The sequence below is a fragment of the Saccostrea echinata genome, unplaced genomic scaffold (assembly GCF_033153115.1).
Source record: "Saccostrea echinata isolate AGI-Se365-2 ecotype Australia unplaced genomic scaffold, CSIRO_AGI_Sech_v1 ptg000004l, whole genome shotgun sequence".
Classification (NCBI taxonomy): Eukaryota; Metazoa; Mollusca; class Bivalvia; order Ostreida; family Ostreidae; genus Saccostrea; species Saccostrea echinata.
In genome coordinates, this window is record NW_026889753.1 from 5,059,270 (window position 1) to 5,120,217 (window position 60,948).

At 32.3% G+C, this 60,948-nt stretch overlaps 1 protein-coding gene and 1 non-coding gene across 4 annotated transcripts; one reads left to right on the plus strand and one right to left on the minus strand.

The window, feature by feature from the left end:
• The first annotated feature begins 28,517 nt into the window (after positions 1–28,517).
• LOC133179060 (anion exchange protein 3-like) lies at positions 28,518–60,574 on the plus strand. 3 transcript variants are annotated; one of them, XM_061313755.1, is made up of 25 exons: positions 28,518–28,648; positions 31,247–31,306; positions 34,790–35,138; positions 35,965–36,158; positions 37,343–37,582; positions 37,896–38,157; positions 38,406–38,523; positions 38,967–39,139; positions 39,534–39,685; positions 44,078–44,255; positions 44,697–44,832; positions 46,468–46,551; positions 49,162–49,354; positions 50,169–50,462; positions 50,844–51,036; positions 51,389–51,601; positions 51,789–51,937; positions 53,316–53,510; positions 53,780–54,073; positions 54,209–54,298; positions 54,896–55,062; positions 56,212–56,465; positions 56,731–56,900; positions 57,293–57,466; positions 57,956–60,574. In XM_061313755.1, exons 2-25 carry the CDS (start codon positions 31,271–31,273, stop codon positions 58,034–58,036), a joined length of 4,389 nt encoding a protein of 1,462 aa, XP_061169739.1. In that variant the 5' UTR covers positions 28,518–28,648; positions 31,247–31,270; the 3' UTR covers positions 58,037–60,574. The 3 variants fall into 3 exon arrangements, with proteins under 3 accessions (XP_061169739.1, XP_061169740.1, XP_061169742.1); XM_061313756.1 differs by lacking the exon at positions 46,468–46,551; XM_061313758.1 differs by lacking the exon at positions 31,247–31,306 and having other exon boundaries at positions 28,539–28,648.
• Positions 42,274–42,346, minus strand: Trnas-aga (transfer RNA serine (anticodon AGA)). Its single transcript has one exon. It is a non-coding gene; the product is annotated as a tRNA-Ser (tRNA).
• Positions 60,575–60,948: the final 374 nt, after the last annotated feature.

Genomic DNA, 60,948 nt, shown 5'->3' on the forward strand with positions numbered 1-60,948 from the left:
TGATGAAAATACCTTGAAGAGTTTAGTACACAATAAATTGTAAAGTCAAAGGTCATTGGGAAGGTCAGTATAAAAAAATGGGCCCATTTGATAAATTTTCACCAAATAATGTATTAGTGCATAAGCTTACGTAAAAAATATCTGGGATAGTTTCTTTGAGCTAAAAACAAATTTGAGAAAAGTTAGGTCAAGGTCAAAGGAAAGGTCAAGTTCAAAAATGTTGATGAAGTTAAATAGCTCTCCTCAGTTTGATGAAAATATCTTGATTTGTTTCTTTGAAACTAAGCTAAACACATTTTTGAGAAAAGTGACGTCAAGGTCATAGGAAACGTCAAATTCAAAAATGTTTATGCCATTGAATATCTCTCATCAATATGTAAAAGCATATAATGTTTGATAAATATATCTTTTATACTTTCTTTGAAATTTAGCCAAACATAATTTGAAGTCAAGATGAAAGGAATGGTAAAGGTAAAAAATGTTAATACAATTGCATAGCTCTCACCAATATGTATCAGCGTATAAGGTTTGATTAAAATATCTTGAATATAGTTTCTTTGAATATTTTCTTTGAAACTGGGCTTAATACCATTTTAAGATAAGTGAGGTCATGGTCAAAGGAAAGGCCAAGGTAAAAAAAATGTTGATGCAGTTGAATATATCAGATCAATACGTATAAACATATAAGGTTTGATAATAATATCTTGTTTCTTTAACCACATAATTTGTCGAAATGCGCATCTGGTGCATCAAAATTGGTACAGTATAAGATTTACACATAAGATAATCGCTAATCAAAGAAAGTGGAGATAAGGTCAAAGGAAAGGTCAAGGTCAAAAAATGTTGATGCAGTTAAATAGCTCTCATCAATATGTATTAACATATGAAGTTTGATAATAATGTCATGAATAGTTTCTTTGAAATTTAGCTTAAAACGTTTTAAAGAAAGGTGAAGTCAAAGGTCCAAGGAAAGGTAAAAAAAAAATGTTGATGAATTTCAATAGTTCTTATCAGTATGTATCAGCATATAAGGTTTGATAAAAATATCTTGAAAAGTTTCTTTGAAATTGAGCTTGACACAAATTTAAGAAAAGTGAGGTCAAGGTCAAAGGAAAGGTAAAGGTCAAAAAATGTTGATGCACTTGAATAGCTTTCATCAATATCTATCAGCATATGAAGTTTAATAAAGATATCTTGAATAGTTTCTTTGAAACTGAGCTAAACGCAAAGTGTGACAGAAGGACGGAGGGACGGAAGATGGACATGACAAACATTATATGCCCCGGCCATATTCATGGCGGGGCATAAAAATATCTTAACTGCAACCAAAATAATTCTTTATTTTCTCTGGAAAAATTACCCCGCCAAAAATAATAATAATAAAATTAAAGTGACACCGTGACGCACATACAGGAAAATTGACAAATATAGAATTTTTGCATGACCCGTGCAAATTTTGTTCAATTCCTAAAAGTATTAGATTTTAGAACATTACAGGTTTCGGAACCTAAAAATACTACTTTTATATATGGAGAAAAAAAAACAATTTTATGGCACAACATGAAAATATTGCTTTACTTCTTCCTCCTTATTGTACGCGTGCGCAGAAAAGTTGAAGAAGTTACCAAGGTCTCAAGTACCAAAAAATGAATGTCGGTAGACCAAGAATTTTTATACAATCTTCGAAAAAGATAATTAGAACATATTGCTCACCTTTGCATGCTCCAACTGAATGTTGTTTACAAATTTACGCTAAAGGTAAAAGTGGCGTGACCTTGACATTTACGATAACAACGAAAGGGTAGACACGACCTTTGTTTTCCCGGCACTTATATTGTGCAGTCTTTTTTTTTTTTTTTTTTTTTTTTTTTTTTTGCTTTACAGTGCAGTTTAGTTTTCATATCTTCGCTATACTCATATTTTTTCATAAGTCTAGAAAAGAAACACACGATCTTGACTCATTATGTAACTTTAAGAGCTTATATGTCAGTCTTGCAATGGTGAAACCATATTTCAAAAGAGATACTTTAAAGGTTCATTAAATAAAATCTTGGTGTGTTCACTGAGTTGAGCCACCTGAATGCTCTGAAAAACATTATGAGCAGTTCTTCCGTTGTCTAACTTTACCATATAAACAAAGACTTGCTTTCTTTATAAATTTTCACTGGCAACTGGTATGATTGTTCGTTTAATTTGTCCGTTAAACCCATGCAAATATGTATACATTTTACAAATAGTAGTCACAAAATACCATATATTTCTCCTTTTTATGATCAAATGCAACGTTTTTAATTCTTTGGGGTGAACACATAAAATAAAATCTTTTGAACTGATAAGTCAATTGTAATTTTAAAAATATTCTTTATCTATTACATGTATATGATTTTTTTTTAATAATTCCATTATGAGAGAGAGAGAGAGAGAGAGAGAGAGAGATTTGATATTAAAAATATAATTTTTGTATCAGTTAAATATATTCAATAAAATATCGACTTTTGCTTTACGGTGTAATGTCCCTCTGCTAAGAGAGATAACTTTCCAAGGAAATTATTCCAAGAAATCCAATGAATTGTCTTACCAGGGTTTAACAATGAGGACTACTATATACTCAATTCATTCAGATATTAACTGATACAAATATTGATTTCTACTTTCTAGGGATGTCAAATCGGTCAACTTTTGATAATCGGTTACTCGGACGTTTTTCCGATCGAGTACCCGGATACTCGGTAAAAATATGTAAATACAAGTGTATTAATTTTCTTGAGCCCCATTAAGCTCTGTTAAACCCCAAACTGTTTTTATCTTTTTTTATCTATACATTTTTAAATGTACGTATATAAACATCGATTCCAAATGATTTTTTTGGCACTAAGATTATTTATCAAACACAAAAGACACAATTAATACATCAAAAATTACAAATGGTTTACAGTTCTTGTTTAGGATCTATTTCATCAAAAGGAGGACAATCTGTTACGCATGTTTGTGACACAGGCGCTTGACGTTTTTAACCTTTCTTTCCATAAATAAAATAATCCCCCATACTATAATAATAACAAGGTTCGTCACGGTCGCCATCTTGAATTTTTCAGTTCAGCTACTTCGCCTCAATTTTTAGCTAGTCTACAGTCAGTGTGTTTAATATTAACGGATACAACCGTTTCCCTCAAGCACTTACTTTAACTATGCCTCCACTTTCGGGAAATTCAACTCAAATCACATCAAATCCTCTCTAATTCTTAAAATGTCGCTTCAAACTCAGTCTACTGCTACCGATTCCGTAAAACTTAGAAAAGGGAGGCCGGAAGTTGATGTTGTTATGTAAATGGAAATTCCCTCTACTTAAATTTAATTGGTTAAAAGAAATATGACGTTTCGCGGGAAAAATCATGCAAAGACAGTGACAAACTTTTTCGACGTGTTGAAGTTGAGCAGGCCGATGCTTTCCATAATCATCAGAAATAATATGTGAAGATTTTTTTTTCTTTTATTTTGTTGAAGAAGAAATCATGAGGAAATAAAAATTATGCTTGGTCCTGGAATTCTGCTTACTAATTTCTCGTGTAAACCAGACCCCTTGCATTTTGGCATAAATATTTCTTCCTTATAATAGTACTATTTTCAGTGTTTGAAAGAGATGAAAATTTTAAACTACTCTTTGAGTTGTGTAATTCAAGGTCAGTCATCCTAGATAAATCCTTTTATAACATTAAAAAATAAGGATTAAATATGTGTATGTTTTATTTTCATCACAGTGGTGAGCTGGTCCAGATCATTGAACTTCCATGTCCTCTCTTTCTACAGGCGCGAAGCTGTCTTTGCAAGTACGCAAGTGCGTTACTACACATCGTTTTAAAAAAAAATCTAGGTCTAAGAGAGAGCGAGAGAGAGATTGTTGAGAGAGAAAAAGTATTAGCATCATCCGGCAAATATTTTTGTTTCAAATTATTAATTGTCATTATTTCTAATCAAATTTTATATTATTATGTCTATTTGAAATCTTTTATTGAATCAAATCCAATAAATCATTAATCTATAGTAAGTGTTCTATAACACATTAATAATTCTATAAGACCATTGAGAAATTAAGTTTAATTATCGTAAAATGGCTCGATCAAATAGTACACTGGCGGATTTAGAGGGGGCAGGGGGCCCGCCCTCCCCCTTTTGTGTTCAAAATATGCATAAGATTTAATAAAGCAATTTTTTGTGTGTGGTTGTGGGCCCCTACCCTGACCCCAAACTGGTCGCCCCCCCCCTTTCAAGATCCCTGGATCCGCCACTGTAGTATATGATTTTAAAATTATTTTTGCTACTAAAATTTAAAATACTTGTTGCTGAACATTATACATATTATAACAGAGAGCAGACGATACAAATGTAGCGGTAAAAGATTCTGCATGCTTAAAGTACATTTACAAAAAGTTTTCGAGAAAGTTAAACTTCGTGTTAAAAACAATATTACTGTCTTGTCTTTCATAAGAAAAGCCAAATACCATGTTATTTCCTGCAAGAATGTGATTGAAATATTTGTACAACCAGGAGCCCCCCCCCCCAACAATCAAGGCTTTGCCTGGGACCTATATGGGTGGCCTCACAGATTATATTGCCATTCAGGGGGGGGGGGGCTGGCAATTTTTTCCCAGGTTTATTTCCATGTCAGTGAAGGACACAATCAAATTTATTTTCAAAATCTACCAGAACACCCACCCACCCCAACAAATACATGTACAAACAGTCGCGATACCTGGGCTTTGCAGAAGTGGGGATCTCTCTCTCTCCTAAAAAATCCCCGTTTCAGAACAACTCGCGTGCTGGTTGCAGAGAGTGGGGTGCTTTAAAACAATTGGGTGAATACTACTTCTAGAGAATGGGCTTAGTTGTCATGATGCAGCAACCGACATCCATTCCAACGGAAATTTTTACCACAAAGGCAGAGATTTTTTACCGGGTGGTAAAATCAAGGTGAGAGAGGGGCTTATTTTGTACAGGTGTGAATGGTTTGTTCCCGTTTTGCACACATTTGAATTTCAGGTATTGAAAAAATGTGTGCAAAACGGGAATTTGTCCAGGTAAGATAATTACTTAATTGCTATAGTCTATATCATAGTTGTGAATCGGAGAATCTGTGGAAAGAATAGGAATAAAAAATGATTAAAATGATTAATTTTGCATTTGATATTTTAATTGATTTATTTCTGTGGTTTCATGGTAAAAAAAAAAACTATTTTAAAACATAAAAAATATCATAAATACTAATCAAAACTATAATTATAACTTATTTATAAATGAAAATAAAGTTTTTTCACTGCATTTTTTAAAATATAAGTATATCCTAACTTTTCTCGACATGTCTAAACATGCTCAAAGAAAAGTGTTGCTTATAAAGTCATCCGATTTATGAAGCAAAATAACTACAGTTGTATGTAATCATGATTAGAAACATATTTAGAAACAATTTTAAATTTAATTACATGAAATTTCCATTTTATGTTTAGCATATCCAAATTAATATTCAATTCAATTTAATTTGTTTATTTACCAATTAAGGGCCCTCATGGGACAAAAAGAAAGTACATTGTAAATACTTAATATGTTCTCTCACTTCAAGTTTGAATACTGAATCCATTATACTATAAATCAAAATTTATTTTGAAAAAAAAGTTATTAAACCAAAGTTTGATATATTATCATGAAGAAAATTATAATTATTTCAAATACTAAAGGTTATTAACTAGCTAAATATTTCTAATAGTAATACAGCTTTTTTATATCATGTGCGGTGAATATCAAAAGGACCTTCTTCACATAATTAGAGAAACCGTTTCAGTCATTTTAATATTCTAAGCCCAGAAAACATTTCTATGTGTACCAAACATTTATGATTTATGCATTTCTGTAGGAGTGAATTCAGGACCGAAACATTTTATCACAGTCCGCCTGTGTCAAAGCAGCCGCCATTTTTCACAAGTCAGATTTCAAACCGGTGGATATAAAATATTCATACACCAAAACTTAAGGAAAGGTAGTAAATAATATAGTATTAAGAATTTTCATTTCTATTCCCAAACGCCTAAGTAGTAAATACTTTTTCGTAGTGTTTTAAATATTATATACCAATTTAAAATTGTAATTTTTGGGTACTGTGCAGCCCTCTTACACCAGACAATAAAATATTTGAGTTAAGGAGGGATTCTTGTCTGGTTTCTGACTAGATGAAATATTCAAAGTATATTTGCTTATATGTTTTATATATTTAGATGTAAGAGATTTAAAAGATCATATTTTTCTTTCCTCATCACAATTGTTTTTTTTTTTTTGTAATTTCTTAAGTATATATTCATTTGTATAATATTATATAATATACACAGACAGTTCGAAGATAATATGACAATACACTTAACTGATAAATAATATCAACCTAAAATGAGACGTTAATTAAGATTGTTTAGTACACAGGGCGTATTACTCGTCCATCACACCAATTCAACTGTTTATACTACTATATTCAATAAGGAATAAATTATTAATAATGCCACCAACATCTGTATAAACCATATATGTATATATGCACAATACACAGTAATAGGTACATAAAACTCAGAAAGTGAAGAAAAATTTGGGAAAAAAGGAAATTTTATGCATATATAATTGATTGTTTAATTTTTTTTTTAATAACAATAGTAATATCACATACACATATGCAAACATGACCCTTGTTACAGTGGGAATTTCTAATAAAAAAAAAAAGAAAAAAGAAAATGAGTCCGTCACTCCCGCTGTAATAACAAGTATCGAGGGCCAGGTCACCCTCCAATATGGGTCTTTTTATGTTATAATGCTCAACAAAAACAATACTTAGAGTATTTTTAGAAAAAAAGAGGAAGAAAAACAAAAACAAAACAGAAAGCAAAACAAATTTTCTGAATATATGTATAATTTTTTCACATTACATTTTACGGGAAAAAATGAACTTAACATTCATTTTAAAATTATTTTAATCATAAAGTTTCCAGTTACTATTTTGTGTGAAAAAAATGACACAAGCAAATTAAAGTAACCTAAACAGTAACTATGTAGTAAGTGTGTCAGCAGATATTGACCATTACTAGTATTAGAAATACATAGGATTTTGAAAAATATGATTCATTCATTCAGGGACTATATTTTTGGCGGAATTGCAGCGTATGAAAATATCTTCTTTTCTGCCTCTCAAAATAATTATAGAACAATTAATTTTGTTATGATTTTTACACAAAGACTTGGAGAAATTTTTAAATGTAAGTTAAATTAATAATAAGGGACTAAAGTTTTAAAATAGGCTATATCAAATAAAAATGATTTTCCAAACAAACTACAATTATGTTTGCTTTTAAAAGCTTCCCATCCGAAGATCAGATTTGAGCCAAAAATCCGTAAACGATCAAAACTTTTTGTTTTTATATCATTTTGTATCTTTATGTGGCAACTTTACCATATGTGATAATAAGAAAGATGTAAATATAGGAAGCATATAAAAATAATTGAAATATCTTAAAATTTTAAGAAAAATAGAGAAAATTCGGATTAACCAATATCCATTTTAGTTAAATTATTTTTGTCAATTTGGTAATATCATCTTACAGACCCTATATGGTAATATCTCTTTATGCAAAAAGAAAAGCATTATTGTAGAATTTTCAGCACCACCGCTTCCCAGAATTAATAATACATTGCAGAAAATATTTAATTTGTTTTTAAAACTAATGGTACGGGGAAAAAAAGCAGACAACAGACAGTTTCTGTTCACAATATACTTCCCAGAATTGATGGATCCAACCGACGCCGAATTCAATTAAAGTTTTAAATTAAAAAAAAATGAATTGAATATGAAATTATCTTCAAATGTGTTAGAACTTTGAATAAACATTTTTATTTACACTATTAAATACTTTTGAAATATGTAGTACCATATACCTGTTGAAGTCTTCAATAATGAAACCGGTAAAATTACGAAATTGCTGTTCAGGACAAGTATGTTTTTTACATTCTAAAACACCAAAATTTGTTTTCCGTGTGTGCAGGGGGGGGGGGGTGTTCGCCCCCTCACCCCCCCCCCCCCATCAGGGCTCTGTCCTAGACCTGCTTAGGGCATAAGGCAGCCCCCCTACCCCCCGGCCGCAATCGTTTTGCCTCACTAGAATTTTAAGTCAAGCTACGCCCCTTACTTAATATTTGTCCATAAATTTATAAGTATTTGCTGTTTAATCTATTTACAAAGTTTCATTTAGTTTCATAAAAAAACTGCTTGTCTACGGAATTTTGGGACAACCCTCGTAAATGTCATGGCCGTAGGAACCGGGAGGGGCAGATGGTGCCCCCAATAATTTTGCTGATATATAGAATACTATAGAAAACATAGCTACTATATGTTTGTGCCCCCTCAACAAAAACGTCTGATGACCTTTTTTTGCCTGTCAATTAAGGGATTTTTTGGTAGTTGATATTGCCCCCCAACTGAAAATATATATGGCTGCATCCCCCCTCCCCCCAACTGAAATTGTTTCCTACAGGCCTGAATGTGACAACTTTTGGTAAGCACGTTTTTCTATTATAAGCCTTGAGTTTGTGAGATTGATTCCAAAGAAGTTTTGGATCAATCTCTACAACTCTAAACGTTTTGCATATAGAAATTTTTTTTCCATTGTTTGCACTGTAACTTTAAATCTCATTTGGGATACCTATTGGCTAACAAGTCTTGGGAATTACCAGAATTAATTATTTATAGTTTAATTCTTACTTTATTTATACTACAAAACATTTATACTAAGACATGGCTTTCTACTGGAGTCACAGGTGTGATTGTTCGATTAACTTTACCGTTAGGTCACTAGCAAATCTATCTTCCTGTAAAAATACATTTCACATGCATAAACAACAATTAATGTATATACTCACAAAAAAGGACTTTTTCTCCTCTTCATATGTAATCCATGTCTTGAAATCTTCAGAATCAGTTATGCCCGCCATTATTATTATTATACTGATCACAGATCTGAGAACAGTGTTCAAACAGCCGGAAGTGTTTACCGATGCGCTTTTTTGATACATGTACTCCGATAAATCAAATATATTAGTATTTAAAGTGAACGATCAATTGTAATTCATTGTAGTAAAAATATGTTTATTATGTGCATTTTTGGGATGTGATTTTTTTTATCATTCTGTGAGAGAAAAAGAGAGAAATAAATTGCCGAACACAGGCTGGCTTTTTTTTTTTTAATTTAGACTCCAGTCCTAATTAAATCATTTAAGCCTTACCACATTCCCCAGTGAACATATTAGAAAAAGATTATATTCCTTTGAAATTCCAACCTTTCTTCCTAGTCAAATCAGTAGCAGTCCGCTTATGGAAAGAAAAGGGGGTGACTTGTTCTGATAATTATGAATGGAAATTTCACTAATGGAGGGGTGGCTGCCTCTCCACTTTTTAACCCATACTCTTGTACCGGAAATAGCGTATGCCGAAGTCAATTTTATGTACATCCCTTACTATCATACCCCTACGATGAAAGAATCTGAATTTTGTCAAACAGCCTGTTTGTTTTTTTCCTTTTATTGAAAATAACTATTGTGGTTTCCTCCTTATTTAAAACGATTTTACGGGCCTACTCACAGCCCCTTGAATGATCGCCTCAATGGTACGATATAAAATTTTGAAATTTGTCAAACAGCCTTTTGGGGGAGGGTGCTTGTCAATTATACCATAACAGTTTTTTTTTTCGTATTTGTTTGTTTTTGTTTTGTTTTGGGGAGGGGGTGTTTTTGTTTTGGTCAATAATTATTGTGGTTTCTTCCTCATTTTGAAAAACGATGCTAAGGGTCTGCTCTTAGTATGTTGAATGGTCGTCCCAATGGTACATTGTATATGCATTTACAATGGATCGATCAAATTCTTCCGTCTCATACGGAAGCTTACATGCGTAAACTACTGGGGCCCGTTTTACAAAAGAACTTACGACTAAGACCAAACTTTAATTCTGCTTATATCTTTCTAATTTACATTAAATGGAAAAAGGTTTTAATATTTTCAAAAAGGTATGTAGAAAGATACTTTTACTCTAGCAATTTTAAACAGAATAATTAATTTTGCAAAATTTTACAATCAACTGAAGTTTTTGGTCTTAGTCCTAAGTTCTTTCGTAAAAAGGGCCCCTGAATACTTTGCATGTTGAGTGGAACTGTTTCATTTGAATGAAGAAAATGCCAAATTGTTAATGTAGGCTAACATAAACTCTAGTAAAGGACTGTGTACTTGAAAGATTTCTATTTGTTAAGATAACGATTAATGATTTATTTTTTTATTTCCTAAAAGTAATTTCAAATATAAAATTCTCTCATAATAACAAATGTTTGCGCAAATGCATGTACGCTATTATAGCATCCATCCACTAAAAGATGAAGAACGATAACGACTGCTGACCAGGACGCCTTGAGATGCGAGAGATGTACGAGCTGGTGTTCGAATGAACACTGCATCTCCAACACTGAGATTCACTACAAAAACACCAGTTGCACTGCGTTCTTCACTAGAATCTCCGCTGTCTGCTGCCGTCCCACAGTACACGTCGGAATTGACAACGGCTTCCGAAAAGATATATCCGTGACTTTGGGAGAACACTGACCAAGACAATACGTAAGTACCTTCCAAAGGTGCAGTAAAAATGCCCGTATGGGGATTGTAGGCGGATCCAACATTTGTCTTTATTTAGTCGAAGACGAAGATGTGATGCGGGCTTGGATTGGGTTCATTCTGACTCATATAAGCATAAAACGCTGTAACGGGTAATGATGATTGACCTGAAGAAATTAAAAAAAAAAACAGTTGCTAAACATGTATATTCTCACTTTATAATATGATTCCAGTAAGGGTCAGTGTAATTTCGAACAGGACTGGTACCAGTTTAAAATTAGCGAGACCCCCTTCCCCCCCGCCTACTCCCAACGAAAACACCTCGGATTATGATTTTTTTTCTCTCTCAATTAATTATTTTTCTAAGGTACATTTTCCAGGTAACAAAAAACTAAAGAATCATACAAGTGACATTTTGCCAATGTTTGACTTTAGAGCAAATGTTTTCATGTTTGCAAAATTACGGACCTGATCACTTTTATGGGGTTTCAGGGGGTGTTTGTCATGAGCAGGGGATGGGGTGTACTTATGATTGATTAGGAGAACTGGCTAATTTTCAAACTGGAACCAAACCTGTTCGAACTTTGAAACTGACCCCTACTGGAATCACATAAAGTGAGAATATAGATGTATAACAATGACAAGTTGGAATTCTAGGTTGCTTGGTTGCAATATGGTTTACAAAATAGTTCAACTTATAAAACGAATTAATTTCTCAATGGCTATTACATGTTATAGGTTAGTAATCATGTTTTTTTCTTTTTTGATTGGGATCGATTTAATTTGTCTCGCGGATTGGTCCAAATTTTTCGCAATTTCACTTCAATTTCTTTTTAAAATACGATTGACTTTTCTGTGACATATTTATGAAAGATTTATCCATAGATTAAAATAAAATAACAATTTTTTATTATTATTTAAGTATTCTTTCATAAAGGATAATATAATTTCTACTAGAAAAAAAATTAAAAAATGTCTGTCTGACTCTTCGCAATATGTTTAAATTATATTTATATTATGCATTAATTAAAAGCAAAATTTAAGCCATAAAATATCTTGTTTGCAACCAAAAACATGAAACAGTCATATACATTGCGAAATAATTAATTTAGAGCTTATATCAGCACTGCAGTGCTGATATCATATTTTAAAAGAGATCTTTTAGAGATCCATTAATTATCTGTTTGCTGTGGTACCCCATAACTACTAAAGGCGAAAAAATATTCACCCTTGAAAAAGGCTGTTTGACATGCAGAAAAAAGTCCTGGGACAATTTTTTTTTCGATAAAGAGGATGGACTCAACTCTTATCATTTCTTCTTTCCAATTCTGAGACACGGAGCGAAAATGATTGATTAGACATGTATTATTTTACCTGGCGAGGTTATTTGCTGATTTCCAGGATAGATCACAGTTTGTGTTTCAAGTCCTAAATTTTCAGAGTTGTCTTTCCTAACTGTGTTCTTCGTCATATCCGTACTATTGACAATATCTACTATGTTTCCAGTCTTGGATGGAATGCATTGTATTTCCAAATACTTGATTCTCTTTTCCTGTCCTTCAACTTTATCTCGAAGCTCGCGAATTTCGTTTTTATATTCTCTCAAGAGATCATTGACTTCTTCCTTAATGAATTCAGAAATCTGAGTTTTGAGGACATCCTTGTCAATTCTGTAGCTTGAAGAAAGCAGAATAGATGACACAAAACAAAGAAAGGATAATTCCTTCATGCCAACAGTTTTGATAAAACAGTGCAGTAGTTCAATGTGGTCTCTTATCGTGTTGGTCTTCGCAGTTAGGTCGTCTAGATTTAAGATTTAGCAATTCATATCCAGCAATAAACACAATATATACATGTAATTCTTCTTTTAGGGCATTATTGTCTCAGTTTATATATTCTCAGTATTTAGGAATAGGTTTTTTTTTTATCAAAAAGACGGATAAAAGTATTTTTCATTAAAAAAGTGCTCTAAAACGAGTACTTGTACATGCATGTATAAAAGAACGCACGAACAAAAAACGTTGCATGTCTATTCACTCGGGTTTGTAATTGACTGAGAAACTTTTATTATATCACAAGAACGTATACTTTATGTTATGAACATTCTGCAAGTAAAGAAAATCGTATCGTAAATTGCAGGATTCTACTGATGTCCTGATTTTTTTAAAAAAATTGTAGGGAAATAATTTTGTTGAGTAGTGCAAGAATATATGCATTTTTATTTTTAAATTACACCTTTCTGTGTCGCCTGCAGAGCAGAGCGACAATTAGATATCACTTTACCCGGGGTCTGTCCGACTGTCATCTCGAGAACTGTAAGAGATATAAATTTGATATTTTGCACACATAGTGCTTTACACTATGGCTTTTGAAAATTACCATGGTTACCAAACTCGTGACCCTTAGCCTTGACCTTTGACTCACTTTAAATTTCAAAATAGTGTCAATATACAGCATTTTACCTAATTTTGACATTTAAGCTATTTAGCATATGAACTGTTTATCATAACAGATTATGAAAAATCCACAAGACCTTGACCTTTGACCTACTTTGCAAAAATACCTCTGAAAGTTTAATTTTAACTTGTGTTTTTTGAATTTCGAGAGGCAGAGTATTTGATAAATACATGTAGCATTTATACATGTTCATGAGCTCGTGATACTATACTTTGAAACAGTATAATATTCAGGATCGGTATTCCACAATGGATCGCGTAGTAAAGACAGATTAAAATCTTGGAGGATATTCTAAGAATCTTGTATAAATAGAAATGATAATTAATTGTATGTGGAAAACATGTATTAATAAAATGTATTCGTGCCGGGTAGATACTGCTGTATGCTAACGTGTGTTTACATAAGTGTCATTAGACGAACTGAAACGCGGCGGTGACACAACCCACTTTAAGAAATAAAAAGTGAAGTTACAAGTATATTTTAAAAAATGCTTACATGTTTACACGATTTACAAATCAAATTATAAGTCCGGGTCGAAACTCAAACGTCTTATTTCAAAATGGCGCCATAACATAGAAGGGAAGAAGTAAATGTTTACAAAAAAATTAAAATGTCAATTCAATAATTATCAAATCGTAAATAATTGTGGTTCAGTTGAATGCGCTTTCCGACTTGCAACACCCGCACTTGATATACACGTGTCTGTAGATTTTCACTCCGTTAACATTTCACGTTGAAAGTCTCAAACTTTGTGAACGAAAAAGAAAAATTGACAGTAAGTTATGCAATACTTTTGAATAATTTTAAACTCCATAAATATCAAATGATTTTGTCATTTATTTATATTTTTCCAACATATGCATTGAACGTGTTAATAAAACAAAAAAAAAAAAATCAAATATATTCCTGCATTTTTCCTTCACTCTGGATTCTGTCTAATCCGGCCAAATTTTATGGAACCTTTGGTGTCCGGTTTGGACAAATTATACTGTATAAATAAAATGATAATTATTTGTATGTGGAAAACATGTAAAATAATTGTTTCTAATAATTTCAATTTAATTATTCATTTGTGGGTTGGGGAACTACATTTTCTTTGATTGAGAGATTCTATCTCAGTACTATCCGTGGGTGGTTTATTTTTGCCGGCAAATGCATGAGCTGTAATGTAAGAAGTAAATGAATAGCTGACCACTATTATATCTATTTACATCTTTAATGAACCTACAAAGCAGTCGACATATATGCGTTCCTTGGAACACTCTAGTTTCTTTCTTCAAAGCTGTAGCTCTCTGTTCTTCCATTCTGGGTCGGAGACCAACAGTAAGTTGCAGACACACTATAGACACATTTCCTGACAGAATAAATATGTTATGACATCCAAAACATGTTTATAAGTATGTCTCATTAGTACTTGCATGTTGCGTCAACATCCGATTGATTGTTGAACAAGTGCCTTGGGACACTTGTTCTTGCACCTTTAAGTTTCAATGTCCATGTCTGTCTGGCTAGCCTTGGGTCAATAGAAAAAAGAGCATTATTAGTGTGTTTATTACCTTGCACTCAGCTGTTTGTCTAAGAGGTAAGGACGTTTCATTTAGTTAAAGTAGTAAAGTTTTCATTCCTTGAGAAAAAAGAACACGTTTTGTCATAATCTAACTGGAGGACACAGGTTTGGATGATTTCTTGAAATAACACACAGCAACAATGTAAATTTCCGTAAGACTTTGAAAAATGCATCATGCTTGTTTGTTTCAAGTCGTATGTGTCCAGTTTAATTAAAGTTGGTTTGGAAAATGATAAATCCTTAGTGTTTGATAATGTTTAATAATATGTTATTTCAAGATACTAGTAAGCCAAAATTTATTTGCTATCGTTACAAATGAGGGAGAAGCACTCAAGTCGGACAGGTTATAGGCATAAATTGAATTCAACCTGATCACTCATTGGAGCTTTTATATTTCACATGTGCATTATTTGTGTCAAGACCAAATCCCAAACATACTGGGTTTTTTTTTACCTTAAGACCTTGACCTAGAAGTAAGACCTATGCAAAAAATATCTTGGCCATAGCTTTTGAATGAGGGAAAACAGGGCTTTCATATATATTCATATATTACCTGTGACAAGACCTTTCTGAGTACAATGTGATTTATGACATTGAAGTTTGAACTACTTTTCAAAAATTTAAACCCTGGTCATAGGTTTTGTTAGTTGTAAGAAGATAGTGCTTTATTATGTATATTACCTTTGACATGACCTTTCTGAATGCACTATAATTTTTAATATATTCGATCAGTGCATATTATCTATTCAAGATATATTACTAAAGTCAGGTACTCTTCACACAATTGCTCCAAAGAAAATAGTTCCATTCATGATCAGCAGATACAACATTACAACAAATTTTAAGAATAATGATGAATATCTAATACGTTAAAGAAAACAAAATTATCGTGAAAAGATTTTAAGAAAATCACTTTTTCCCCAGAAAAGCAAAGAAAAAGTTTTCGTATTCCTACGCTCGCTGCCTCCTCAGTCTTTTTCACGAAATATATAGGTCATACTTCGATTGATAATGATAAATCTTTTCACCAATTATATTACTGTCATGATTATTGTTCGTTAATTGCCGTGTATTTTCTCTTGAGTTAGAATATTAATCATTAACTGTTTGTTTGTTTTTCCCCCTCTTTTTTAAGCAACGGAATGGTTATTATTGTTAAACACCTGCAATCGTAACTTCTCGGCAAAGCAACGTGATTTTCCAAGCTCGTCGGAAAGGATCTTCGAACGTGTGTAGACCTAGGCTATTTGATCTTGCAAGCACAGGTGTGTGCACCGTTCGCTAGTGACGCTTAAATCATGTAGACTGGGTATCAGTATTTGCTACGGACATGAAGAAATTTAGAACTATACACCAGTTTCATAACAAATGCAGGTTTTTTACTCAAGCCTTAGACTGGGCTAGAGGGACTGAGTTATCTAAAACGATGGTAGGTCATCGATTTACTCAGTTTTTAATCAAGAAAATATACTATTTTTGTAAATAAAAACATTTCTTGAAACAAAATGAAGTTTTCAAAACGTCTGTATCTTCAAAATCTATATTAAGTGTTAAATGTCGGATTCTATTCTATGACGAAGGACTATTCAGTATTGCTCCACAGCCGCAACCAATCTCGCGATTTCCTTTGCGTTTAAACAACGGCCGTGACACCGTCAATGCATCTCTGGACGAGTTCATTGATTACTCTAAAAGGTGACAGGTTGACCCATCTTTTACATCTGCCTATACTTTGAGTGATAGTACTTTAATAGCACAAAATTAAAATATAAATTAAAATCTATCCTTGATAGATCTATAGTTTTGCTATTTAAAAAAAAAATTGGGCTATCTTTGATAATCCATAACGGCTTGAATTTTTTTCACAGAAGATTCTATCATTGGAAAGTTAGATGCATGTAGCACAGGCCCATAGTACGCGGGATTTTTTCGGAGCCCCCCCCCCCCTTTCACTTTGAAAACGTTGCTATGCCTGTAACATGCTATTTGGATTATGAGTGAGGTGTTAAATACATTTTTAAAATTATACGATTAATTATATTTAGTCTATGTTCTATGTGAAATTAAACCTATTTTTTATGCATGTGCAACTTTGTGATAAAGTCACTACAAGCATGTAACGATATATATATATATATATATATATATATATATATATATATATATATATATATATATATATATATATATATATATACATATACATACAGGTTGTTTCCTAGTACATGCATATTTTATTCAACAAAAGATGTTGAAACTCAGTAGCCTAAATAATATGTCATTTTAGGATATTTATGGCACTTTTATAGTTGACTTTCTACAGCTTGAGTATCTCTGACGTTTTGTCAGTACATGTAAATACTTGTTTTTTATTAGAAATCATCTGAGCACAATGAAAATGCGAATAAATTAAAAGTCGAATATCTTGGATATGGGGTAACCCATATCTTTTCTTGTTTACCTCATGACCTTGACGTTTGACCAACCTTTCAAAAACTTTTTTTTATCTGGCCGTAGCTTTTGCACTATACAAGAAACAAAAGCTTTCATATTTTACTTTCCGAATGTACTGTAATTTATGGCCTTGACCTTGAAGTTTGAGATCTTTTTCAAAGATTTTAACCTTAGCCATAACTTTTGAACCTGAAGAGACAGAACTTATTTAATATTTTGTGCATTACCTGTGATAAGACCTTCCAAATGTACTTCATGCATAATTTTTTACCCTTTTGTGAATCTTGACCTGTCTGAGGCCGGTTAAAACGCAGCTTATGTAAGGTACATTTTTTAATTAATGGTGTCATCGGCAGATTTCATATATCTGAAGTCCCATCAGTATCACGGCAAGACAGGCCATTTGAGATTAACATAAACAACATTTCATTTCATCGTTAATAAAACATCTTGACGTAAATATGATTGAAAATTGATCTTTTTTTCTCATTTTCAACAATTATCATAGTTTTAAGACCTTCACTATCAAAGATTGGAATGCCTCTACGTTATATACGACGAGAGATTCCAGACATTTAGCACAGAATCATATTCTGTTCATTGCTTCCATACACCTCTTTGACAACCGTTGTATTTTAGAATTTAGAAATTAATACCTTGAAAATAAGCTTTTTGGTAACAATTTTACACAAATACTAGTAATAGCTTTAGTTCAAGCATAGTTTTGAATGATGCATTTTTTCCTTAGTCGTCTTTTTACAGGTGCTGTAACATTTTGCAAGTTCTATTTATAATGGAAATAACTCAAAAGAAACTTGTAAAATTTGCAAATACATGTACATGTATTACTGCTCAAACACATATTTATTATGACGTTTTCCTTTGAAGCCATTCTTTTCCCAAATTTTCCTTAAAATCAATTTTTTCATATCTATATTAAAATTCAATGCAAAGAAAAAAAGAGTCTATTAAATTTGTCCGTAAATTTTTCTTGATATTGATGCATTTCAAGTATTTATGACTGATTTACATTGTTGTCTTGGCCGTAGGAACCGGGGGACACGGGGCTTGTGCCCCCTCAGTAATAACGTCTGATGACCTTTTTTTTTCTTTTGTTGCTTGTCAAGGGATTTTGGTAGTTGATAGCCCCCCCCCCCCCCAACTCAAAATGTATGGTTGTGCTCCCTCAAAGTGAAATTGCTTCCTATAGAGGCCTGGTTGTGTAATAAATAACTGCAATGACATAATAGGAAATCCTGTGTAACAGAAAAAAGTGCCACTTCATCTGCTGGTTTAAATATCTTTAAAGGAAGTTTTCCTGATGAATATATGTTTCAGAAACAAGAAAACGTTGATGTAACCATCAATTAAATAAAGTAAACAATGGAAATGAGTCTTGATCATCAACCGCTTTGATATGTGTGAAAAAGGCATGCGTCTAAATGATGGAGACGATAGTCGAGAATATTTTGAAAACCTATAGTCGGATGAAAATCGAACAAAAACGATATCCTTTTAAACTTTATCAATTCCTCAAGTAAATGTTGACTGCATAAAATATAAATTGAAACCAGACACATGCATCACCTATTTTCAAAAATGTCTATCACTTTAAGAATATAAAACACAAACTGTGTAAAGTAAGTTTTTACGTTTTTATGCGATAAGTAAAATTCGATGTTCTAAAAAAAAAGGGACCTGTCGTTTTTTCGATAGTAAATGATAAGCAATTTTATATATTAAATATGAAAAACATATATATTTTTACAGATTCGCTTTCTGGAAGTAAATATATTGTGTATCTCGTAATTTATAAAGAGAAAGAACATTCTGATTAACAATCTTTTTAATGTCTAGAAAACCTTTAATTCTGAATAACTTCTCCCACCTCAATCCCCATATACCAACACTTAAACTTATATGTATAGAGCAGCCCGGTCCTCCGGGCTGCAATAATTCTGTTGCTTATCAAGCTAGGGAACGACAACTTGCTTTGTCGTATTTTAGGGGGTGGATGGGGTGGGGGAAGGGGGGGGGTAATTTGCTGTTAACACGGATTTAGCAATACTATAGCGCGTATTCAAAGTACTCTTTTGACTTCTGATTGATAGAGGAGGGTGACGAAATCTCATTTTCTCGATTGTTGAGTTACTTTTTCTATATGGATCATTTGTGTGGTTGGCTTTAAATAGTTTAGGTGCTTATCCTTGAAAATAAATGATGTCGTTTTGATTTAGGGGGAATCGATTTCGTAGACACAAACTTCTTTAAATGTCTTTGTTATATAAAAATGTACAACGCATCGAACAGAGGAAAAATAATGTGCACCAATAAACATCTGGCAGGATTGCCCCCCCCCCCCCCCCCCCGCATCACGTCTCTTTTTTTTCACACTTAAGTTTCTTTATAGTGACTTGTACACATGGAACGGCTCAACTGCCTCATGTGGATATAACATTCATGGGATGATATTTTGTCCTTATATGCTGAAACTGATATTATATGCTGATATTTTGACATTATATGCTGATACTTTGACATTCATGCCGATACTTTGATAGACTTTATTTTATTAAATAAAGAATACGACATGGCTTTTAAAAAAGTCACTTAGTATATTTTATTTGATAAAATAAAGTATAGCTCGAAGGACCGAAGCATTTCATATTCAACTGAAAATAAAAAGATGTATTTTTTATCCTTTTAAATTGCTTTCGACAGCCTCGAAAACTTCAGTGTATTTTAAGCAACCATCACCTTTATTACCTTCAAAGTTTCCTTTTTCATTTTCCAGTGATAGTAAAGGCGGATATTATTTTTAAAAATCTGAGACACGTAAGGAGACCACTTGAAGTCTTTAGTAGTCAAATTTCGTCATCATCAAATTGCTGTTTGCATGTGACACCCCTACTTATATTTTGTCTAAGGAACGAACGAAAACTCTGCATAGAAGGTATGAAAAAAAAATCTAACCGTCTTAGTAGGCATTTTCTGATTTTTTTTCTCGCCAATTTCAAGAACGAGTTACTTTTTATAATTAAAGAACGTTTTGGCAACTCTTTCCAGTGAAAAAAGTACATAATTTTCTCAAATAAAGAAAAAACTATTTTGTACTGATCTTTGTTAATATTAGGTGATGTCAACGGTTTTTATTGGATATAAATTGGTTGTGTAACGAATTCCTTGGGAACCTTCATTTACGTACGATCTGCTCAAAATCGCTTCATTTCCGTTTTGAACACGATTCGTCATGCGACAACAAGGAACGTCAATTTGTCGACGAAGTTTCCAGTAAATATAGGTTATATCAGACTGCAAGTACTCTTGTAAGTATAATAGATCATTTTTAATTTTGCAATGTATATGGCACTGTATGTGCATCCTGAAATCTTTTGGACATTTGCCAGATTTGTTTTAAGAACTCGGAGCTGGAAAAGAGAAATACCTTTGTTTACATCAGTTACTTGCCTTATGTCAATAGTGTATATGTTGTATTTAGTGTTGAATTGCTTTGAAAGATGAAGTCTTCGCTTAGTATATTTTTGAAAGAGAAAAATCACTCCAATTTCACATTACTCGATAAAGAGTGTAAGGAACGAAGATTTGTATGTAAACATCATATCAAGGACTGCTCATTTTTTAAGTTTAAAAAACATTAATCTTAAAAATTCTTGAAAATCATAAATGGAGTGATCAAAGATTTGTCCATCCTTTTATTTTATCTGACATTCAAAATAAAACACCAATTAAGGTAAGGTAAGATATATGAGGATGAACTAAATGGATATAGAAAGTACACATTTAAAGAAAATGGATTTTCTGTCTGTGTTTTGTAAGCGGGAATAATTTCTGCTATAACCTTAAGTTTATAAGAACTCTTTGCCAAATGTGTAAACTGATCTGATTTTATTTTGTTTATTTATTCAACTTTCATTGTAGTTAAATATTTGAATAATGAAATCTGAAGTAAAGAATGAGGGTTGTTTTCCTTTAAAAAAAATGTAAAATGCATGATTACATCTTTATACATGAAAATGGATACTGTCCAATCATCTGATTAATTTCTCTTTGTTGACAATTTGGTAACCCATATTATTAGGACAGAATCTACTGGCAAGGAATCACAAATTGAGAGCATTCGTTATTGAAATATGTCACACAGAGACAGAACTTTCTTTCTTCCCCTTGATTGCCTTTTGCTGTAAATATATTGACCATGTTGAACTTGAACCATTGCCCAATATTTTAAGAGTGTTTTATTTTAAAATTAATACCTTTATATATATTATACTGTATGTTATTAAAAATCAAGCTCTGCAGCAAATTTTTGTTAAATTTTGATCTGAATGTAAAGGGGAGTTTTACAAGAATTAATTCAACGTTTGTATTAGTAACTTAGTATCTGTATTAAAAGATGTTCAGTAAGCTGAGGTTTTTGCTGTGGACAATGACAATGATTTTTTAAAAAAAAACCAAACACATATAGGAAGTTTTTTAAATTTTAATTTTATTGTTAGAAAGACACATTTTTTCTTACCTGTAAATGCATATGCACAACCTGAGGCATCAGCTAGAAATGGAATAGATGTTTGTCATACACAGTAACATGATTCAATTAAATTGCAAGATCAAAATGTATTGAGCATGCAGTCATAATTCTTTAAAAATACAAATTATATAATATTCACTGCACAATTTAGTCAATTACCAGATATTTGACTTCACTGCTTTTGAAAATTCTCAACTATTATGCGGTGGAGAAAGAGGACAAATAAGATTGTTTGCAAAAAGCAAATACTATTTTCTACTTGGTGAACATGTTCTATGTACAAATGTATCAGCAAGTTTATTATCATGTTATGTAATACATGTTATGTATGCAATTTTTTTTTTAAGGTAAATAGGTTATACATCCAGGTATTTTAAATCACAACAATGCACAAATGCATATTTATGTAGACTGAAGTTTATTTTGATTTTCCATGCTGTTTGTTTGATTAGTTTTATTGGTTGGATGATTTTGTTATGTATAATGAACAGAAGAATTTGTTTAGAATTTGGTCCCAGAATAACAAGCCTAAATTCCACATGCTTTACAGTAACATATTTTTTGTACTGTATGACTTAATTTGCCAATTTAAGAGTGTGAAGTAGTTTTTTTTAAAGACAAGTTAATTGCAGAAGGATAATTTGACATTGAATTAGGACCTTGGGTAACCCAAAATTAATTCTTGGAAGTGTGAATATTGACTACTTGTATAACACTTTTATCATTAAAGACCAGAGGCAATGAAAAATCAAATCTTGTAACAGATGACCAGAGGTTAAGAAAATAAACATATAATTACAATTGACCAGAGGTTATAAAAACAGACACAATTATAAGTGACCAGAGGTAATGAAAACACAAATTAGGCACAGATGGTCAGGGGTTAAAGGGAACTACATTGTATAACAGTAATAATGTTTTAATGTAGTATATGGTATATGGATTATCCCAGGTTCGTGTGAAATTATACATTTGCCTTTTTGTTGGAGGGACATAATTATCTGGAAAATGGTCTTGATGGACCAATGGTCCATCAATTCTATATTATGGATTAGGGGAGGAGGAGGTGTGCTTAGGCCTCATTGGGTCAAGGCAATGCCCAGGTGGGGGTGGGGGGGGGGGGGTTGTCAGGTGCTCAGGAGACTCTGGTGTTATTATCCAGTCAGTGTAGGATTATTTTACCAACATATCTTGTGATCGCTGATTAAGTTATGTCACTGAAGATAGATTGAGAAAGTCCCCTTTCAAAATATCAACATTTTTTTTAGCCCATTTAGTACCCTGCAACTGATACATTTTGTCATCATTTTAATATAAGCAGGAAAACTGCAATGGCATGGCTGGACTGTATATAAGCGTCTTTATTCAACACATATATATGTGAACTCATCATATGACCTTGAATTTTCTGAGATTAAAGAAATCACAGATGAAAGAATGTGTCAAAGAATCATTTGATTGACACATCATCAGTCATTAGGCAATAAAGTTCGATGCCAAGTTATCCATGTATAGTTGATTGCCAGATCCAGAATCGGGGAAATCCAAAGCTTTAAATTATTTAAGCACAATGCAAATGTAGACCTTTAAATTTTAACAATTGAAGTTGTCTGTAATGCATTATCGGTAATTTGTAAAGCAGCATACAGTATATTTAACATGCATGTAGATAATACCCGTTATTTTGTGAGTAAACAAAATTTTATTTGAAGTGTACTAATTAATGCACGTTTATGAAAACTGAAATATCCCAAATCACTAATGTATGGAAAACTCTCCGATATCTGCAATTAATACATGAAGCATTAATTAAATTTACATGCATACATGTATGTAAAAACCCATCTATCTGAAATAAGTACATGCTATGTGTGCTTGCAGTCTAAATGATAAAGATAAATTTAAAAAAAAGAAAAAAAAAGAATTCTAATTAAGTTTTAATTTTGATTTAAGCTAGAGACAGTTTAAGAAAAGAAATGAAAATGGCTTTATTAATTACAGGATTCAAATGACAATGATATATTTACAAACAGAGACTAAACACTGACTTTATAAATATACACTTGTAAACAGAAGATATATAGGCTTGGTAGTGTTTGTAGTTGGGGAAGGGAGTGTTTGATTTGTATAACCAAGTGTATACATCTACAGATAACTCACACAGTTATTGCGTAATACACTGCCTATGTCATGTCGTTCTGGGTGCTGTGTCACTTATGATGAAGATAAACATTGATCTGGGTGATAGACTCGTGTAAGTCAGCGGCAAAGAATTCTAATATTTCCTCACATCATGATTTTCATCAAAATGACAACAATAATAAGAATTGTTTTGATACTTACAAGTTGTATAGTTTCATCATTCATTAAGCGTAAGATTGTGTCCTGCAATTCAAATTTTTGTTAAAATGCATAAAGGCAAGTAACCTAGCTGGTATGGGTTTTTTTTATAACATGGAGATTAAATATGTATGTTTTTACTTGAATAGATTGTTTATTGTTTAAAGTTTCATCATTTCATAATGAAAAACATTAATTGTCATTTTTGTCATAATGTCCACCCATTTTCTCAAAATGATTATGTTATTGTTACAGTATGGGTATATGTATTTTATGGAATGTATTTTTCAGAAATCTTCACTTATACATGCACCAAAACACACAATTATAAATACAGACATTTACATCATACATGCATCATTTAATTTTTGCTGTTTTAAGAAAGAAATTAAATTCGCAACTGAAGATAACAGGAAGAAAAACTTGTTTTTTATTTCCTTACAAAACATGATGAATTAAAAATTAAAATGGGCTTCTGGGTAGCCTTGAGTAAAGATGCAATATGAAATACATGTAGTATGTATTTCATGTGTTGGTGTGGATAAGCTTTATAGCAGTAATATATACCATTAATTTGTTACCACCTTAGAAAAATAACATAATAAAAAAATAATAAAATAAATTCATGGTAGTAATTTTGAATATATGATATTTCTCATTAAATTATATGGTGTATATTTCAAGGAGTTGGAATTAATCCAACTATCAAGTGTACAAATGTACAAAAAATTTGATAATTTTTTTTTAATTGTCATCAATCGTGTAAGTTAATCCATGTATACTTTATATGTATATTAGTTGCAAGTAGATAAAACTAGTGCTATACTTGAGTGAAAATACATATATTAGTTATATACATGTATACTTTGAACCAAAACAAGGGAATCTAAGAAATGGAATTTAATTTTCGAGAATTCATGAGGACATGAACTATGACGCTTCATGCTGGCATATTTCATGAAGTGCGTTAGCGCTTCATGATAAATATGCAGGCATGAATCGGTGTAGTTCATGGACCTTGTGAATTCTCAAAAATTAAATTCATTCCTTTTATTTACATTATTTTTCTGATGATTTGCGAAATATTTTTGTCATTCAACGATCATCTTTGAAAAAAAAAAAGTTTGCACTATTTTTACTCATCCCATCATTATCATGTAGTTCATGAGAACAGGAACTTTAATTTTCTAATTTGCAAAGAATCTGAAGGAAAAATATTTTGAAATGTAAATATAAAAATATTAAGCCATGAACCTGTAAACTATAGCATTATTAAATTCATTCCAATACACAGAAATGTTTATTAAATATATATAATTATGTAATTCTGTCTATTTACCTGTACCATAGGTATATATATTTATTTCAGAAAAATATACAGATATAATAAATCTATAAATTCACAGACCAAAGTCCAAAATCTAAATTTAACCACCAGGCAAATATATATATATACATAGGGACAAATATATGATGTCTGTTTCTGCATGTTATCAAATGATGTCTTTTTGTCATAGAAATGTAATGTACTTTGTCTTATTTGATATCGATTAGTGCATTTAGCAAGGAATTGCAAAATGACAGGTTAGTGTCTAATTTCACATTTGCTTACTTATGTTTTAATTATAAAAAAGAACAAGTAACCTTGGACTCAAATACATGTACGTGTAAAGTACACTGAGATTATTATTGGGATGTACTTTTCATACACATGCCGTTTTTAACATATTGAAGAGTAATTTCTCATCTTGTGGTGGTCTTGTGTTAAGAGGTTGATAGCATAATACTAATATATTATATAGGAATAATGTCACCAAGGTTTTAGTTTAGATTTATGCTGATTATCCTTGAAAAGATAACAAACCATCACAGATAATGGGATTAAGTAAACTGGAGATTTTTTTCTTTGCTGACATTAACAATTAAAGGGTAAGACAGTGAGAATTTCAGAAGCACTTTAAACAAAAGGTTTAATCCAGGTTTTGCATTGATCGATTTACATCAAACATTTTAAAATTTTATTATTGTACAATTGTTGGATTAATAGACTATATTAGATACATTTTTTTTAATTGGTACATGTATCTAGATGATCTGACTATTTTTATGTCCAAGGAAAAATTAATCTGTTATATTTCGCTTATGAAGAAGGCACCAGCCATGGGCATTGACAAAGATAATGAAGGTGTATAGTATAAATGATATATACATGTACTGGGTATGTAATGAAAATTCACATAGAGAGTCCAGTTTTCTAAACTTCAGTGATAAACTTCAGTGTAATGTTGTCTAAGTTTATGACTAAATTAAGATTCATACATGTTTAGATTAGATTAAAGTAATTAGGTACTGATATAGCTATTTAAAACTACTTCATATATTTGATTAAGTGTACTTATAATGTTAAAAAAATTGCAAATTTTACTGTAACATGCATTTTCTGTGTTATTTTGCCTTTAAAGATATTACCTGTAGAATGACTTTTAATAACAAAAATCCATATAGTCATTGATAAAATTTAATTTTAAACAAAGTCTCAATTTATCTTGTTAGATCATAATAGGTTATTGTGAACTAGTCTCTACAGGTTGTAGCCAGTATTTAGAGTTTAAGGGTTTGGTTCAAGCCAAAAATGTTTATATTTTCTCACGACAGATAGATTTGCTTGCACACACAGATGTGCCCTGATTTATGTTGTTATTTATCTCAAGCTTTTACTTGAGACAGATGTTTCGGAATGGTTCTTTGCCGTGACATTTTTTTCTAATCCTAAGAAATATTCATCCATTTTTTTTTTTTTTTTTTTTTTGATACTAGTGATTGAATGTGCTGGAAATTTTTATTTGTAGGCTTAAAATAATATTGTTAACAAAAAGTCACACAGACTTTAAAAGTTGAATTTTGAAAAATCTGAAGGTGTTAAATGATACCTTTTTGTTTCAACAATCTTTTGAAATATAATCTTTTAATTTTATTTAATTTATATAAGTTTATGAAATTTAAGTTAATCTGTATGATATTAAAGGCAGGCCAGTTAAAAAAAATCTGGGTTTTTTTCCTATTATTTTTTTCTCACCATTTTAAGTGTTCTAAGTTCTGCCCAATGTGCTTTTAAATGATTTTGTACATCTTAGAGATATTGAATGGGTGCGTTCTCTGTTAAACACCAAAAACCACATTGTATAACCAAGTTATTTGCACTTCTGTTTTGCAATATTTATTTCATCAACTAATTTACATATCTGGTACAGTACAGTATGTTTGTAAAAAAAATTCCATTCTCTGTACAAACACTTGTGTGATGTTAAAGCATAACGTTCTACAGCCTTGATGTAATAGGATCGAGTCTCATCCATATAATGTCATTCTGTGCTTAGTAAAGTGCATTTTGTGCATGTTAGTTGCTAATTAACTATGATTTATGGGATTTTTATGTGATTTCTGCCGTGAGTATTTAGCCAATCGAAGCAGTATTTGTTTGCTGCCTTATCTAATTAATGTATTTTATGTATTGTGTTTGGTTGATCAAGAGTACTTTTTTATATATATTTTCTTTGTGCATGTGTGTATTGTTAGTTTTGTTTTTTTTTTAAGAATAGGTAGCAAGGGTTTGTTGTAAAATGCAATATTATGCATAAAGTCCACATATAAAGCTTGATTTGAAAAAGCAGAACCTTGAATTTGACATTAATTGATGTGTATGTTGATCTTGTACTCTCTCGTAATGTGATAGACGTGAAATTCTTTATCTCATGTTCCAGACTTTCTCTTCAAAAGTTTGTTGATTCTTGCTATTTTATATATATATATTCCGGTCCCTATAACATATCCCTATCAATATCATAGTTTTCTGTTGCATTGTATTAGGAATGGGGGGATTTTTTTTTTCTTTTAGGTATTGTCATAATTTAATTTGAGCAGCGGCAACAGTACAGTATAGTATATTGATTGACGTACAATGTTTGGCTTTAGTGTATATGTTCAAATGTAGATCCTCAAACATATTCTGACTCCAGTTAGGAAAGTTGTGGCATTTTCTTTCATGATAATAATGATTTTTATTTCCAGAAAAAAAAATATTGAAGGATCTCGGAAAACAAACTCCTGCTGGACTCTTGGGCATATCGCATATCATAGTTTATTTTTTTATGCCTTAATTTGACCTATAGCTTAGATCCATATTCAACATGTTCAATTTATTGAGGTCTGAATCTGAATACAGATAGAGAATGGATAAAAAAAGCATTAATTATTGCATGTTTTTTTTTAAATATCTTCATGATCTTTGGGACTAACAAAGAGACAGACCTAATGAAAATCTCTTCTTAATTCTTTCAAGACTGCTGACAAAGCTATTGACATTTCAACTCCCTTTTAGGCCTACATTTAATTAACTAGTACATGTATTTCTTATATAAGAGTCATTAGGTGATAATGTACTTCTCTATTTTTAGGTCACCTCCACACTGCTGGGGAAAGGATATAAGAAATCTGAAAGGTCATCTTCGCCTACCCTCATACATTAGAGGTGTCCCTGTGTCTCGCAGGGGAAGTCATTAAGAATTCAAGACGCCGTTCGCACTCAAAGTCCAGATTGTGTACAAAGGTAAATTCATTGATCTTTCTTTGTTTTGTATCAATAGACTGCATGTGTATATATTTATACATGTCAAAACTTTGCATACATGTATAGTAATTAGGAGTTTTACTCGGGTGTATATTTTCATTTCGTAGGTGGTGCAGTAGACACGGTGCAAATAAATGCACAAAGCCTTATGGTCATTGATTAGTTTTCTCTAGTTAGTATGTGCTTATGTTGGTGGTTAACCTTCCAGTATGTTAAACTTCTTCTGGTAGGGTTATGTCCCTTGGTGAGGTTCTGCACCTATTACACTATAAGCATATTTTATAGTTGTGAAGCCATTCATTCATACTAACTCAAAGCAACACCATCCTACCATTCCTTAAATTGTTACCGTTATAACGGAACTATATAGTTAGTACATGTACTAAACAGCTAGTATATGCACTGTTGACTGATGATTCACAGAGCACACTGAGCTCATGCCAGAAGAGGCATTTTATACTGAAAGGTTACATTTATCTTTTAATTATTATTTTAGTCCTCATGCAGACTTTATTTTATGAATTTATATGCAAATTTTTAAATGAAATATGATTGTAAACTGAAGGATTATTAAGGGAGAAGGAGTGTATTTACATTAGCATTCATTTCAAGTCAGAAAATTAGCTTCTAATTATGACATCATGATGTCTATCAAATGTAGGAACACCACCGTGGTAGATGGGAACTGATTTGATAACTCGATATTCCTGCCAAGTTTTAATTGAATAGAACGACATTGTTTACAACTTCAAGGAATAGAGAGAAGGAAGAAAATTGAATACCAGTGAGGGAAGCCAGTGTTTGTTACTTTGATGTCTCATTTTTTGTTGATCATCACTTGAGTTATTGTAAAATTCTTGCTTTACACTGATAACAGGATATAGACATGATGTAACCATAAGTGGATCAAGGTCATGATAGATTAAAAAAGATAAAAAAAAATCAAAAGATAATATTTGCTGTGCTGTAGTCAAGGTTATAGCTTGGTCTTTTGAATGTACCCGTACTATGAACAGCATCGAGAGGCTTCAGGTTAACTAGTTCCTGTCTTCCTGGATGTTTCCTATCTTGGAAACAAACTCCTAGGTAAAAGCTGTAGATGATTCTTGAATGGAGACCTTGTGGTATTCAATAGGGTCTGTACCTAAAGCTTTATACTGAAAGAAATAAACATGTGCGTTCTCACGAGTTGTTCATGGTGATCTGACTATTAAATTTTTTTAGTTTATATAATCTTTAATATGTAAGATAATTTTATAGAAGTTCCTATCATTCCAATATATTAAGTAATAGATTCATTTATTAGACTCTGGAAACAATGATAACCTAATTTTGTGAAATTCTGTGACAGAAGTCGTTGTTTGTTAAAGTTATAGAGAGAGAGCTATGTTTGTTTCTGTTGGCTCTGAAAAGTAAACAAGGCTACATGAGAACGTGAAGATAAGTACTGAACAGATTTAAAAGTATGTCAATTGTTGTGCAAGTCAATTCAAGATATACTAATTCATTTACTACGTGTAAATGCCTCTGTTTTCTCAAAATGGAAAAATTTTATACAGGGTCCAAAAAATCTTGTGGAAGATTTTAGGGAATAAGGAACTCAATGGACTCCGTGTTTGGATTTGTACTGTCTGGAAGGTTATTGTAACATTGACTGAGATTTTCATGTATGGGTTCCTCGTGGAGAAGCAGGAATTTAGGTGTCATGATTTGACAGCGTGTCCCTTCTGAAAAGATTTTGGTCTTGTTCTTGATAGGGTGTTATTCCCCGGATTTTTTCTTGTGTGTTTGAGGTAGGAAATTCCGTATTGTCTAAATGTTTAAAAGGTTTAATAAATAGCATATTTTATATGCCATTTTCCAACCAATATGCATTTATGAAAATTGTTTAAATCTACATGTATATATTTAACAGTTGGCCCAACCATTGCGTAATGTTATAAATATCTGCATTGCCTAGATGTCATTCTCCTGTGTATCATAAATTTCATTGCATGCTATTTGTAATTAGATTAAGTTTCATATTAAAAAAAATCAATAGGATTTCCTGATCAGCAAATTAATGAATACACGGTCAGCAGCTGTAATAATTGTAATCAATAGAAACTAGAAGATTTGTTAAGTCAATGTATAACATTCTAAATCGTAATAAATCCAGGCCTGGGACTTCAAAGCAGAAGGAGGTCAAATGATGAAGTTTCATAGGTGACTGTTTCGGCCACTATGGTATGTGAGAGCATACTTCAGTGTTAATGGTAGGGACTGTGCAAAGTTAAGTACTAAATGAAGGCAAAAAGTAGAAAATGAGGCATGTGTATCTCCGGTGTATTTATATATATTTTGTATATATATATAGATATCCTAAGTGGTATATTCATATTCACACACTGAGTTAAATGTATTGTTTACTGTTTATGGTTCGCTTGATTATGTAATATGTTACTCGTGTAATGTGAATATAAGTCGGTCACATAGATTATAGTATTTCAAGGACTTTGATGTTTTTTTAATTTTTTTTTTTTTTAATATTTCTAGAAGTAAATGTAATTGGATGCTTTCTGATATTTTTTGCTACAGAGGGACAATTTATGACGTAGCATCATGGCTTTCTTGGGAAGAGATAACCATGAAGATCTTGTAAGTATATATCTATATAGCTTTCCTATTTATTGGCTGATTTTGATACATTGCATATACTTTGGATAATAATTGAGCTTGCAGTGCATACACTGTACGCCTAGTTCCAGTGGGGATACTCTTGATTTATGGCATATTGTAGAAATTTTTTGCAAGTCACTAGAAAACTTTGCAAATTATGAAGGAACAAATGATATATCAGTTCCCTGTTTCTGAAGTTACTTAGATGATGAAATTGACACCTTCATGGTAAATAATCTTCTTGAATTGTCTATTATTCTACCACAAATCCATGATGTCATGATGTACCCATTTTAATATAGTTACAATCACAAATGAGATGTAAAATTTCCAGTATATACACTTATGTATACCTTTGTTTACTTTGGATTCTGTGGATACACACTTCTGTCTCAATATAAGTATTGTTGGCAAATAAAACTTTACCATTGGGTTCAATTTATTAAGTTTTCAACAGAGATTCTTCACATTAATATTTATTTCTTAATCATCCAACTGAAACTCAAACCCAGAACCTCTGCTTTCTGTATATGTTCATGTTTTCTACCTGAGCCAGTATATAGGCTAATTAATGTTTTGATCAAATCCCCTTTGCATATGGATATATTAATGTTACCTGATCAGGACCACCTAAAATCTTGAGGATTAACAGACTAAGCAAGACACAATGCCATTTTTATCTCTTCATTGTGACACAGAATCACAGGTAAAACTGTAGATCTGATGTATTGCTATAAAGGTATAATGATCGTAAAAATGACAGTTTATAAAATAAATTTTTGTTCAAGTTATCATTTGTAGTCCAAGTATTTGTAATCTTAGCTCTGAAACTGTAAACAATCATGTCATTTAAGATCATTTTTCTTCAAAAGAAGATCGAGACAACTTCTTAACAACCATTGAGCAATGATTCTTCCCATCTCTCAGTCAACAAGAATGTTGTTGATAGAGAGCGCCACATCTATAAGTCTTGATTATTTCTCACCCTCCCTTCTTCTGTGTGTTATAGGTAATTGCCCCCTAATTTGTATACCTAGCATTTTGTGTTTTCTGATGGATGTCTTTGTGTGGGAAGAAACTTAAGTCGGATCAGAGAAGGTATTTGGAAGAGTTCCGGGAGCAGTATACAAAAATCTAATTATATGGAGGCTTCAAGCAGAATTTAGGGCGTTGACACACTGTTTTTAATTTGACTATTATGTCATTTTTAAATATTTATGTTTTTTTCTGCAAGCACACTGTGTCGTACAGTCTTGTTTATTAATGTCAGTAATCGTACATAGAAATGTTTAAATCACTGATTATCTGATAAATAGAGAAAAATAGCAGGTATTGGAATTATTATCAACAGGTCAGTGTATTGTGGATTTATCTTCTAAATATAGGCTACCTGAGATAAAAATAGTCATAAACAATAATTCACAGAGCATTATGACTCGACCTATGACTGTGTGTTATGTACTGTTTGCAGATCTTTGGTGGTTTTGAGTTGGAGTCATTGCACCTTTAACTGTTTCTTGGTCAATAGCTATATATTTCAATCACCTTCATAAAACTAATTAACTTTGCAGAAGAAAAACTTGCACTGATAAATATATATAAGGTATTGCACTATTACAAGACCCTCTGAAGTACACAGTGAACAAACAAGATAGTAAATATACCATTGGTGTATCACTGATAACAGAATATAATGCTTACCTTGTTATTAGATCAAGGTAAAGTTAATTAATTAGATGATTAATTACGGAAGCAGCTATTTGGTGTGCCCTTCGGAATTTGTTTTTTGGTTTTCCACATTCATTTCGACCAGGTGACGTCTCTCAGGTAGAACAAACAATGTGAAATTGACATAAATTCGTTTGTAAGACGATTCATGCTGTATATCAACAAATTTGTTGGACAGTAAATTTTCAGTGATCTTTGGAAGTCATAGGAGTTAAAAAGAGTCACTTGTGACAGCTATAATATATGAGCCAAGTGAAATTAAATTGAAAAAAAGGAAGAAATTTTCTAAGGCAAACTATAGAGACAGGGGAATAATAATCTTGTAGGTAAGACTATTTCACAGTTAGATTTTTGTTTTGTATTTTAAAATAGAAATTAACATGGAAATAAAACAAATATGTGTGCAATTGTAGTGCAGATGAGTAACGGATTGGTGCAACACTGATGTGAATACAGAGATGATAATTACTTTTAAAAAATTTAGACAATTGGATTACCTTCAGGTTACTTTATGCTGATTTAACTTGACTTAACGTTCATGATATTTTATTTTCCTATTCCTGTACAAAAATAAACAAGGAAAAACATCTATGTTGCAAGACAGACATGGGAGATTTAAAGCCAATTAAGTAGAGTATGAATTGGGTTTTATAATTATGCAAGTCATCAGTCATGTGTTGTTTTTTTTTTTTAGGAAAAGTAAAAAAAAAAGTTGTGATACATATTTGTTTGTAATACTGTAATACACATATTTTTAAGCTTACAATATGACATTTTAAATAGGAAATATAGTAATTTTTTGAGTTATGATCAATCCCTCTATAATCATGAAAGATGAACAGTTGAAATGACAGATGAAAATTACATGCATCAGCATAAAACTTCTAAAACAGTAATGGACAAAAAGTGGCCCAGCAGATCTGACATTTAACTCCCTTGTATGGACTAGTTGTAAAAGAAGACAACCCCCCCCCCTCCCCCCACACTCTCTTTCATCGCGATCGTCTTTTGATCGTAGAGTAATTTATTGAAAGGTCAAAATGAGATCATTGTGTGAGGAATAGAGGTGACACTATGGTATCTAGTATTCTATTATTTTTAGTAATATACATGACAAGGAAGGGCCTTATTTCAAATTCAGTCGACAGTTACCTATAAATATTTAATGAGTGGGGCTAATTTTATCCATATAAAGTTTATTAGGAAAAATTAAGTCTCAAGTGGTATCATGGTATTTTATCTTAAGGTCAGGAACTTTTTTTTAGGAATACATGCTGAAGTTTAGCTTACTCAAGGGCTTGTTTCTAAGTTGTATCAAGGCTACAGTGGAATTTAAGTTTATATGTTGAGATGGGAAATGTGGATTTGGTTTTTGTCAACTTAGCAATCTTCAATTATAGATGTACTTACATGATGTCTAGATGAAAAAAAGCAACGTTATATGAGATGTATCAGGCTGATGGTACCTGTATTGTCAGAACATATTGGATCAACTTTTGAATTACTGATCTTGAAAATATGATATGTGATCAAATGTTGAGATGATTTAGCTATATGTTAGAACTTTTTTTTTATCTGGTGCTCTTGTTTGTGGCATGGGACGTAATTTGTCTCTGTTATGTATAATCTAATTGTGTCAAAAAACCAGACAACCAATAAAGCAGAGAATTAATTCTCTTATAAATATTCATGTCTTCCAGTGCCCTATTGACCACAGTCTGTTTCTCATTATAGAATTATAATCCGGACCAATCCACGGGTCCCAGACAAGTGAATTCCACCTCCTTTCTGCTGAATGCTACCCAGGAATTAGACGGAGAACATTCCCATTCCTCACCAGGGGTTTTGACACGTTCCCCCACCACCCCAGATATGCCCCGCCAAGACCATTCCCTGGACCACATTGTGGATTTGTTTGATGATGTGCAGAAGATATTTGAACGTTATCCCAGTCCCAGGTTTGATGTCACCGATTTGTCTGCGGGATCGGAGTTGTTGCCATCAGAACATGTCACATCAAGGGACGGAGATCGGGTGATTCCTGCAAAGGATGCTATGATGTACACAGAAGATGATTTTAGCAGTAAGTGGTGAAAAAAAAATAAGGTCCATTTCATAACTGATGAAATACATGTACCATAAAACATAACTGAACACAACCGAACAACAAATTCATTACTAAAATTGAATGTTTATTCACAAATTATTTCCAGTGTCATGATTTGCTATTGTCTTAGTGTATAATGACCAATAAGATCTCCTTTTGATCCAGTATTTTGAAATAAATCAGTTGAGTGGCTGGTTGACATGACAAACATTTTGAGGAAAAGCCAGATATCTTTAAATGAATTAAAATTAACAATATGTAATAATTCTGAACTTTGAGGTTATACCAGTACATATAGTCTTTTTGTAGGAAGGACTATATAATATATTACATATACTGATGTTCAATAAACAACTTGATGTGCAAATATTAATAACATGTTTTTCATTGAAATGTAACCAGAAGAAACCAAGACACCAGAAATATCTTACTAGCTTTTCTCTATCATTTTAAAGGGATGTTTAATCATTTTCAGAATGGTAATATACATTTAATTATAGAGGCACTGTCATATCAAACATGTACATTGGTGCTTCAGTGAATTGACTATTTTATAGTAGGTAGTTGTGATTTAATGTATGTATAATGATATGTCGCAAAACTTTGGCATTTGAAAGTTTTTGTTTAATTAGGACATGTCCATTAAGACATGTTAAATTAAACTAGTAAATGTATTTGTAATGACCTTAGCTGTGCAATAGTTGATCTATGCACTCACTTGATTTAAAATCTTTAAAAATAAGTTTACTGTAACATTGTTTAAATTTAAACATTTTACTGTAACATTGTTTAAATTTATTAGGCCATAGAAGTAATTCCTTCCCGCACATACATCACCCTTTGCGGCCACTGAGAAGCAAGTCTCACAAAAATGTCCGGCATTCCGACCACCATAAAAAGAAAAAGAAGAAGAAACGAAGGATGCATGTGAATAAAAGCTTCCCGTCCAAATCTGCCGTACAGTCGCCACCAATTCCCGAGGATGATGAAGAAGAGGTGAGGATATAAATTAATTATTAATGAATGTTTAAAATTTATATCAGTTGGAGATTTTATAAAAGTTTGTAGAATGACTCATTTAGTAACTATCTGTGTTCACAGATGTTAATTTGATGATTGAGAGAGTATATGAAGAAATTTGAAACTTTGAAGTAAAAGTTATCAAAATGATTTTTGTTTAATTTTTATGACGTCGAGCTCTTGGAGCTCGAATGTCATCTAGCAAGCGCCCAGTTGAAATCGCGACCGGATATGTACGCGACCGAATGTGTCAGTCGATGCATCCGCAATAGAAAATAACAATAGCTATAAACCAATTTCTTTGAAAACGCTCAAAATGAATAATACCTTGAAAATAAAATTGCATCAATTATGTCTGCAATTAATTCTATTGCAAAACAACAATATTATGTTTTATTCTCACATAAGAAAAACGTGATGGTTGTTGCGGATGAATTTCTACAGAAAGGGTGCGTTGAATGACATGAATAACATTTCGGAACGATAACCGTGTAACATAAACAACACAACAGGAGGTAAAATAATTACAAAATTACATAAACACGAATTCTACAAGACTAAAAAGATTGAATTTCTAAATCTTAGCTTTACTTATACAATCTTCTAACTAACTCTATCCTAAAAACCGATGATATTGACCAGTATTACTGTATTTCTCCATTTCCTCCATTTCCCAGTATACGGTATACCACGCCCGATCGTAACTCGATCGTAATTGTAACAGAACAGAGTCTTGGTTGTAGTTTAGATGCAATCACTAATACAACGCTTTGACATTGGCAATTAGAAAAAAATATTATATAAATTCATGAAATCCTTCATAGTTCATAATTGACTGAAAAGAATATTTGGCATGAACATGTTTGACGGTGTCTGGTCAATTCGAACCTTGCTCCATTCGGACCATGACATAAGGCCACAGACTGTAATTGTGATATTTTGTTTAAAACTATTTTTTTATTATGTCTCCTGAGTCACTCACTTGACTTATCGCTATCTTCAAATTCAAAATTATCTTTTGAAATTGTTTTTCTTGTTCGACGTCATTGAAGCCTTTCAGGCTTTTGATTAATCTTTGCTAAAATTGTACATTAGTTACATTTGCAAGTGGGGGGAAATTTATCATATGTAATTTATTTATTTTTATTTTATTTTAACAGTATTGTTCTTCATATGATTCCTCGAGTGATTCCTCAATCAGTCGTCGTAATAGCTCCGTTAGTCAGGATTTAGTGGACGCTCCTCTAGTCATTACTGAACAAAGTGACCTTGAACCCTCCTCAAGTGTTGACCTTGACAAGGTTTTGAGAGATGTGTCCCCAGAACCTCCTACCCCCTCGCCTACCAATACACATTTAGAGGCACCTAAAACACCCGAAAGAAAACCTTCTGAAAGAAAGGTACAATAGGTTTCTATAATTTAGTGATCATTTAGAGATTAACATTTAAATAAGTGATAATGTAAGCATATGTTTACATTTAATTTTTGAATCAGTTTGGTAGGTTTACACTAAATTTTAAGATCAATCAAGTGCAATGAATATTGGTCATCTTATTTTAAAGAATTTGTAATATGCAATTTCTGTGAGGAAAAAATGATACTGCGCCTTATAGTGACAAAACAGTTGTTAATTATAAGTATTTCTGTAGTCTTGTCTTTTATTGGAGAAAGAAAAATACAGGTATTTAATATATTTATATACCCTTTTTTAGGTTGCTGATTTTTTCATTGGTGAGAATGAATCCTCCCCACCCCGGGAGACTTTAACACCCTCCGTGGAGAAGAAGCCATTTGTCCCCTCATTTAATGAGATGCTGAGTCAAAGTTCATTTACTACGGAGGAACACTTCCAGTTGTTAGACTTTGGGAACTCTGAACAAGAACCACTTCTGTCTGAACAAGCCCAGCGCAAACCAGCAGGAAGTTCAAGGTCACTTCTGGATGATGGCAGAAGTCGAGTGCATTTCTCTGTGGGTAATGTGCCTATTCTGAAAATAGAAATCGAATTTGGATATATTTTATATGGCAATACATAATGACATTTTATATCAAAGATTAACCAAGTTATATATGAAGTAAAGGAGTCCATATGCATATGCTTGTTTGTTTTGGGAGGGAAGGTTCAAGTTTTCCAGTTTTAATAAACAATTTTAATTTCTGCAGTATTCCAGATCATTTTGAATGCAAAGAACTCAGAATTTAAAGCAGAATTATTTCTTCAGGTGGTGAAGACAGTACAGCAAACTTGCTGAGTATTAAGGGAGATACAGAATCTGTGTCCTCGGACCAATCACAGAACAAACGAAACAGGGCATCATTTAATTCAATGGGCAGTGGAAAGTAAGCCGTTTCAACTGTTTAAGAATTTATGTGATACCATGAGGAAAATTTCATTGGTGATAAACTTGATTCATGAATTAGAAAACTGAAGAACAAATGTTTTTTGACTCGTCTTTTGATAGTAAATAAAAGAAATGTAAAAGATTAAATACAGTGAAATGTTTCAGCATGTTGAGAAGCTAAATCATATTCCTGTAGTTAGATTAATAGTTGAGAAGTTGACTTACATATTAAGGCTTTATGTCCATCCCCCAACACTGTATTTATAGAAATTTGAATTCAAAAAAGTTTTGCCAAATGTTCATTAGAACTTGATCAAAAACTTATATTATCAGTTTTAAATTTCATTCCATTATGTACTAAACCTTTCCCAAACTTTGAATAAATGAAAGAGGCAAATTTAAAAGATTTTTAAAAATAATAAAATCTGGGGTTTTTTTAAGGTCAAGTAAGTCACATAGACACAAACGCCACCATGACCACTACAAGACAGAGGATTTGTTGCTTAGGAGACAGAAAGGCAGTGAGGTCCACCTGGATGTTGTCATTAAGAGCGAGCCAACAGAGGTGGATGAGGCACAGATGTTACACAAAGCCGATCTGGATGAAATGGCCAGTAGGTGGATTCTTCCTGTCTTTTTTGATAAAAAGCAAAATTTTATGAATAAGACACTCATTTTATAAAGACTTCAATTTTATATATGAAAGGATTAAATGTAATTGCATCTTGAAAAAAAAATACTGTAGATTCCTAAGTATGTGCAAGGAATTTACTATCATGTAATTTCATGAGAACACACAAAATAAAATAACTTGCTTTTATTTTGCTGAAATACATGGGGAAAACTCTTGATTAACAGTCTTTTCATAAGTTCATGTTCTTGTGATTTGACTTGTACAAGTCTTGTGATATTTAGTAGTTGCATAAACTAAGGAATTTAAGGTATGCTTACATTATATACATGTATTAATTGACTGTTGATGCTGAATTGTTGGGGAAATCTTCAAAGGTCACCGACTGGATAAGCTTCATGGAATAAGACGGCATCGACTGACAAAGAACCACAGTGCCATGTCATCCATTGTCCACATTGGTAAACACAAGAAAACCAAACACAAGATGTTCCAACCAAAGAAGAAATTCGATCACCGGCCTCATGAAGTACGTTTCATTTTCAAATGTGCATAACTGTACAGCAGGAAATTAACTTGCGGAGTTAATATTTGCTATATTCGCGAAAATATTTATTCCGCAAATTCAACATACAGGGAATAACTCTTTAAAAATTGATAAGGATAAATTGAAAATATTACTGTTATCTGTGATTAGATTCATTAACTCTATTTGGGTTTCTGTGCTAACATAAAAGCAGTAATTAAATATAGCGGAGATATAGACTGTCTTCCTAATTATGCAGGTGTACAATCACTTATACGTAGCTGTTGGTGTTTTTAAAGCTTAATTGATAAATAAATTTCTATAACTAATATTTAATTCTGCCACCCTGTAGAGGTGTGATGTAAATACCTGTAAAACAAGCATTATTAAATTTCACCCATGCGTATCACTCAGTCATTTCCTTCAATCGAGGCACTTACATAGTAAACTTGGTAAAGAAAATACTGTTACACTACATATTAATTTAATTATATTAACAGATTAACATTTTGACTACAATACTGATAACTTTTACTGATTTGGGCGGATTTAAATATACCCCAGTAAATACTACTCTGTACTCTTCTCAAAACATACGTATAAACGAACACTTAATACGTTCTATTTCCACTATGGAAGAGTTATACTTCTTAGTGCGCTCTTTTGTGAAAAAGTCAGAAAATGTACAAATCTCGCGGGATTTCTGGGACAAACATAACATAAACATGTAAACAATATGTTGAATGTCGATGAACAAATCCTAAGAAAATGCAAATGAAATATTTTATTGTTGTGATCTGTATATACATCAAGAGTAGGAATGACAACGATATCAATTTATATCTATTGTTGATCGTATGTATCTATTTATCGTATGGTACATCTAAATACAATACACGTGCCTTGGAAATGTCGTATTTTTAGCTCACCTGAGCTGAAAGCTCAAGTGACCTTTTCTGATCACCCGTTGTCCGTCGTTCGTCTGTTCGTCCGTCTGTCCGTCCGTCTGTAAACTTTTCACATTTTCGACTTCTTCTCAAGAACCACTAGGCCAATTTTAACCAAACTTGGTACAAAGCATCCTTGGGTGAAGGGGAGTTTAAATTGTTAAAATGAAGGGCCAAGTCCCCTTCAAAGGGAGATAATCAAGAAAAATACAAAAATTGGGTGGGGTCATTAAAAAATCTTCTTCTCAAGAACCACTGGGCCAGAAAAGCTGAAACTTATGTGGAAGCATCCCAGGGTAGTGTAGATTCTAAATTGTTCAAATCATGACCCCCGGGGGTAGGGCGGGGCCACAATAAGGAATCCAAGTTTTACATTGAAATATGTAGTAAAAATCTTTAAAAATCTTCTTCTCAAGAACCACTGGGCCAGAAAAGCTGAAACTTATGTGGAAGCATCCTGGGGTAGTGTAGATTCTAAATTGATCAAATCATGACCCCCGGGGGTAGGGCAGGGCCACAATAGGGAATCCAAGTTTTACATTGAAATATGTAGTAAAAATCTTTAAAAATCTTCTTCTCAAGAACCACTGGGCCAGAAAAGCTGAAACTTATGTGGAAGCATCCCGTGGTAGTGTAGATTCTAAATTGTTTAAATCATGACCCCCGGGGATAGGGCGGGGCCACAATAGGGAATCCAAGTTTTACATTGAAATATGTAGTAAAAATCTTTAAAAATGCGTCGCGGGTTCGAATCCAACTGCGGGACGTGGAGACTGGTCCTCCGGATGAGACCGTATAATCGAGGTCCCGTGTCGCAGTAGTTGCTGGCACGAAAAAGATCCTCACTGTTCAATGGCCTTGAGTGCCGAGTATAGGTCTAAATTTGCAGCTATCCACCGGTATGTGGTGGTTTCTCCATGTGAGTGAAAAATTCTCGAGAGGGACGTTAAACAAACGAATAGAAAGCCATTTTCAGTCATACATGTATATTTCCATATCTCATGCTTATCCACTCTTGCACTTTTGTTCTCAGGTTTTATTCAGAGAGTGTCAGGGATCTGGATTTTACTTAAATAGTGTTTGCATCTATTACATGTCAATTTCTGTCTTTATGAAAGCTAGAATTTGTGACCTTGGTGTCACAGTATTTTACCAATAGATACAATATTCCTTTCAATGCTTGTGGGTAGAAATATGCTGTTGTTTAAAACCTTCCATCTGATGATAATTTCTCACTGTTACCATGATTAATGGCGAGAATAGAATCCAGACGCATTTGCATTATTGTTTTCTTCGATATGCTAAATTTAGTGCTAAGATATTGCGAATTAAATCACACGGAGAATTTAATTCGAATAAATTCAATGCGCAACAAATTACTTCACATTAGCTCCGTGTGAACGCTAAGCGAAGCTAATTCGAATAAATATTGATCCATGCGTATGACAAAATTATATTACATGCCACATACCAGTGGTCAGATATAGGTACATGTACTTAATATGCTATTTTTGAATAAAAAAAAGAAAGAAAAACTAATAATCTCCAAATGCATGTAGCATGTATCTGCTCTGCACAAGGTGACGTCATTTGAAAGTGACCTTATAATAACCACTAATGTAACAGTAGACGAAAAAATGCGACGGACCAGACCGGGATTTGAATCCGGACCCCCTGAATCTCTAATTAGGTGCTCTACCAACTGAGCTATCTGGCCACCGGCGATTGTACCTGTCTGGACGCCACATTCCTCCTTCCTTTAAAGGTCTTCGGCCCCCGAAGATACCAACCCAGGCTCTTCCCTTGCAGGTCTTTCACCTGTCACATCCAGAGCATGGCATGGAACCAAATGTAACAGAAAAGGAGAAAAATGTGACGGACCAGACCAGGATTCAAACCCGGACCCCCTGAATCTCCAGTCAGGTGCTCTACCAACTGAGCTATCTGGCCACCCGGATCAAAGCTGTCTGACCGCCACACTGAATAGAGACTATAGAAATAAAGTTAAAATGCACATTAGTTTCCTGCGCATTAAATGTCGTTGAACGCAAATTTATTCGCATGACTTTAATTATCTTTAATTTTCTTCACATTAATTTACAGAATGAATTAAATATTTAATGCGCATTCATGTAAACAATGCCTTTGACCACAGATATATCCTAACCTGTATGAAGGAGTCCAGGCGCGTAGCTAGGCGTACGCAAGTGCTTCCACATCATTTTCACAAAAATAATAGTAATAATAATAAAACAAAAAATAAAACCCATCATAAATCAGGCAATACTTTTCTTCTTTATCGTTAATTTCATGATGAGGATAGAACCACTGGGCCAGAAAAGCTGAAACTTAAGTGGAAGCATCCTGGGGTAGTGTAGATTCTAAATTGTTCAAATCATGACCCTCGGGGGTAGGGCGGGGCCACATTGGGTAATCCAAGTTTTACGTTGAAATATGCAGAAAAAGTCTTTAAAAATCTTCTTCTCAAGAACCACTGGGACAGAAAAGCTGAAACTTATGTGGAAGCATCCCGTGGTAGTGTAGATTCTAATTGTTCAAATCATGACCCCTGGGGGTAGGGCGGGGCCACAATAAGTACTACGGGGGGGGGGGGGGGGGGAATCAGGTGAAAAACAAGGCCAAGGTTACTCAGGTGAGCCCTGTGGCCCATGGGCCTCTTGTTTATTAATGGATGATAAATTTAGGGTTCTCGTTATCTTACATATGTCTTTTAGTTCTTCTATTCTTTAATTGGAATGACAAATACATCTAACACTTAAAATTGGATTGAGATTGGCATGTTTTGTATTGTCCACAACGCCATGTTGTCCCAGTCAGATGACCAAACGCGCCTCTAATTTTGAAGAGTTCACTAACAGAAATAGAACGTATTGCCAAAGGGCGTTTTTTACATTTTGGATTGGACTTAAAAAACACCTGAATAAATCACTTCAGTATATACTCGTACGTTTTTCAAAAATATTTATAAAAAAGAAAGAAAAAAACAACATAAAGGAAAAAAAGAAAATTTATCTGAGTGTGTAACATTGTCAATCGTACAACATTTTGACTTCAAATCAGGATCTGTCCTGTGTTTCCTTATTAATATTTAATTGTGTGAAAAAAGTTTGTGTATAATTTTTCCTTTCTGCGAATTCAAATGACTGCGATTTGCTGCAGAGTGAACAAATGGCAACTTTTTCGACCACGATTGAAATCTGCTGTACAGTATTTTCTAAATACAAGTGGTGATATTTAAATCGTTTATAAAAAATCATTTTGTGTATAATCCTTACAATTTTTCCTCATAATAACATGTAATGTACCTGACTTTATGACCAAAATTTGTACATATTTAGTCTGAAATTCAAGTCGGTAAGCTTATAACTTCATTATGTAATTGGAGCAATGAATTGACCTATTTAATGCCTTTGCCCCTGTTTTACAGGTGTTTGTGGAGTTAGATGAACTGTACGGAGATGAAGAGAAGTATGAGTGGAGAGAGAAAGCTAGGTGGATCAAGTTTGAGGAAGATGTGGAGGAAGGAGCCGAGCGGTGGGGCAAACCTCATGTGGCATCTCTGTCCTTCCACAGTCTGCTGGAGCTCAGGCGGTGCCTAGAAAATGGTATCCTTAGGGGCAGTCCATGATTTATCACCATTCTTCCTCCTGTTTATTGACGAGAGCTTCTTATTAACCTTTTAGACTCTCTGATTGTCAGAAATGATTTTTTAAAGTGCTATATAGCACTTTTTCTTTTTAATTTGAGTGTTCTATATATTTATATTTATAGTGCTGATTTTGTTTGATTCTTGGGAGTGGATAATAGAAAAAGTCACAACCCTGACAACCAAACAAATTTTTTTTTTGATTGTTAAATATTTTGAAAAGACTCTGTGACTTTGACTGAGGAAAATAATTTTGAATCTCTCTTTTGCTAAATGAGTTCCATTGATATGATTCCTTTAATATTAATGGAAAAAGTGATGAAAAATGTGTTTTATTTATTTGATGAAATAAAGAGACCCACTGAAAATAAAGTTTCAACCATTGATATAATTTTTTTAGGGACTTTAATCCTAGACCTTGAGGCTGAGGACCTTCCTAGCATTGTGACATATGTCGTGAATGACATGGTAATCCACGACCAAATCAAGAGTGAGGACAAAGGCAAAGTCCTCAAGACACTGCTGATGAAGCATAAGTATGTATTCATGCTTCTTAAGAAGCATTGCACAAATTGTATATATCCAGGAGAGTTTATGAAAGTACATGCATAGTAGGTTCACTGTATAATTGAACAGATGTTTTAGAATGAGGAAATATATTGTAGGATTAGTGATATATATTTGGGACACTCTGTTTATTGCATGAGTATAAAATCTGTAGAACTGTATAAGGATTATAAGTAAAACTTTCTTCATTTATTAGGAAATTAAGATTGATGACTTTATTTTAAACAGCTTTGAAAACTAAAAGCATGTGGAATTTTTAAAAAAAATACATTTGTAAGACTAAACCTTTTTTTTTTTGTTTTAGTATAGTTAATGAAAGAAAACGTGTCAGATATTTATCTAGCTGCATTCTTTGTCTGTAAGCATAGATGTAGTTGAAAGATAGATTTGGGCATGCATAGATTCAGAGTTTTCTCTCTTGATGAATGAGCTGCTCAATTTTGTTCTAAATAATTCTGTAGATAAATTCTAAAGATTGCAATAAGTTTTAGTCTGAGTATGCTGTGTTAAATCAGAAAAAGAAGCATGAAGTATTGTATGAAAGTATTGGAATATTTCTTGTCAATTGTTGTCAGAGTGTGTTATATAGTAGGGTATTTTAAGAAGTGAGTGTGATTAGATGTACAATGCTGTGACTATTCTCAAAATGATTTTTTTAAAAATCTATTTCATAATGACCTTAATTAATTTATCAGACATAGGTAAAAACAGATGAAATTTTGGGTAAAAACAAATCAGTTAAAAATCAGCTTTGGCTATGAGCAACTGTAATATGTTGCGATTTGGCTGTTTCCATAGTTTTCGTGTGGGACACTTTCAAGTACTGTTGTTGTTATAGTGCAAAGTTTTATTGCAATGAAAAAAAAATCTTAACCTTTCCTGAGCTATAATGTGATGATTGGTTTCATTGTTAAAGCATGTGGATAATTCTTTGTCTGTGAAATACAGATGAAAACAACAGAACTTGTTTCCTTTGGGGTGCGGTTGTTTGCACAGTTTAGAGTCTTTTGAATCAAGATTTATGTGTGTGTGCCATATTACATACACATTACAGATTCAGATGACTTTGTAATTGTGAAACTAAAATGTTATGTATTTGTTGTTTTCTTAATGTGTTTTCAATTACAGTTACAAACACTCTTTTTTCCTATGTGTAATACATGTACTAGCTTTGAAGCATGAAATTCCTATAAAGGCAGTGGTCAAAATATTTCTTAGATTTTTTTTTAAAAATTGACTTTGGTGGATTTCTGGGCATGTCATGTACATGTATTTCTGTCTGTATTTCCTAATCATCAAAACAGTCATTGAAGAATGTCAAACTAATTTGTACTCTCTGCATTGCCGTATCCAATATTGCTTACAGTTTTAAACTCAGTAGTTTTGATTTACTGCATATATTAGACTAAAATGACAAGACTAAGATTTTTTTGCTTTCACTTAACATGTGTGTAGGCACAGGGTTTTTTTTAACTTCTAAAAACCACGACAGCTAGGGAGGATCAAAGATTTTGATAGGTGGACTAGAAAAAAAAGGGATAGAACTAGGAAAATATTTAAGTCAGTATGGTTCTTCATGTTTGGTCTTGTTACCTTGTTTTCAGACATGTCGGAGACAAATTGAACACTTTTATTCGTCGCAACATTTCCTACATGAATCTCAGCGGACTTGACAGCAGCAATAAAAGGTTGTACTATATCATAAAAATCAAAACATGGCTGCCCTAGGTGTCAAGGGTGGAATTATATGTTGCCATGGTTACTAATATTCATATTCTCTAGTTTGTTTTTACTGGTGATGTTATTTTAGTCATGTTTTTCATCTGTTCTTTTATTGTCAAGGTTTCCGTAGTAATATTTATTTTCTTCTGTTTTATTGATAGGAAGTACAAATCTGTGAAAAAAAAAAGTGTTCATGTAGCTCTGTGCTGGACAAAGGGTAATTTGAAGATATTATACAGAGAAATCCTTCGCTCCTTTACATTCTATTATTGTGGGCTTTTTTTTTTTTTTTTTTTTTTTTTTTTTTTTTTTTTTTTTTACTCACCTTTCATGAGCAAAAAAATAATGCTGTTCTGATATACATGTAATTATTGTGAGGCAAAATTCATTAAAAAAAGGAAGCATTCTGTCAAAATCAATAGAGGACAAAACTTTTCCCACATGCAACATTTGAAAATCTGACTCATATGATACATGTGCTTGTAGATCCATGGACCAGTGATATCATTTTCTTTATATATGTTAAAGTAATACACTTATATATCTTTCTTAATTTTGAAAGAAACATAAGTGTGTGACTATCTGCAACAATTTCATTAAATGTGAGGTATATGTGCCTACATTGAATGTACTATATTAATGCCAAGGCAAAGAAAAATGTCATGGCATTTGGTAGTTACAGATGAAAATGAAGAACAGATATAAGCATATTCACTGTAGCATATTATTGGTCCAACAGAAACCCAATGGATAAAAAGGGGGGAAAATGATGATATTCCTATAGATTTTGTCTCAAACAAACATTAAAGATGTAGTTGAAAGGCATTCTGGAAGAACATGAAATCATTTCTTAGGCTTGCTGCCTTAGGGCAACTGATGCAGTATGTAGTCATAGATTTCCTGACATGCCATGGAAAACTCCAAAAGAAAATAAATAACTTCAGAGACACCAATACCCACTTTGAAGGGTTAAATTTTATCCTGAAGTGATCGAAATGCCACAGTTAAAAAAGTGGTCCACACTGCAGGCAGAGCTACACCACACATTTGTTTTGTTTTTTGTTTTTTTTTTTTGCAGAGATTTATTCTGCATGAATTCAAACCTTTGATAGAGAAACCTTGACTTGTATGAAGATACAGATGTAGCTCTTTCACGTGGCTTACACTATTTATTATCCTTACTGTAGCTTAATCATACCTCTTTTGTCTTCATACCAAGGGTCCTGCAAACTTGAGGACAACTAGATCACACCAGCACTAAGTTGTCTGTGTTTGTCACTTATTTTAGTACATCACAATATTAATGTAACAACTAAAATTCTAACATACAGGGATTTCTTAAGTCTTTGGTTATGGATGCTAGATAAATTAGGATATATATGTGTTTAACTTTAATAACAATCTCTAACATATTTGTTGATACAATGGACACAACCCTTCCTTTTGCTTTCAGTGTACCAGTAAATAATATTGATTTCTTACCCATGTAAACTGATTCAATGTCCGGTGGCTTTTTCTGTTTGTTGGCACAGTAAATGTAATATAACATGATACATGTGAACACAGTTTATCTAATGCCATATTTGTTTCACGCTTTATAAGAATTCATTTGCATTAAATTTAGAGCAAAAATTTCTAAAATTCATCCCATGATTGCTATCCTTTCAGTTTCTTAGTACGTATCCAGAATTTTGCAGTGTGAAAATGTTGAAATAATAAATCTGCTCATACATTGGATTATATTCACCTCATTGGAATTAATTATCCAATCAGTGTTTGTGTGGTAGAGAGGAATGGTCAGAAGTCATTAGGAGCTGGTGTTAGATTAGGCTAGGCCTACAGTAGTTGTTGAGTCAGTGTCATTTCCATGTGGGATATGGGTTTTTGATGGTTAATTCAGAGAGCTGATACACATTATTGAAGGGATGGGAGACAAAACAGGTGTTTTTCATAATAACTATTGAATAATTCTGACAATAACACATGAATGATAAAACTTTTCTTTCTGTTATATATATATATATATATATATATATATATATATATATATATATATATATATATATATATATATATATATATATATATATATATATATATATATATTTAATTTTTGCTGTATTGCATGATTTTGAAATTGTTGGTACTCCCTTGCATGTAGCATGATTGTTTGAGGTGACGTATTAAAATTGCATGTTAAAGATTCTTTTCTTTTTTGTGTCAGATTTACTTAATATGTGTGTGATGCACCTAAACATAAGTATGAAATATAACAAGACCAAATTTATGTTATCATTATTGTAGATATATCTCTATAAATATGTATATTTAAACAGAAATTAATATTTACATATACAAAGATATGATTTAACATAATGAATCTTGTTAATTTTCATAACAAGCAAACTAATGTGTAACCAATGCTTAAAACTGTAATAAAGTTCTTATAGACCAAGAACATGTATAAAATACTGTTGTTTAGCAGATAAGAATAAGAAATTGTTTATTGTGTGTGTACTCTTGACCTTAAAGTTGTAAGATCTACAGAATTAAGAACCTTATTGCCACATTTTCAGACATCAAAAAGAAAAGTTGTCTTTGAGACGTTCCCTAACCTCTGGCAGTTTTCGTTCCTCTGCATCGTTAGACAAAATGCCTGACACCCCCTCTGAAACACTTATAAAGAAGGAAAAGGAAGCGGCAGAAAAAGCTAAAAACAATGAAGTGAAAAACCTAGAATTTGTCAAAGTTAATGTAGACAATAACATGGTATGTACAGCAAGACTTGTTTATAATATAATAATCACAGATATTTTTACTACATACTTGTATTTAAAAAAAAAAATAATAATAATAAATAAAAATAAATTCCATTAAAAATATGAAATAATGCATTACTATTTGGATATAACAAATTGTAAATATAACAATATGGTTGTAATTGTGTGTTGAGGGAACATACTACAGTATGGTGTATGTTGCTAGACTTGTGATTGCAAACAATATTTTCAAAAAATTTAAAATGCAGATATGGTCTTTACTCTTCCTCAATAACCTCTTCCATCCTTTTGTTATATATTTATTTAAGAAATGAATTAATTTTTGAAGATTCATGAGGACATGAACTACGACGCTTCACGATGGCATATTTCATGAAGCGTGTTAGCGCTTCATGATAAATATGCCGACGTGAAGCATTGTAGTTCATGTACCTCATGAATCTTCAAAAATTAAATTCATTTCTTATACATACATTATTTTTCTGATGAGTTGCCACAAATTACGCCATTCAAATATCATTTTTAAAGCAAAATAGTTTGCACTATAGTTTTGACATCAAGTACAGTATTATGATGTAACAATGGATATATTCATGCTCATCCGTGGGAGTTCTAATTTGCAAAGAATCTTAAGAAAAAATATTTGGAAATGTAAATATTTATAAATGAATCCGACAACTATATATTTATACTTCCCCTTTAATATTTCATGTATATAAAAGCAAAAAATTTTTTAAAAACATGTACACAGAGAGAGAGAGCACTTTGTTGAACACCTTTGACCATTGATTTGTCATTTATAGCATGCTGATGGGGTACATATTGGAATCACAACGAACGAGAGTCGACAGAAGAATATTCAGGATATCATGAGAAGAATACCCAAGGACGCTGAGGCCTTGACGGTACTGGTAGGCTGTGTCGACTACCTCTCTAAGCCAGCTATGGCATTTGTTCGTTTAGCTGAGGGTCAAGTGCTGGATAACCTTACGGAGGTTCCACTTCCTGTCCGTTTCTTGTTTGTGCTCCTGGGTCCAGAAAGTGCCATGGACTACCATGAAGTTGGCCGTTCTATTTCTACACTAATGGCTAACCAGGTATTTTAAGAATTTGTAAATTTTCGGAAAAATTTGAAACATGGTCAACATCAAGTAAGGTGGACAAGGCAGTCTTTTTATTTGCCTCAGTTCATTTTGCGGTTGTGTATAAAATATTACATGTTAACACAGTTCCTATTTGCTAAGCAGTGTGATTTGTAGTTATAAGTATGTTTTCATAAATATGTATAGTTTTAATTTCTTTATATGGATGCAGTATTATGTGTGATTTTAAATTTGGTTGTCCTTCGGTATCCTTACTACATTACCTTAATTTTTTACTGTAAGTAAAATGAACAAAAACATGAGGAAAATTACTAGTATTCATAAAAATTTTGAATGAACTAGTAGTAATTGATAACAAAATCTACAATTTTTCAGCATTTTCATGACATTGCCTACAAAGCTGTCAGCAGGGATGAGTTGCTTCACGCTATCAATGAATTTTTGGATGAATCCATTGTTTTACCCCCTGGAGACTGGGATCAGAAAACTCTCCTTCCTATTATGGACATGGCCAGGAAGAAAGCCCGAGCCATGAGAAGAAAAAAGCACAAAGAAGAGGAGAAAATAGGTCAATTTGTTTTCTAAACACTAAGCTGTATATCTCATTAGGTTGTTTAGTATCTCATTTGCAAAATTCAGGAGGAAATTTTATGGTCTTCACTTTTACATTAGGGCTGATGGTATGCCTTGACTATCTGCTTTTGATATTGTTTTTTAAAGTGCATATATTGAATATATGCCCATATGTACATTTTTCATCATTCAGATGCGATTTTCTGAACTAACACCCATTAAACTTCTTGATTATCTTGCCCAGAAATAACCAGGGTTAAAACATGTAGTGGGCCAGAATTTTAATGTACATGTGTGGATATATATGACCTCTGGTAGGTTATTTATAACTTTTTTTTCTTTTACAGCTCTGTTGAAGAAGGAGGAGGAAGATAAAATTCCTCTAGATCCTTTGAAAAGAACAGGGCGTCTGTTTGGGGGACTTGTCAATGATGTGAAGCGACGCTTTCCCCACTATCTGAGTGACTTTAAGGATGCCCTCCATTTCCAGTGTGTTGCGTCCTTTATTTTCATTTTCTTTGCATGTTTATCACCAACAATTGCCTTTGGAGGTCTTCTAGGTAATTATAAATACCATAATTATCTACAGTAATCATATACTATTTGCAAGTGTGGATCAAAGCATAAATTTTTATTGAAAGGGCATTAAGTCCTAATAAAATCTTTATTTATAATTGTACAAAACTCTTGTTGGAGAATTGTTTTGGTTCCATTATTGTTTATTTATTCTCTCTCATGCTTTGTTAGGTGAGAAAACAAAAGAATATATGGGAGTAACAGAGACCATCATCAGTACGTCACTCAGTGGTGTTTTGTTCGGCTTGTTCTCCGCTCAGCCCATGATGCTCCTTGGAGCCACTGGTCCGGTCTTAGTCTTTGAGGAATCATTATACCAAGTATGATTGTGAACCCAAAATTTATTTTACCTGTGTTATAATTGAAGTACATGTATTTATACAGTAAAACTCGTTTAGTATGAACACGGATATAACGAATTTACAGATATAGAGAAGTTTTTTGCAATCCCGGCAAAATTCTGAACAATTCCTTGTAAAATATTACGGATATAACGAACTCGGATATAACGAATTTACGGTCATAGCAAAGTGATTCTATGTCCCCTAGAAGTTAAAAGTAACAAAACTTAAATCTTTTATAGCAAATTTTTAAAGAATTAAGTTTTTAAAATATTGAACTGACATTTTCTTTGTAAGTATATATATTTAGAACACTATTCATCCGAAAAATTTTTAACTCCAAGGTAAATTTTATATTTTATACTTCCCTAAATACATTTGGTAGTCATACTACAAGGAAAAAAATCTATATTGCGAAGTGGCTATGTATACTTTAACGAATTTGTTATATGGATATAACGAATTATGGATATAGCGAGGTAAATTCTCAGGTCCCCAGAACTTTGCTATAACCGAGTTTTACTGTAAACTTGTCCTAAAATGTTAGTACAAGGCTAATTAAATTACTTATATATATTGCTGTTACCTGGTATTTGCTTTTGATATGATTTGATTCTTGCTGTTGTCTTCTTTGGGAAAATTCAGCCGTCTGTCTTGTTTATACATTGTATGTATGTTAAATTACATAAGGGCAATCTAATCTTTATCAGATATTTTTGTCATGAGTTACCTTTCTTGAAGGAAAAAGCAACATGAAAGAGTATCATTTGTAAAGTTAAAATTTAAATGTTTTCAACATATATAAGTACAAGATTAAAACTTGTACAGAGAAAATATAAATTATTAATTTTTAAGATTTCAGAATTAAATTTTTATTGAAGTTCTGCATATAAAAATTTTTAAACACATTATATTTTGACATAATTGCAGAAATATATTCATTAACTTCACCCCAAGAAGGTTATAATTTTGAGAGGAATATTACTCCGTAAAAATTTACCCTATAGAGATTTTTGGCCCCTCTTAGAGGGATTATGAAGACTAATTGATATTACAAAATTATGAATGTAAAGTTATAGAGGTATAAGATAGGTTTACTTTAAGCAACTGTAACTTAGATGTGGGACATCTTTACCTAACTGAATTATGTCATCAGTCAGTTGTCTGAGTGTACTGACAGTTAAGTGTGTTTTTATCAAAATCAAAGTAATAATAATAATGTATTATGTGTGCATTAAAAAAAAATGACTTAAAAAAGATCACAAGACTTATCCTGGTCATTTTTAAGAATTAGTTATGATGTATACAGTAATTTATAGTACTTTCAATTGCTTTTAATTTGATTTTTTTTTTCCAGTTTTGTACTAGCTATGAGATAGAGTTTCTCCCTATGCGGTTTTGGATAGGATTTTGGGTTATGTTAATTACCTTTGTTGTGATTGGATTAGAAGGCAGCTATCTTGTCAAACACATCACTCGCTTCACTGAAGAGATCTTCACCATTGTCATCTCACTCATCTTCATCTATGAAGTTGTCAAGAAAATTAAGTCAGTGAGTATTCTTATTTTTGTACAGAAACATTTAGGAAGCAACCCATCCTTAATAGATGGACATGTAGGTAATATTTACAGGTCACCTGAGTCATGAAATGGACCCCCATCTGTCGTATTGCATCGTACGTAAACTTTTGAACATTTTCAGATTTTCGTCTGAATTAAATGAAGTAATTTCCACTAGTTTTAGTGGAAAGCAGTTTTAAATGAGCAAAACTGATTCATTTATCGAATTTGAATTCTTTTAAATTGGTACTTTTTTTTCAGACTTTTGCTGATCACCCATTGATGGAATCATATGAAGACTGCAAAAGTAGTACTAACAATGCCTCATATAATGTGTCAAACAACCCCACATATTATGTATCAATCAACGAAACCTCCTCTCAGTCAACCCTGACACTGTACGATAATGACCACATAAAAGATCATCACAGCTATCATGCCTCTACCCCTCCCAAGCCAAACACTGCCCTCCTGTCTCTTGTTCTTATGTTGGGGACATTCTTCATTGCATACTTCCTGCGAATTTTCAGGAATAGTAAATTTTTAGGCAGAAGTGTAAGTATATTTTTTTTGTGTCCGTTCAGAAAAAAGTATTATATTCATGAAGATGTGTGATTTGGAATTTAAAAGAGATATTGTTCATGGATTTTTATCTTTTAAGGCATTTATAAAGATAATTTGTTTTTTCAGGCCAGAAGAGCTCTTGGAGACTTTGGTGTAGTCATTGCTTTGTTTCTAATGGTGCTTCTTGATGCTATTACACCAACAGTATATACTCAGGTATGTTGAGCATTGTACTGAGAATCTCCAATAGGCCATTTTCAAAGGACTTCTCAGACAAGAGAGTAGAAAAGTAGGCTTGCAAGGGACATACTCTAGTAAATACTCTCATGTTTAAGAAACAATTGCAGCAGAAATCCTCTTTTGGGATTTAATAGATAGGATTAAATCAAAAAGTTGTGTCTTTAGACATGTTAGAAGTAAAATTAATTTTAATTTACCTACTTAAGTGGACTTAATAATTCAAAGGCATTTTTAATTCAGTTTTTCATAGATTATAAAAGTAAAAATATTTGAGTAAAATATGAAACATAAAACCTTTTATTGTAATTTAAATACATGTATGATATGCTGTTGTATTAAAAGTTAATTTGGCATTTTGTCTTTAATTAATGTAGCTGCAGTTATGAATCTTGTCACATGATTTTAGGAACTAAAATTGGTTTCTTTTGATTTTTATTTTTGTGCTTTTCAATTAAATGCTGTGTAAAGGAAAATGTTTATTTTTAACCGTCCAGTTAAAAGTGATCAATTTAAGTTACATGTTTGAAATTTTACTGACAAAAAGACATATTTAGATTTTAATTATTTTTGTAGAAATTATTGATCTCCGATGACTTTGAACCCACGGACGTTAAAAAGAGGGGCTGGTTTGTTCACCCCATGGGAATTAAGAAACCAATGAAAACAGATATGATCATCGGAGCCAGTCTACCAGCTTTTCTTCTCTTTATTCTACTTTTCTTAGAAACCCAAATTACAGAGTACGTATCACTGAGTATATAAGCATAAGCTTATCTAATAAGCTCTTAATTAATTAATATATTAGGAATGTTATTCAAGACTCTTAAATGACAGCATATTTCTGATATTTTACTTTTAACTGTAATCCTGTATATAAAATTAAAAATACAACCAGCATGAAAGGTGAAGGGGGTAGGGGTTATTACAAAGGATTCCATTCTCTTCATTTGTTTATACATGTGCTTCAGCACATTAGGTATACCTCTGAAATTGACATTTGAATTCAAATCTTTTCAAAGGTCATGGTCATTGAGAACTTAATACTGTGTACAGTTGTTGGCTCACCCGTTTGGCTTAACTGGGCTTTTCTGATCGAAAGGTGTCTTCTGTAAATTTTTCACATTTTTGACTTCTTCTCAAGAACCACTGGGCCAATTTCAACCAAACTTGCCACAAAGCATACTTATAGATAAAGGGGATATAAGTTTTTTTTTTTTCAAATGAAATGCCACACTTTCTATCAAGGGGAGATAATTAAGAATTAGTAAAAAAAATTTAATGGCATTTTTTTAAAAATCTTATTGATAACCACTGGGTCAGAAAAGATGAAACTAATGTACAAGCTCACAACGTAGTGAAAATTTGTTTGTTTTAATCATGACCCTCTGTGTAGGGAGTCCCACAATGGACGATCAAAGTTTTACATAGGAATATATAAGAAAAAATCTTTCAAAACTATCTCCTCTAGAACAGCAAAGCCATGATAAGTCATAATTATATGGAGGCATCCTCAGGTAGTGAAGAATTAAGTTTCTTCATATTATGACTCCCAGGGGTAGAGTGGGGCCACAATCAGCAATTAAATTTTTACAAAGGAGTGCACAGAATTTTTTTTTAATATTTTACTCAAGAACAACAAAGCCATGATTATAGTCATATTTATGTGGAAGCATCCTCGTGTAATACAGATTTAAATTTGTTGAAATCATTATCCCTGGGGGTTAGGGTGGGGTCACAATAGGAGATCAAAGTTTTACATAGGAGTATATAGCAAAAATCTGATGATGAAGAACAGCAGGGCCATAGTGACTCATGAGCACATTATGGCCCATGGGCCTCTTGATAGAATGTGAATACAAGTTGAAAAAATCCTTAATGTTTACTTTCAGAATGACTCTGAACAAAAAAGAGTTCAAAATGAAGAAGGGCTCAGGATATCATTTAGATCAAGTGTTGCTTGGGATCCTCTCTTTCATTGGGGGGCTGTTTGGGTTACCATGGATGTGTGCTGCTACAGTCCGAACTCTGTGCCATGTTTCATCTCTCAGTGTATATAGTCGATTCCATGCTCCTGGTGAAAAACCAAGACTTGTTAAAGTTCGGGAACAACGGGTCACAAGTATTGCTGTCAATTTATTATTAGGTAAGGTGTGCGAACACAATGAAGTAGAGTGTGTAAGACACGTGGAAGTCCCTTGCTAGTCATTGATATGTAGAATGATGCTAAAAAACATCTTGTGTTTCTTATGCTTTTATATTTTTCTTCAATAATACATAAATAATTCTCATATTTTTTTGCATGGAATTTTCAACACATTCTCTGTGAAAGTACCTTTCCAAATGTATTAAATTGCCTGGTTATATCTGTAATTTTTTTTTATCAAAGACTCTTGCTTGATATATTGTAGGTTTATCATTGTTGTGGGGTCCTTTGTTACGACTTATACCTATGGCTGTTCTTTTTGGCATATTCCTGTATGTGGGCGTGTCTGCTCTAAGCAGTCTTCAGTTATATCGTAGAATGAAGCTGTTATTTATTCCCAACAAACATCATCCATCCATTGGTTATGTCAGACGGGTAAGTGTCAGCTATGTGACTTTCATCTTAAAGAAAAAATTACCAATTCTTACCAATTCTAAAAGAAAAAATTACCAATTCAACCGATTTTTTTTTTCTCATCCACTTGAAAGAAATTTAGAGAGAATTAAATATTGGTGTGTTCTTGAAGTGTACTTGTTTTAAGAAGTTGCAAAGCCCCTATGAAAACAATACCTGTTCATACCATTTTAAAGGTGTCAAAGTAGTTCATATAAATTCTTATGAAGGTTGGGAGAACTTTCAGTCCTTCTTGAAGATAATTGGTCCAGATAAGCATTGTGTGCTTTATTTATAATACAAGTATTACGTCCATGCATAGTGAATTTTTTTCATCCCTATTATTGATGTAACCTCTGTTAATTTCTTTGCAGGTCCGAACCATTAAAATGCATTTATTCACAGTGATACAGGTGTTGATGCTTGGTTTGATGTTCGGTCTCAAGCTCTCCCCTGCTGCTATAGCCTTCCCTCTCTTTGTTATTCTGTTGATTCCAGTCCGCCTCAAAGTTATGAATTATTTCTTTTCCGAGCAAGAACTTGGTGAGGTGAGTAGAAAATGGTCGCATTTTCGAAGTCATTTTGTGAATGAAATTCACACTTTTTATAAAGGAGAAAGGACACAGGATATGTGTTTTGATAGTTATACATACAGTAACAAATGGTTTTTAAAGATTCTGTTATGTTTTATTTCTATTCCAAATTAAGAAAAAAAAAATCTAAACAGAGTTTTCATCTCTATTGAAAGTGATGACTATTTTTAGAACCTGTCAAAAGTTTGAAGGTTTACAACCATAAACCCAAAGAATCAATTTGATGTTAGACCATGACAAATGTCATAAAAATGATTTTCGTATTCTTGAAATATAAAAAACTGATTGGTCAATCAGTAAACACCTGACTAATTTAATGTGCAAATTTTTGCTGACATCAGAAAATCTATGTAGTGGTCTCGACCTGTTAAATGGGACAGTCTAATAAGTTTGTATTTCAAAGCTTGATGAGTACTTAAAAATGAGATTATTATATTTTGACAGCTTGACAAAGAAGATGAAGACAGCGAATTTGAAGATGAAGATGACAGGGACTTTTACCAGCTGGCCCACATGCCCATTTAAAGTTCTTTGTTTCAAATGCTCAGCATGTGCGATGTCTTCATGCACTGCTGGTTCCTATTTGCAAATTTTCAACTATTTTGTACCACTACATGTACCAGAACACAGTGGTGCAAAAAATTGTGATATTTTTTATTGTATGTGTTTTAATCAGATTTTTTATTTGTCAATTATGGTAAAATATTTTTGGGTAGGAAATTTTGAAGGGTAAAGTAAATGTAAATCAAGTGTATATGCCATTTGTGTGAGTTTTAAACCAGCCAAATGTGTTTATTTTGAATTCTGTATTTTTGTGAAATCCAGTTTTATAAAGTATCATTTTATACAATACATTAATATGAGGAAATGTTATTTTGTAATGAGTGATCTTTATGGTTGATGAATTTGTCTCCCAAAATGGTGCCAAGTTAAAGTCCCATGGAGGAAATAAAGATATAACTCAAAAAAATAAAGCAAGTCTAGCCCATGTGTTGTGGTCCCAAAATCATAACTTTTCATAATTGAAAAAAGAACTTGCAATATAGGGTACACAGAGTAAGATGCAGGGTAATTTCGGATGAATTTATAGCATACTTTATTTTCAAGTTCTCCGATGGTATTTTGTATCAAGCCATTTAGCACTGCTTTTAAATGTTTTACATCACTGTGTATGATCCTCATTTATAACATCATTCCATAAATGAACAAAGAAGTGGTTTTAATGTTATCTGTTTCAAGGTTCACTGAACAAATTTTGTAATGTTTTTAATTAGATGGACAAAAATGTTAACAGAATTCAGGTTGGTGCATGATGAATAATATGTAGGTGCTACTGGCAGTTTTAGCAATAAAGATAAAAGTAGTACTGTAGTGGAATTTAAAATAATCCTTGCCTCACCTATATATTGTTCCCAAGTTTTACTCATAAATTATCTTTACTGCTTAAACAAATTATTTTTATATATTTTTTTTAATAAAGGGCGATAACTTGTACTAAAATAGTAATGCATTTTTTACTCCCATTTAAAACAGTATTATCTTTTCTGTAGGATTGATGTTATTGATAAAAAAAAATAAGGAATAACTTAGAACTGTATGAAATGTAGAATTAGCCTTAGGAGAGGGAAATTTATTACTCTTTTCTCCTGTAGAATCGGTTCTGCTCAAAGACAGCTGGTGCTTTCTAGTCTCTCTACCAAGGAAATGATCTTATTTCTTACCATAGTAGATGTAATGTCTAGTCAGATGTATATGAAAATAAATGGCATTTAGAGTTACAAGCCACTTAGCAGGGCAGATAGCTGGTAGGATTATGGTGGTTTTAAGTTACTTTTTATCTTTCTAATTGATTAAACCTTGGATATTGATCATCAGACATAGCTGAAAACAAGTGCATTTACTGTTTCTTCCCTTTTCAGTGTAATCTTTTCTTTATTGAGTTACTTTTTTATGATCTACAGATATGAATGTAAAAAAAAAGTGTGTGTGTCTCTCATGTTCTGTATAACTGTTTGACATGCAAAAACTCCAAACACAAATGTGTTCATTGACATTTTGCAAAGAGCAAATTCGGCATTTATCAACGATAGAGGAACAACTGTTGAGTGTTGTGTCAGTTGATGCACCATGGAATATCTCTGAAAAAATGAAGCTATATGTATTAAATCTTTTTTTAAAGGGATTTTCTCTTTGGACTCCATTTTTACTTTGTTTACTTGAACTGTAAACCATTCTGTTAACTTTACAAACTACATAGATAAGAGGATATTTTTATTGAAGGGGGGTTTAGTAATTTTTTTTTAATTGAAATTACAACTCCTCTACATAAGAAATTATTATCTTGAATATAAATAAGGAGGTGAATGATATTAAAATGAAATCTTATATTATTTTTCTTTTTGTGTGTGTGATGTATATAGTCTAGTAGTGTAAGGATGTATTGTGTTGATAATGTAAGAACTAAGGTATATACCTATATATAGATATTGATACAGTTTAAGTATATGTCATTCTTGCTCAATCATGATTTTCTTACACCCCCTTTTTCTGCCACATAGAACATTCCCTTGTTTGTATATTTCATTTTTATTCTGTAAATATAGATTTATCATTAATTTTTGTAATATAAACTAAAAACAGACAGCTATGTTGCATGCACTAGTAATGCCAAGATTGTTAAGGTATCTTTTTTGTTATGTCATTTTGTCTCATTTCTACTGATAAATTTAGTATGGTATACAGGTCAATTTGACTAACATTTATGTTAATATTTATGCTTTAATTAATTACAATTTTAGCCTGATAGGCTGTTTAGTCATTTCTTGTTGACTCTCATTTTAATTCCAGATTCCATACCAGTTCTAGAACACAGCTATTGATTCCATATATCTTTCGGTATATATTCAAAGTACCTGTATAGTAAAGACTGTTACAAGTGCTATACATTTTTGCCATATGAACATGAAGTTATGACTGTATAATGATGACTATTTAAGATTGTTGGTTCGGGTAGAATACCTGAGACATGGGAAGTCTGTGATTAAAGGTTGTTTTGTTTTAAAATGTTTTTCTTGTCTTTCTTAGCAGTTTTTACCAAACAGCTATCTGTGTGTGGTTAAAAAGATTAGTGTTCTACCCAACAAATGGTGAAAAGGATTGAAATTTACTACAAATCATAATACAGCATACATTTATTTATAAATATTAGATGAACAAAATTGCGCTACAGTATGTGTCAGTCAACATTTTAGTCATGAATATGTGAATAACCCACTGTGGATTGAGCCATACAAGATTGTGTAGTAAATTCTAATTACTTATACTGGTATTTTTATTGAGTACTCTTCTCCCTGGCTCTAAATTGAATAATATACTAGGACAGATCTCTGATTTGGAAGAACCAATAATTAACAGAGATGTCAGGAAATGTATTCATG

What these genes read in the sequence shown, in the direction of transcription:
- LOC133179060 (XM_061313755.1), top strand. Translation starts at nt 31,271, where the DNA reads ATGGCTTTCTTGGGAAGAGATAACCATGAAGATCTT. An exon ending in GAAAACCTTCTGAAAGAAAG is followed by an intron (nt 37,583 to 37,895) that starts GTACAATAGGTT and finishes ACCCTTTTTTAG; the next exon opens with GTTGCTGATTTTTTCATTGG. An exon ending in CACCAACAGTATATACTCAG is followed by an intron (nt 54,299 to 54,895) that starts GTATGTTGAGCA and finishes TTATTTTTGTAG; the next exon opens with AAATTATTGATCTCCGATGA.